The sequence below is a fragment of the Micromys minutus genome (assembly GCF_963924665.1).
Source record: "Micromys minutus genome assembly, chromosome: 32".
NCBI classification, from domain to species: Eukaryota; Metazoa; Chordata; class Mammalia; order Rodentia; family Muridae; genus Micromys; species Micromys minutus.
Window position 1 is genome coordinate 5871563 of NC_137967.1, and position 70246 is coordinate 5941808.

At 49.0% G+C, this 70246-nt stretch overlaps 6 protein-coding genes and 1 pseudogene across 8 annotated transcripts; 1 reads left to right on the forward strand and 6 right to left on the reverse strand.

The window, feature by feature from the left end:
- Window positions 1-4561: 4561 nt before the first annotated feature.
- On the reverse strand, window positions 4562-40325 carry LOC308414112 (kallikrein-10-like; the record flags this gene model as incomplete). The annotated part of the gene is made up of 5 exons (XM_080909288.1): window positions 4562-4717; window positions 37661-37794; window positions 38336-38610; window positions 39131-39314; window positions 40235-40325. 5 exons carry the CDS (start codon window positions 40323-40325, stop codon window positions 4562-4564), a joined length of 840 nt encoding a protein of 279 aa, XP_080765414.1.
- On the reverse strand, window positions 16402-22737 carry LOC308413716 (kallikrein-8; the record flags this gene model as incomplete). 2 transcript variants are annotated; one of them, XM_080908734.1, is made up of 5 exons in its annotated part: window positions 16402-16557; window positions 17971-18104; window positions 21485-21747; window positions 22019-22178; window positions 22668-22737. In XM_080908734.1, the coding sequence occupies 5 exons, from the start codon at window positions 22735-22737 to the stop codon at window positions 16402-16404; spliced, it is 783 nt and encodes a 260-aa protein (XP_080764860.1). The 2 variants fall into 2 exon arrangements, with proteins under 2 accessions (XP_080764860.1, XP_080764861.1); XM_080908735.1 differs by lacking the exons at window positions 21485-21747; window positions 22019-22178.
- On the reverse strand, window positions 24543-28882 carry LOC308413993 (kallikrein-9-like; the record flags this gene model as incomplete). Its single annotated transcript, XM_080909161.1, has 5 exons — window positions 24543-24695; window positions 25028-25164; window positions 26505-26770; window positions 28539-28695; window positions 28840-28882. 5 exons carry the CDS (start codon window positions 28880-28882, stop codon window positions 24543-24545), a joined length of 756 nt encoding a protein of 251 aa, XP_080765287.1.
- A 2324-nt stretch (window positions 40326-42649) lies between the features above and the next one.
- On the reverse strand, window positions 42650-46639 carry KLK11 (kallikrein related peptidase 11; the record flags this gene model as incomplete). Its single annotated transcript, XM_080908738.1, has 6 exons — window positions 46606-46639; window positions 44899-44973; window positions 44404-44560; window positions 43672-43937; window positions 43072-43208; window positions 42650-42802 (listed from the first exon to the last, which is right to left on the reverse strand). The coding sequence occupies exons 2-6, from the start codon at window positions 44936-44938 to the stop codon at window positions 42650-42652; spliced, it is 753 nt and encodes a 250-aa protein (XP_080764864.1). The 5' UTR covers window positions 44939-44973; window positions 46606-46639.
- Window positions 46640-48080: 1441 nt separating this feature from the next.
- KLK12 (kallikrein related peptidase 12) lies at window positions 48081-52266 on the reverse strand (the record flags this gene model as incomplete). Its single annotated transcript, XM_080908736.1, has 5 exons — window positions 48081-48236; window positions 49190-49323; window positions 50224-50480; window positions 51608-51767; window positions 52230-52266. The coding sequence occupies 5 exons, from the start codon at window positions 52264-52266 to the stop codon at window positions 48081-48083; spliced, it is 744 nt and encodes a 247-aa protein (XP_080764862.1).
- A 6289-nt stretch (window positions 52267-58555) lies between these two features.
- Window positions 58556-60594, forward strand: LOC308413714 (heat shock protein HSP 90-beta-like; annotated as a pseudogene). Its single transcript has one exon. The product of its transcript is annotated as a heat shock protein HSP 90-beta-like (transcript).
- Window positions 60595-62769: 2175 nt separating this feature from the next.
- On the reverse strand, window positions 62770-63203 carry LOC308413718 (peptidyl-prolyl cis-trans isomerase NIMA-interacting 4). Its single transcript, XM_080908737.1, has one exon. It carries the CDS (start codon window positions 63174-63176, stop codon window positions 62781-62783), a length of 396 nt encoding a protein of 131 aa, XP_080764863.1. The 5' UTR covers window positions 63177-63203; the 3' UTR covers window positions 62770-62780.
- Between the last annotated feature and the right edge of the window lie 7043 nt (window positions 63204-70246).

Consider the following 70246-nt stretch of genomic DNA (forward strand, 5'->3'; position numbering starts at 1 on the left):
AGATGGGGAGGAAAGATAGGAGAGTAAGGGCAGATGGTGGGCTGGGGGTGTAAGGGTCAGAGTGTCTGAGAGGGAGGAAGGAGAGAGGGAAGGAGGAGGGAAAAGGGGGAGAAAAGGGGAAAGGAGAGAGCCAAAGAGAGGAATAAGGAGGAGGGGAGAGGGAGAGAGACAAAAGGGAGGAAGGGGAACAAAACAGTTAGAGAGGAGGAAGAAGAGAAGAGGGAGGAGGAAAGGGGAAGTGAGAAGGAGGAGAAGAGAGATGCAGAGAGCAGAGAGAGAAGGATGGCACTGGAGAGGAGGAGAGAAGGAACAGGAGAGCGGGAGAAGACGGGGATAAAAGAACGGAGGTAAGGGGGGTGTTGGGGTGGGGTGGGTGTTCCTGGAGAAACAGGTTTCATTTTGGAATTTTTAGTCCTGTTAATCAAAGAAATTTAAAAACTGACTTGGAGGGATAATTTATTTAGAAATTGGGACGGAGGGGTCAGGGCCTTTAGGGAATTATTTTAAAATTAATTAAAAAAAAATATTGCCTTGAGCAGAGAAGGCGAGCTGCCCAGTGGAGGGAGAGAAAGAAGGGCAAGAGAGAAAACTGTCTCACACTCAGCAATGGAGGTTGGCAAGCAGCTGCAAAGCGGAAGGGGAAGGGGCCTTGAGAGTGAAAAATTCCAGAGTGTCAGTGAAATATACCTGAGTCAGTATCTGGGGGGAAAAAAAAGAAAGTAAGTCAGAGAAGCAAGGGAGCAGCAGGACCCCCAGCGTGGAGGAGGGGTTTCTGGGAAGGATACACTCAATGCATGATCTCATTAAGGGGATAATTACTCCTCCCTTCGCCTTAGCATGCCTTCAGGTGAATCAGATTTCCTGAGAGGGGCACTCCTAACCAGGTGATTGGCAGGTCCATCTGGATTGCCTCTGGAGGAGATAGTCGGCTACAGATGTTTGTCACGTTCTGATCTCCGAAGCACACCAATGCCACGCCTCCGCCCAGACCCGAGGTAGATTCCATTCTTCTGAGCAGGAGGGAGGGCTTCTCTCTAATGGTCTTCAAAAGATGCCCGGTGTCTCTACCTTCTCTCTCTCCCTGCCTCCCTCCCTCCCTCCCTTCCTAATTCTTGTTCACGAGCACTGGACATTTAATATTTACATGCTGGCACGATGCACTTCATACCCACTTGTTAAAAAGAGCATCTCGTGGTTCTCTTGGACGGTTTCACACCCGCATACAATGCATCTGGACTCTAGCCACCCCTTACTCCACCTCCCGCTTCCCCAGAAACGCCCACTTTCATGTCCTCTCCTCTCCCCCCACCCCTGTCTTTTATTTTTACAGAGTCCCGAGTCCAGTTAGTTCTGTAGAAGTACTGACGGGGCTTGTCCTGATCCCAGCCCAGCTCTTGTGCTTTCCCCCCTCTTTCAGGCAGGCCGCCATATTTGCTTCGAGTTCATGAGTGCCAGAGCAACCGCCATGTCCAGAACACGGCATTTCATGGCTGTCTACACTGTCCTCTCATGTTCTGTACATCCGCTCTTCCTCCAAGTTCTCTGAGCTTTTGCGTTTTTGGTGTCGCTGTCTCGTCAGGGCTGAGCACTCAATAGTCACTCACCTTACCCACTCTGACCAGGTCTCTGTATTTCCGCTGACTGCATAAGGGGGCGTCGCTGGTCAAGTTTGAGAGCAGCACTCTTCTGTGGGTGCTAATATCTAGAGGGCAGTTTGACAATAGAACAATTTAAACTAAACAACGGTAGGTTCCCCACCTCATCCCGGGCCTATGACCTCCCAAGCCCTGGGCTACTGACCAGGTTTACAGTACCAGATGCGGATTCCCTCCTGTAAAGCAGGCCTCAAACCCAATCAGAATAAAACCTCATGTCACTCATGTACAGCGGTCAGGGCACATCTCGCTGATCCCCACAGAGATTCAAAGATGATATTTCCCTCTGTAATGTTACCAGCAGAACAGGAGATGATGCCAAAAGCCAGCCATGAAGGGGAGGTCCACCCTTGCCGGCCTCTGAGGCAAGAGGAGAGAAGAAGAGAGACACACGTACCTGCAGCAAATGGGTTGTAGGCCCTGCTTTTCATGCAAGTTCCAGGAGCTATTGGCTTTAGTTATAAGTCTACTGTCTGACCAAAGAAAAACAAAACCCTTGCCAAAGAATTCAACTGAGTATGAAATTGTGTTTGTAACTAATCAAACCCTTGCTGAAGCCAGGCTGGGTTGGTACCACTGTGAGTCTGGGTTACTTCTTTAAAAGTTATGTTTTATTTTATTTCTGAGTTTTGTGTGTGCGTGCATGTGAATGTTGACATTGGATGTCTACACCTCATTTTTTTTGAGACAGTGTCTCTGGCTGTCTAGAGATAAATAGATAAATAGGCCTCTCGTAAAGCAGACCTCAAACCCAATCAGAAAGTAAGCTCCACCCCCAGCCTCTGTTTCCATTTCTTCAGCGGTAAGATTACAAACACACACACACACACACACACACACACACACACACACACACACACAACCATGTGTGCATTTAATGTGGGTGTTGGAAATCCAAACTCAGATTTAAAGTACAGCTTGTGCAATCAGTACTTTACCCATTGAGCGACCTTCCAAGCCCTCCCTTGGTCTTTTGAGGCAGGGTCTCACTATGCAACCTTGACTAGCCTGGAGCTGGCTATATAGACCACCATGACCTTGAACTCATGGAGATCTCCCTGCTTTAGCCTCCCAAGTGCTGAAATTAAAGGTATACACCACCACACCAGATTGAATGGTGGTTTGGGTGGTTTGAAGAAGAGGAAAAACTGATGAAACTCCATGTCACGCCTTAAATGAGACACAGGTGCAGAAAAAAATAGATCTGGACTAAAGGCTGATGAAGGAAGGCCAGGGTCTGCACTCTTGGGTCTGAGGAAAGAGGGGTAGGATTTGGACCCTTGGAACCTGAGAAAGAAGGGCTTCGTCTGGATTCCTGGGTCTGTGGGGGGAGGAGTCTAAGATTTTGAGACTGAGGGAGGAGGCTGGGACCTAAATCCCTAAGTCTGAGGGAGGAGGCTGGGGTCTGTGATCTCTGTCACCATGTGCAGAGTTTAGTAGCTGCAGCGTTTCTGGCTGACTGGCTGAGGGAGGTCAGTGGAGACTCCGAAGAACCCAAACAATGTTTGTGGGGAAGGAATTCTGGGAAGGAAGCAGGAAGGACAGGTGGGAGGGTCAGGCCCTTGTGCTGCATCCCTTTGTCAGCGGATTCTGAGGTGTCACTGCCCAGAGAAGGAAGGCAAATTGCCTAGGCGTGACTCTGCTCTGAGTCACAAAGCACCCCTCCCTTCCAGAGCCCCCCTGATCTTTTGGGAGAAGCCTACTAGCCAACTTCTTCCTCAGCCCCGAGTTTCTGAACTTTTGGCTGACCCCCAGAGGACCTATATGTACAATTTCTGTCTCCTCCACCCCTCACTGAAAACTTTCTTTGTCACCTGAGAGAAATGCGGGCCCTCCCCATCCCATCACCTTGCCGACTTAATGCCCATTCTTTCTCCCCTCCTGTCCTCCCTGTCAGTCCTCCCTTCTTACGATCGAGAAAACAGAAGCTCACGAGGAAAACACCCCACCTACCAGAACTAGGCTGAAAACAAGCTACAATGTCCTTAAAGGTTGAAAACATGCAGAATACTTTTTTACATTTTAATCCGGGTTTGTGTCCAGGTATTCGTGCAGGTACACATGTGGCCCAGCACATCTAGAGGTCAGAGGAAAGCATGCGGGAGTCAGTTATTCCCTTCCATCGTGTAGGCCCGAGAGATGAAACTTAAGTCATGTCAGGCTTGGCAGCAAGTGCCTCTACCCACTGAGCCTTCTTGCTGGCCCGGATGCAAATTCCTACCCAACTGTTTCCCATGGGGCTTCTCCCTCCACCATCGATGCGCCCAGCGCCCCACCCCCCCCACGGCAACGATGTTTTCCAGGCTATGAACACACACGTCAGTATCACTTAGATTTTATTGTCTCATCGGTACCCACTTGGCATGTGCAGCTCGTGTCCCCATTAAACATCACACAACAGTTCCTCTTGCACAAGGCTGAGCATTCGTTACAGCTTAGGTATTGATTTTCACAACTCCATAATGAGAGAAGTAGAACTTCCATTTAAATAATCTACTATTTTGAACATGTTGACAGTTTCCCTCCTTTTTTTTTTCCCCTCGAAAATAAGTGACGTGATGAATCCAAACTTGATTCTCTCTCTATTTTTTTTTTTTTTTAATAACTCTCTAGAAATGGATGGCCTGAGTCAAAGGCAGTGGATGAGGGTCTCATGGTTACAGACACTTCCCGGTGAAGAACTGTAGGTAACCACAGCTCTTGCATTTGAAAGCTTTAGTCTTCTAGCATCTTCCACAGCCCTCAGGCTTCTTAGTCTCTGCACTTGATTTGCTTTTAGGTCTCTGGGATTACGAGTGGCTTACAAACTTAACATAGTGTTGAGGTTTTGCTTTGTCCTGGAGGAAAGGTAAAGCCAGACAGGACTTTACACGACCCTGGAGGCTTACAGCTCGGCTCCTGGCAAGTTAGCGAAACATTTTCATGGTCGAATCCAACCACTGCTTGTACTTGCAGACTTGAGTGTAGACGCCTGGGTCATTGGGCTGGCCACAAGGGTACGTTCCCCAGGACACCAGACCTTGAAGGGTGTCATTGCACACCAAGGGCCCTCCTGAGTCACCCTATGGGGAACAGAGGAGGTTAGTTTTGGCTTCAGAGGAAAGCTCTGTGACCCCCTAAGTCACCATCAGATTAGAGGATGTCTAGTTCAAGCGTTGTCCTGACAATCTGAATAGACTTCTACCCTAGTTAAGGAGCATGGGTTTTGGGAACCAGTGGGAAAGTAAACATTCAGACTGTTGAGTTTGTGACTAGGGTTCCATTAGAACTTCCTGGCAGGAAAGGGCGGGGCTTCTGCATATTCACATATAATCTCCTTACTGATTACGTCTATTGATTAAGACTACTGAGACAGTCTTGTCTAGGGCTTGGGTAGGTGTTTCCTTGGGCTGTCAGGAAGCTAACTCTAGCCCAGGGAGAGGGATTCCTTTCTCAGGGGCAGGAATGTGTCGCCCACCGCTCAGTCCTTCAACACACAGCATAGCATCTGTCCTGAGAGGTGAGGGAGGAAGGGGGTGGGGGAGGGAGAGAAGGTGGAGGGGGAAGGGGGAGGAGGAAGAAAAAAGGAGAGAGAGGAGACAAGATGGGGGTGGAGAAAAGGAGAGCAGTCTGGGGAGCTTGGAGATAGCAGAAGGGGAGGGGGAGGGAGAGACAGAGTCAGAAGCCAGCCCCAGACAGAGAGACAGCAAAAAGGCAAAGGAATAAAAAGAAAGAGGTAGAAATATGTTGCCCAGAGACAGAGGCCCCTGACAAGCAGAGAAGAAAGGCCGTGGAGAATTGAGAGAGACCCATTCTTGCTCCAGGACCAAGACCATGGTCGGGCATCTGGATCAGGCAGAAAATGTCAGAGGTCATTTTAAAAAATGACTTAAAAATCAAGAGACTGGATACCAGCACTCCAGAGGCAGAGCCGGAAGGACCAGGGATTGAAACCCTGCCCCAGCTACAGGGCAACCGTAAGACCAGACAGGGCTACATGGCCTTGTCTCCAAAACAAAACAGGGGCCTGGAGAGATGACTCAGTGGTTAAGAGCACCACCTGCTCTTGTAGAGGACCCAGGCCTAGTTCCCACCGCCCACGTGTTAGCTCACAAGCACTTGTAACTTCAGTTCCAGAGGATCTGATGTCCCTTTCTGGCCTCTTTCGGTACCAGGCACACATACAGCATACTTATATACTCTCAGGCAGGACATTCATACACATAAAAACATTTAAAATAAATCTCAGACACAAAATTTAACAAGGAGTGCTCAGTCCAGTGTTCCGTTCAACCCTGTAAGCTCTGCACTTGGGAGGCTGAGGCAGGTGCATTCCTGTGAATTTGAGGCCAGCCTTGGCTACCTTCTTCTAGGTTAACCTTGGTTATTTCAGGCTAACCTGAGCTACAGAGTGAGGTCCATATCAGCCTGGAGCACAAAACAATAATCTCTCCAAAGTGCAAAAAAAAAAAAAAAAAAAAAAAAAAAAAAAAAAAAAAAAAAAAAAAGAAAAGAAAAAGAAAAAAGAAAAGAATAAAGAAAGAAACACTATCAGTCATGGAGTTTTGAGGCTTCTGTAAAGTTTGGAAGTAGGAGGCTCGCTCACAATCCTACGCCTTTTGTCTCTATCTTTCTTGGCTCCACTAAACTACTGCCTCTGGCTAGTGTGGTTCATGCTTGAATCGAGGTCGTTGACCAACAGAAAGCAAGAGAGCTAAGGAAGTAGAATCTGAGCCATGGCCAGGATAGACCGGGACAAGGATGGGGGGAGGGGAGGTTTCACGGGAGTGGGGGAAGTGAGGGCTCACATTGCACGTGTTGGTCTTAGAGTCAGGAATGCCCGCGCACAGCATGGTTTTCCCCAGCAGGTCTTTGTACACCTTCTTGCACTCCTTGGAGGAGATGAGCTTCACGTCCGAGCACATAAGGTCCGAGGGAAAGGTCACTGTGGGGAGGAGGGCTTCAGTACGGGACCGGGTGGGGTGGGGAGCTGAGGGGAGAGGGCTGGGATCTGGATTCTTGGTGTGGGGGAGGGGGCCCGCGCTGGATCCCACACTGAGACAGTCTCACCGTCCGGGCTGGTTGTGGTACCCCATCCAGAGACGGTGCACGGTGTCCCTGGGGGTTCGCAGTGTGCAGAAAGGTTGACTTTCTGCACTTTGGATGACAGCTTGACTGGCTTATCCATCTTCACAAGCATGATGTCATTGGCATGGGTCCTTGTGGAGTAGCCAGGGTGTCGGAATGACCTTGTAGCCTTGATCCTCAGTGCATTTCGATCTCCTATTTTATCACTGCCCAGATGCACGTAGTACTGACTGGGAGAAGGGGGTGACACTCAGAGGAAGGAGGGGGATGGAAGGTGAAGGGAGAGGGAGGAGAGGGAGGAGGGGGAGGGAAGAAATGAGAGGGAGGGGAGGGAGGGGGATGGAGGGAAAGTGAGAGGAAGAGGTGGGTCAGAAACCCAGAGAGAAGAACACAGAGGAAAAAATAGGGAGCTGAAGAGAGGGGGCAGAAATACAGAGAGGAACACAGAACAGAAAGAGAGAGGAGGGTGAGGACAGAGACAGATACCCAGAGCCCACCCTGCCTGCAGAACCTACCCCATTTTGCAGTGGGCTGCTGTGAGCACCCAACTTTCATCCACAAGCACTCCTCCACAGTGAAGCTGGTTGTCCCTGAGCAGAGCCACCTGCCACGGGTGGGATCCTTCTTTACACTTGTAGCCATCTATAATCCTTTCTCCTTCGTCCGGCATCAGCGGGAGGGGGAGACGGCAAACAGAGATTCACAGTCAGCCATGAGTCTCAGGGGAAAGGATCATGCAGAGGGTGTGTTTGTGGGTTAGGGAGAGACTGGGGACCACTCACAGCCACTGAGGTGGGAAGAAAAGGCCTTGCAGAATCACACAGTCACCAGGGTCAGGTCACCTGGCCGGAGCTATCGGGGCAGGGGATTCAGACTCAGGCTGTTGGGGACACTGAGCAAGCCCTCACCTTGTCCAGCAGTTTCCAGGGCTAAAGACAGCAGCGCAGTTAGCAGGGAGAGAAGCCAGACTCCCATCGCGGCGACAGTGGCTCAGGGACTGCCAGATGAGAGAGCTAAATGTTGCCAGTGCAAGGGATGTTGGAAGACGAGGCCACTAAGACACAGCCCTACCCTTCCTGCCTTGGATTCAGGAGTCCAAGCCTCAGGTCTCCTCTCTCTGGAGTTTTAGATTCCAGGCCTCCTCCCTCAGACCTTGGGGTTTTAGATTCCAGACTTCCTCCCTCAGACCCTGGAGTCCAATTCTAACCATCCTCCCTTAGATCCAAAGGTCCAGACCCTGGTCTTCTCCCTCAGATCCTAGGATTCAGATTCCAGCCCTCCTTTTTCAGACCCTGTCCCAGGACAGCACCTAAGCTCCTTTACTTCTACCGTGTGGATGGATAGCAACCCTCTTTTACCCCCACGGCCGTCTAGGACCCTAGAGCCTCAGTCTTCAGGAGGTCATCCACACCCCCTGATGAAAGTTCCCCTCACCTGGGAGTGACTTGGCTAAGCTCTGTCCTTGATCCGGAGCCAGTGTCTTCAGCCTTCTCTGGGACTGGTCCTTTTATATCTCCTCTGCCCCCGCACCGCCTCCAGCTCCCTGGGGCACAGGTGGAGCTGTCTCTGGGTGCCTTCCCTCTGCTCTGAGCTTAGGTTTATCTGAAATCCCCGAGGCAGCGCCAACAGTTGATACCACAGATCTTTCCCTCCACCCTCTTTACGGTAGGGTGACTCCCGTGTGGAACCCAGCCCCCACACATTCTAGCGTCACCGTCACCGTGTCAAGGAGTCCTTCCCTGGAGCAGGATTCAAGCAGGTGCAGAAAGCAGAGGGGCATCCAGTTTGGAGCCTTACAAGGATTATTTTCTAATTTTCTCTCAGGGTAGCCCAGACCCCACACCATGATTGTGAACAGTATGACTCCTACCTGCTGGATCCAGTACTGCCTCCTTTCTTCCCTCCTCCTCCCCCTCCTCTCTCCTCCCATCCCCCTCTTTCCCTTCCCTCCCTCCCCTTCCCCTCCCTCTCCCTTCACCTTCCATCTCCTCCCTCTGTCCTCCCTTCCTCCTCCTTTCCTCTACCCCTCCCTCCCCTCCCCCCAAACAGACATAAAATAAAATAAAACAACAGTGTCCACACCCAACACCAGTAGGGCTCTTATGAACATAGGTCCAGTCTCTGTTCTCATGTTATTTACTGTCTGTGTACATGTGTGCCATGGTTCACATGTAGAGGTCAGAGGACAACTTTGGGACATTGTCTCCTTTCGTCATGTGGGGTCTGGTGACAAGCTCCTTTTTCTCATCTCGCCATCTCAACAGTATTCATATTGATCTTCCATCATATAATACATTATGTTTGTTAATACATTTTTGCATTTGATACACGTAATGCGTTATACATGCTTAACACATACACATTTACATGTACATTTAATACATTTTAACACGCTTATATATAAAACATATATTATGTTTCTTAATAACAAAAATGTAATAAAGCATCAAGCATTATCTAATAGAGTTCCTCCCCTCCCCCACGTCTCCTTATCTCACTTTTTTCCCTCCAAAAGATTTCCCTTTGCCTTCCTGTGGTGGGGAGAGTATTGGGAATTAAACCTAGCACCTCACACGTAGCAGGTGAGAGCTCTACTGCTGAGCCACACCCTTGCCCCCCCCCCACTGGGGGATTCTTATGTTCAAGAAGAGACACAGGCAGGCAGGTAGATGCGGTGTTACACACCTGTGATTCCAGCAACTCCCAAGATGGCGGCAAGAGGGTCAGGAATAGGGTTGTCTAGGGTTGTCTTTAGCTATGTGAGTAGGTTCCCACAGGATACTATCTCATAAAAATTGTTTTAAGTGGCTCATGTTTTTTTTTTCATCCTGCCTGGTGGTGTTCCCCTTTGAGGTGCCAATTCTGAGACTGTAGCGGCCTTCTTAGAACCATAAAGAACATGGCAGTAGGCTAGGCCAATACACTGTAGGCGAACTGAGGTGACTTTCTGGGGTTGCAATGTTGTTTCTGAACCAGTGGACACATCAGCAATGGCATGTCTCCCTCTCCTGATCGTCCCAAGCATCCTTCTGGGTCATAACTATTCACTCTTGGGGTTGAAGACAAGGCCAACTCAAATACAGTTCCCAGTAGAAAGCCAAATCCAGTCCTAAAGTCTTTACCCTGCTCCCTTCCTTCTCTCTCCTCCTCCAGAGAGGGGCTGACACTTTATAGCCCATGCTTCCCATATGACTTCCAAATGTGGGGCTGTCAGATCTGTGCTGGCATTTGTTTCTGGAGCCCTACGTCAAACCACAGAAGTTAAAAATCCATGTCTTTCTCTGGCCCTTGCTTTCTCCACAGTCCTCATGCCGTACCCTGTTTCAGACCCAATCCCTCAAACACTCACGAGAACCGTGTTGAGCATCAACTGTATACCAGTTTGCTGGCCCACATGTCAAAGATACAGAGATGTACACACTTGGATAGAGACTCTTATTTCAGGGTGCTGGTAGACTTTTGTGAAAAACAATAATCACGTAACTCATGATAAGGCTGGGGAGATGGCTCAGTTGGTACTTGCTCTGCAAGCTTAAGGACCTGAGTTCGAATCCCCAGCACCCACATAAAAAGCCAGACATGCTATATATACCTACAACCGCATGTTGTGTATGTCTGTAACCCCATTATTGCCCGTGGTTGGAGACAGGCAGATCACAAGACCTTCTGGTCAGGCAGCCCAGCTGATTGGCAAGTTTCTGGTTCACTGGGAGACACTGCCTCGTGGTGCTGAGATGGGAAGTGATCAAGAAGGGCACCTTACATCCCTCTTTATCATTCTCTACATACGTGTGGGTACATGCACCCACATACCAACATGATGCAGACAAACAGATGTGAAGTAGCAATGTGTGTGTATGTGTGTGTGTGTATCTGTTATGTTTTTGTCCTCATGACCAAACACCACAAATGCACAAAGACAGTGACTGTTTAGAAAGATTTATGCTGGTGGATGGTTCCAGAGGGTTGGCATCCACAATGATGGGTAGCAACCATGGCAACTGGAACTGGAAGCCGAGATCCACGCCCCCAGCCTCAACCATGGCAACTGGAACTGGAGGCCGAAAGCCACGCCCCTCAGCCTCTCACTGAGGGAGTCAAGGAAGGAGTTCTACTACTGAGCCACGCCCCCAACCTCTTTGTCGGGGATTCTGGGTAGGCGCTGTACTAGTGAGCTACATTTTGACACGGTGTTTTCCTCTGCAACTCGAGGTTGAATTTCATTGTACTCTCTAGCTGAATGCCTGGTCCACCTGACATGCCTCTGTTTCCCTAGAGGCCGGGATGACCACCTTTTCCACTGAATGTGACTTCCAGACATTTTTTATCCTTCAAACCAACTCTAAGATAACTTGTGCCAAGCGCGCCATGATAACTACATTCAAACTAAGTGACTCAAGGCTCAAGACCCTTTCTCCTATCAACTCCCAAATTAGACCCCAGAATGCAGACCCCCACCATGGAACTCTGGCCCCAGGAAGTGTCAGCCTTCCTGACTTAGACTCCCAAAGCAAGCATTGGTGGCATCCAGGAAGCACTGCATAAACAGGTGTGGTGGTTTATGACTGCCATCCTAGCAACTGGGGAGGTCGGAAGCAGGATGATCAGAGTCCAAGCTCAAAAAGGTCACCTTTGGCTACTTGGGTACCTTGAGTCTACCCGGACTACGCGAGGCTAACTCGCTTGTGAAGGAGTCAGGGTAGCAAGGGGGGGCAGGAGGAAGCTCTGGTCTTTGAAAGGCCTGTTTATCTTGACATTCCTAGATGGTACTGTGCATGTCTGTCCTTCTGTTACAGTCTTCAGTAGTAAGGCTGGTTTTGTGACTAAACATCGGTCCCTGAGTGCCGTGAACCGTGTGTGCTGTTCTCTGTTTTCTTTAGCAGCCAGCCTGCATCAGCTGGAGGTGCTTAAATAAACAGTATTTTGCAAACCACCTAGAACCCACGGAGCCGCCTCCTAGCGCTCAGTCCTGCTGAGCTATCCTGCCTCAGGGTGTGACAGAAAAGAACGTGGCCTCACAGGTCAATCCAACACAGAGTTGCTCACCCTGTGACTTCAGGTGAGTGACTTCACTCTTCTGTGTCTCGATGGGCCCTCTTCTAAAGTGAGAGAGAACAGAGCACCGGCTACCTTTAACGGGCACAGAGAAGATGCTGAGCTGGAAAATGAAGGGGCTTCCATCCTTGTGGGTCTACAGGACACGTGTCAGATGCTTCTCAGACCTGGTAGCTGTTTTTTCCCTTTACAGATTTTATGTATATGTATTGTGTATATCTGTATGCGCATGTATGTACATAAGGCAGTGCCTGTAAAGACCAAGAGAGAGTCAGATCCCCCGTAGCTGGAGTTACAGCTGGTTGTATACCATCCAGTCCCCTGGAAGAATAGCAAATGCTCTTAACCACTGAGTTGTCTCTCGATCCCGTTTGGTCATTCTCAATTGGGGTGGAGAGAGGATTGTCACCCTTGTTTCACAGATAAGAAAATAAACAGCTACATTCTGAAGGAGGCATTTTGGAGCTGCGTGGCTAGCTCAGTGAGGAAAGTGTTTGCCTTGGGAAGATGAAGACCCGGACCCAGTGTTGGGGAGCCAGAGACACATGGATCCCTTGAGGTTTCTTGCTGGCCAGCCGAGCCTACTTAGCAAACTCCAGGCCAGTGAGGATCCTGAAAGTAGACTGTACCTGAGGAAAGATGAGGTTGACCTCTGACCTACACACATGTACATACGTGTACATACATGTACATACATGTACACACATGTACACACACACTTCAGAATTGCTGGTCCTATTAAGATACACATCCTCAAACATTCCTTAACTCTAGCACACAGGAGGCAGAGGCAGGTGGTTCTCTGAGTTCGAGGCTAGCCTACTCTACACAGAGAGTTCCAGAACAGCCAGGGCTTCACAGAGACACCCCCATCTTGGAAAACAAACAAGCAAACAAGCCCCAAACCAAGCAGAAGCATTTTGTGTTTGGAGTTACTCCCAACACTTGTCACTAGAGCCCCAATCCAGACACAGCCTCATGCCTTCTCTTGTCCTCAGAACTCTGCCCTGAAGCCTTTTGCTGGTGACTCCTACGATAGCTCGCAATCACACTCAAGAACCGAGAGCCAGCCACCCTCCCAGCTGTGCCCGGCCCCGAGTTATCTCACACACACTGACTCCAGCCCCTCCTGACTCACCTGTGGCTTCTGATGGTTTATTGCTTCTAACCTCCTGAGTCTCATTTGCCTTCATTTTAGAACAGCATCCACTTCTTTGAGGGAGAGGCTCCCTCCTCTCCTATATCTGGCGAGTCTTTCAACCTCTCTCACACCAGAGGATCAGGTCCCCAGACCTGGAGTTGCAGATGGCTGTGAGCTGCCATGTGGGGGCTGGGAACCAAACTTGGGTCCTCTGAGAGAGTGTATTGCCCTTACCACTGAGCCATCTCTCCGGCCTCTTGGTATTATATTTTCAGTATGATACTTTAGACTTATTCTCTGAGTATTCATGGGTCCAATACCCTGGATGGATTAGGACTCAAGCCATGGCAGCAACAGCTATGGTTCGGGGGGCGGGGGGCAGGTCCCCTTCACACTGGCCCAGAGTTGGAATCTAATTGTGCAAGTCATTTGACACACCCATACATCCTGTGGAGGAAAATGGTCCTCAGATAACCGAATCGGCTGTGTTTCATACCACAAATAGTCACTGGCTGGTTACAATTGGTCTCTTGAATAAAGTTCAGCAAAACCGTTAGCCATTTAGTAATCTATGATGTGTCCGAAGGAGAAAAATAAGATCGACTAACCATGCTCTCTTTCATTAAAAAGAGCCACGGCTCATGGATTCTTGGTGTTGGAGAGATGGCACAGCCATTAGGAACATCACGAGTTCAATTCCCAGTATCCCGTTGGCAGCTCGCCACAACCATCTTTAATTCCAGTAGCAGAGGATCTGATGTCCTCCTCTGGCATCCTTAGGCACCAGGCATGCAGTGCAGACATACATGCAGGCAAACACTCAGACATATGATGAGAGAGCACACAGAGAGAGGGGGCAGGAGGGCGGGAGAGGCACACAGGGTGGGGAGGATAGTGAGGGGAGAGAGAGGAAGTGAAGGAAGGAGATGGGGAGGGGGGAATTTGATGCTTTGCAGAGGATGCAGGTTCTGTTCCCAGAGACTTACAACCATGTGCTTAACTCCAGGTCTAGGGAGTCTGGTGCCATCCCCCTTCTCTCTCACATACACATAGAGACATATGCATAAATAAAAATAAAATAAATCTTTTTTTTTTTAGTATGGAATAGAGTTTATCTAGGTCATGGGGGGAGTTAAGAGGGTAGTAGAGGCAGAGGCGGGGGGAGAAGAGAGAGGAGAGAGAGAAGAGAAGCAGAGGTTGGTCATGAGCATGTGGAGAGAGAGGGGGGTGGAAGGCAATAGGGAGAGAAAGGAGAAAGGGGGGGAGCAAGGGATGAAGAGGCGAAGAGAGCAAGAGAGCAAGCACATAAAATAAATCTTTAAGCATGCTGAATACTATAATTTTTGTTTTTTAATTTGTGAGGTTTTGGCCAGATTTACAGTTCTAGTCTGAGCACAGTTCCTCCTGTGGAGCAGGCCTTAAGTCCAATCACAAAGCCAAAGCCATTACTTACCCCCACAGCATTCACGCCACTATTGTGCCCATGAATACTCGGAGAATAAATCTAAGGTATCGTACCGAAAATACTATATCGAGAGGCCCGAGAGATGGCTCCGTGGGTAAGACTAGTGCACTGCTTTCTTAGAGGACCCAGGTTCGGTTCCCAGCACCCACATGGCACCTCACAGCCATCTGCCACTCCAGGTCTGGGGAAGTAATGCTTCTTCTGGCCAATATGGCCACTGCCTACATGCACACATACACACATGCACACATGCACACATGCACATATGCACACATGCATACATGCCTACATACACACATGCACACATGCACACATGTACATACACACATGCATACATGCACACATGCACACATGCCTACATGCACACATGCACACATGCACATATACACACATGCACACATGCACACATGCATACATGCACATATACACACATGCACACATGCATACATGCACACATGCACACATGCCTACATACACACATGCACACATGCACACATGCCTACATACACACATGCACACATGCACACATGCCTACATACACACATGCACACATGCCTACATGCACACATGCACACATGCACACATGCAGGCCTAACACTCATACACATAAAATAACAATTATTTAAAAAACATACTAAAATGCCGTAGTGAGCCTGAATTTTATAGCACAGTGGCACGCACCCGCCATTCCATCACATGGGAGGTGGAAGTAGAAAGATCAGGAGTTCAAGACCATCCTTGGCTACATATGAAGCTCAAAACTGAGACCAACCTAGGCTATGTGAGACCCTCTCTACGAACAGATGAATGGAAAAAAAAACAACAAAAAAAACCCCCAAACCAAACCAAAACAAAACAAAAAAAAAAAAACAACAACAAAACAAAAAAACCAAAAAACAAAAAACAAAAAACCACACAGCCAGCCCTCGTAGTGAAGACCTGCTATCTCAGGTATGGAGAGGCAGAAACATTGTAAATTCAAAGCCTGTGGTGGCTTCAGAGTGTGTTTAAGGTTCCCGTCAGTCTGGACAACCTAGTGAGGATGGTCTAGAACTAAAACGTATTTAAAAGTGTCTTGTGGGGTTGACAAGATGGCTCAGGAGGTAGAAGTGCTTGCCACACAAGCCCGGGTTTTCTAAATCCAACTCCTAGAGCCTAAAGGGGGAAGAAGAAAAACATCTCCATGAAGTGGTCTTCTGACTTCCACATGTACCACACACAGACACACACACACACACACACACACACACAAGGGCTGTGTACGTATCTTAGCAGTAGGGTTACCTAAATGCCACCAGTAAGGGGCAGGAGGTATTGGCACAGTGGTAAAGATTTTGCCTAGAATCTTTGTGTAAGGAGCTGGGGACATGATTTTGGGGTAAAGCACTTGCCTGGCCTGGCAAAGCCTGAGATCAATCGCTAGCACCAGCTTTAAAAGCGGGAAACCCATAATGGCAATCTTCGTGCCATGGTATTCGCCCACGGTTCCAGTGCTCAGGAGGCTGAGCACCTGAAGCATGATTTTGAGACCAGCCTATTCTATATAATAAAAGCCTGTCTCACGAGGAAGTGGGGAAAGGAAAACAAAACACCGATTTATCATAGACCAGAGCCCTGGATATTTGAACATTCTTATAAATTTTGATCCTTTGAAATAGCTCCCCATGAACCAAAGTTGTTTTCCTCCTCCTTTCCCCCTCCTCCTCTTCTTTTCCCTCCCCCTCTTCCTCCTTCTCCTCCTCACTATGTTGCTGAGGCTAGCTTTAAGCTCTTGATACTCTGACCCCAGCTTCCTAAGCGAAAGGATGACAGACATGTCCCACCATGCCCAAGTCCTTCAATCCCTTGTATAACCATTCAGAAAATATGATGGGCACAGATGCCATGGGGACCTAGTCCCTTCATGCCTTCCACCAAGTCTGTTGTCAAGATGTAGCCTTTGCCCTCCTCTATCCCTCCTCCCCAAAACACAGTCGAGGAGCCAGCCAACAGTGGTGTTTATTGACACCCCCCCAGGATCAGTTCCTGTCGCCCATGGTCTTCTTGATCCAGTTACTGTAGCGGCAGATTTTGGTGTAGACTCCGGGTTTCTCAGGTTTCCCACAGGGGTCTGAGCCCCACGAGGTGATGCCTTGGAGCACTCCGTTGCACACCAGGGGACCTCCCGAGTCACCCTTGAATAGAGGCAGAAATGTATTTGCCTTAAAATGTCCACATTTCTTTTCCTCCTGCCCCCAGCATTAAAAACCCTGGGTTACATCTTACTAACTAATGTGGTACATGGAGATCAGAATTCAGTGCTCAGGGGGCTGCTTCTCTGTCTACAAGGTGGGTCCCGAGAACCAAGCTCGGCTTGTTGGGTCTGAGTATCAAGTGGCTTTACCTGCTGAGCCATCTTGCATTGAACCTCTCAGCATTTATTTTTTGAGATATGGTCTCCCATAGCCCAGGAGCCTCAAACTCTCTGTGTAGCCGAGATTGACCCTGAACTTCTGATCCTCCTGCCTCTACCTTCCAAGTACTGGGATGACAGACATACATCACCAGTTTTTGCATCCCTGGGGGTAGAAGCCAGGGTTTTGTGTATGGTAGACAAGCACTCTAACAACTGAGCCTTATCTCCTGGTCCTAAAACCAATTCTTCCACATGGTGGGATGGTTGCTTTCTTATGGAAAATGGGAATAAGATGGGCTGGTCCAGCGGTAGAAGGTGGAGTTTCTAGTGCAGAGAAGGGGGACTAAAGATGGTGGTCAAATCCCTTACCAATGAGAACAGAAATTCAAGTGTCCAAAGTATAATTTATAGAAAGGATGGACACCGGGCCTTCAAAGAGGGGACTCAGCTAATGACTCCAGATAGGGATGGAAGAGGAAGGAACAGGATCCTCATAGAGACAGATGGGGAGACACCACATTCGTGCACAGAACCAATCCCTAAGGGGCAGTCGTGAGGGTCTTCGTGAAGCAGACCATGGTCTGTAAGGCAGGCTGGCCAGTCAGTGAGGGAAACAGCATCCTTGGCAAATGAGGAGGGAAGCTCTGCCTTACGGGGTCTTATCATTAGTTTCACGAAAGGGTCAAAGCTGGAGGAAGCCCTATGGACACAGGTGCGTGGCAGTTGACAGGGAAGAGAATATTTTATCTGTGAAAAAAAATCTCGTGAGGCAGGATGGGAGGTCCCTGAGGGGCTTGGAAGTCTGATTCCGCTTCCTGGCGAGCTGAGAAGGCAATACTGGTCCCCAGAGATGCAATGACAGAAGGAAGCCTCCCTGGGGACTCCGGTGGCAGAAACCAGACCAGTTCAGAGAGTCATCACTGGGAGTGACGCACCACCTAATCCTTATCTTCAGATTATCCTCCGTACCCTCTGCCACCTCCCCACAGCTTACCGTGTGCACTAAGACAGGACTAGGGTTTGACCAGCAAAGCTCCTGAGCATGCCCGCCTCCCTCCGTGACGTTCTGGGAGTAGCTAGCTTTCTCTGAACTCTGCCAGTACGGCACAACTTCTCTAGGTATTGCATCTTTGGGGCCACCCCGCCCCGGTCCACTCCGAGCTGAGAGGGGGTAGTTTCGGAGGTTGCTCACCTGGCACGTGTCGGCCCCGTTGCCGCTGCCAGCGCAAACCATACCCTCGGTGATCTTCCCCGGGTAGGCTTTCTCACACTTGCTCTGGGAGTAGATCTTCACATTGGCACAGTTGAGGGTGTTTGGAAAGTTCTCTGAGAAGGAAGAGGCAAGAACATCCACACGGGACTTTGGCTGGACCCTCCACGGGGCCCACAGCTTACCCAACCAGTGTACCTTTCTCTGTCTAGACAGGAGTGAGCCCTCGAGTCTTACCTTCCGTTTCTTGCCTTTAGTAAAATTTAAATCTGGGGGGCAGACGATGGAGGGGGATATGGAAATACTTCTCTGTGACATGCCTCTGCTCTCTTCCAAGATATCTTGTCACTTTGTCACTAGCCCACCAGGTCCTTAATTTCATCTCTTTTCTCCCTTACCCAAATGTAATATCCACCTAGAAGCTCTTCCTGACCACTTCAATTAAAGTACATCTGTCTGTCCTCACCTGGTGGGGAGCAGAGGGAGGGAGGGTGAAAGAGAGAGAGAGAGAGAGAGAGAGAGAGAGAGAGAGAGAGAGAGAGAGAGAGAGAGACAGAGACAGAGACAGAGACAGAGACATAGAGAGACAGAGAGAGTGACAGAGAGGGACAGAGACAGAAACAGAGAGACAGAGAGAGAGAGAGACAGAGAGGGGGAAGAGGAGGAGGAGAAGGGAGATTGAACTCAAGCTCCCATACATACTAGGCAGGCAGTGAATCACTGATCGACATCCCAATCCTCTTTTTCGTTAATTTCTGTTTCTTTCGATGTGGTCTCACGTAGCCAAGGTTAGCGTCCAGCTTTCTCATCAGTTGAGTGAGTCTGAACTCCTAATCCTCCAGCCTCCGCTACCCAAGTGTTGGAGTCACACTCTGTATGTCAGGTTATACTTTTGATTTTGAGACGTGACTTTCATTAAAATGCTTAGACCGACCTTGACCTTGAGATCCTCCTGCGTCAGCCTCCTGGGTACCTGGGATGGTAGTCTGTGCTAGCTCCGGGACTTTGTATCCTTTTACCCTTCACAAACACCCTCTTGTCTCTACCTGTTACTTTATGTTAGGTGTATTTGTTTCGTGTCTATTTCCCCAGCTAAGGAGAGCTCCAGAAGAGCTTCATATTTGCTTTTGACTTTATGTTTGCTCCCGTGTTGACCACAGTATCTTGGGCATACTGGGTATGTAATAGATGTTAATGACTGCTGTGGGGGCGTGGCTCAGAGGTAGAGCCCCTGCCTAGAATCCTCCAATGAGGGGCTGGGGGCGTGGCTCAGAGGTAGAGCCCCTGCCTAGAATCCCCCAGTGAGGGTCTGGGGGCGTGGCTCAGTGATAGAGCACCTGCCTAAAAGAGCAGGGCCCTCAGCTCAATCTCTAATACTGATAAAAATAAAAATGAATGACTGAAATTACGATCAACTTTGCTATTAATCCCCCTTAAGGAGAAGATGGGGGAGAAGTCCAGAATTCTTCTGCTCACAATCTCATGTGATCCCCTCAAACTTCACACTCACTCATCCATGCAGGGGAGCTTACAAAGCCTTTTCAGGGTCCCAGGAAACCTCCAGCACATAGAACACATTGGCAAGAGGACAAATAGGGCTGGACGTGGTGGTGGACACCTTTAACCCTGACACTTGGGAGGCAGAGGCAGGTACGCCCCTGGGAGTTCAAAGCCAGACTTGTCTACATTGTTTCAAGACAGCCAGGGATCCATGATGGAGAGACCCTGTTTCAAAACTAAAACAAAACAGAGAGACTGAGGTCTGGAGAGATGCTCAATGGTTAGGGGCACCCAGCCTCTGCTCCTGGTACCCACACGGTGATTTAAAACCATCTCTCACGCCTCTTTTAGAACTTCCTGGCCTCTTCAGGCACTACATGGATGGAGTATACACACACCCATGCAGGCAAACACTCACACACATGAAACAAAACAAAACAAAACAAACAAACAAACAACAAAACAAACCTAAGGAAGAAAACAGATGAGTCTTGGTGAGATATCTCTCAGTGAGTCAAACCTCAATGCTGATGGCCTGAATTTGATTCTTAGGATATTATGGTGGAAAGAGAGAACATTGTCCCATAGGTTGTCCCCAACCGCCACCTATGCACTGTGAAACACACACACACACACACACACACACACACACACAGAGAGAGAGAGAGAGAGAAATAAAAACTAAAGAAAACAGAACACTCATGAAGCTTATTACCAGTTAGATGCTGACTGCCTGGACTGGGGAAAGCCAGGCTGAGGGATAAGAAGCGGCTCCCCCGGGAAGATGGAAAGATTCATGCATTCCTCAGTATGCATTCCCAAGCCACGCTGTCTCGGAAAAGCCGAGGCATGCAGGGACCTGACTGTTGGCATGGCCAGTGCCTGGAGGGCCCCATTGTTTCTCTGAGCTGAGTCCCACTTGTTCTCACTATGAAGCTATGAACTGAGGAACATGCTAGATATGCCGAAATCCCGAAGGGTCTAATGCTTGACTCATGAATATGAAGGGAGTTTGGATCCCCACGGATCATGGAGGTTGGGTGATGGTGAAGACCCTAGCGTGTGGGAAAGAGCAGGGCCAGATTGGAGTTTATAGAAAGCTGTAGACAATGGAAGTGCATACGAGGTAAAGGAAAGGAATTTTCTTTCTGCTCACCGCCAACAACCTGTTTAATCTCTTCCCCATTATCATCTAGGTGTGTGTGTGTGTGTGTGTGTGTGTGTGTTTTCAGTGATCAGCCAATGGTGTTGATCCCCAAATGGAGTCCACCTTGTTTTTATTTGACCCAGCATTTCTAGTTGGCTTGTAAGTCAGCAATTCAGCCAGGCTGTCTGGCCAGAGAGTCCCAGGAACCCATTTGTTTATCTAACTCCTTTGTGTTCACAAGTGCACACCATGGGCTGCGGAGATGGCTCAGCACGTAAAGGTACTTGCTGCCAAGCATCATAACCTGAGCTCCTCCCCCAGGACCCGAAGGGCAGAAGGAAACAACTGATTCCTACAGACCGTCCTCTGACCTTTGCACGCATGCTGGGGCAAGCATGTATGCATGTGCTCATGCAAGTACAAACACACAAATAAATGGATATCATTAAAAAAACCAAACAGTGCCCACGTACAGGAATTGAGACAGGGTCTGTCATTGAACCTGGATCTTTAGGCTATGGCTGACTGAATGATGAACCCTAGAACCCCCCTTTTCCACCTCCCAGCATTGGGGTTACTAGTGCATGCTGCCACGCCTGCCTTTAACATGGGTCCTGCTGAGGGAGCTGAACTCAAAGTCCTCACGCTTGCTAACCAAACACTTCATTCACTACAGCTCCCCTCCCCCAAAGCATTTCTTCCCCTTCCCCATAAAACTTAATGTGGTCACTTTTCTCTTTCATTATCTTCTCTTAGGGTGTGTGTAGGTCAGGGTATGCTGGGGAAGTGAGGTCTGCAATGGCTTGAGGTCTACTAGGGTGACTGCCTTCTCTTCACCCAACTCTTTACCTTGAGGGCTGGTGACAGTGCCCCAGCCGGATATGAGGCACTTCTGGCCAACTTTGGGACACAGATTGGCCAGCTCGATGGGTTTCACTTTGTCCCCAAGGTTCGCTGGGCTCTGCAGCCGAATGAGCATTAAATCGTGGCTGTGGTCCTCGGGGTTGCTATTGTTGTAGCAAGGATGCTGGATAGACTGAGCCACCTGGATCTCCTGTTCCGGCTCATCTCTCCTCTGGAGATTGTGATCGCCCACACGCACGGAGTACTTCCTGCACAAGGAGGGGTGGAGGGTGAGGATTGAGGGTGGGTGTCGGAACCCAGGCAGGCGTTGTTGGTACACGGGGTTCTTCCCAATCCTTCTCCCTCAGCACCTATTCATCTTTCACCAAGTGGAGTCCAGGCCCTAGCCTGTCTGCCTCAGATCCAGTAGTCCTCCCTAACCCTCCTCCCTCAGACCCAAGTTTCTAACTTCCTCTTCTTCTTCAGACAAAGCCCTCAGCCTCTTCCCGCCAGACCCACCCGTCCGTATCCTTCACTCACTCTTTTTTGCAGTGGGCTGCAGTGAGAATCCATCTGTCCCCGACTAGGACACCCCCGCAGACCAGTCTCTCGCCCTGGAACAAGGCTGCCTGCCAAGGCTGGGAGTGGGGTGGGCACTGCTGACCTTCCAGGATCTTGGAGCCCTGAGCTCTGGTGAGTCCTGCACCAGGGAGGAGAAGGGTGGGTTGCCACCCTCGATGTCAGAGCCCCAGCCAGGAAAGCCACTGTGGGTTCAAATGGACACACAGGCCAGTTCCTCTGCGTACCATCTCTTATGACTTCAACAAATGAGATCCCGGCATCCATTGGAGCATGGCCCCATGGCCACACATGTAAGCTCATAGAGACCTGAGAGTAATCAACGCTAGGCACAGCCCCCACCATGCTTCCACGCATGTCCTAGAGGAGTTCTTATACATCCGCGCGCTCAAATTCAGCTCCTAGTCTGACAGGAAACAATGCACCTATGGGAGACCCAAGCCACTTCTCCCACCACGTGGCTGCTATCTCTACTCACTCCCAAGAAAGCTTCCCAGTCCCCAAGACCACCACACGCACCCACACACCCACGACTCATCAGGAGCTCACTCAGAGTCCAGTAACCCCTACCCCACGGTAGGCCCTGGGTGGTGGTACCTGTTCCCCTCACCTGCCCACGCTCCCATTAGCAGAAGCAGAAGGATCCACGTCTGGATTGCACAGGGTGGGGGGCGTCCCATGGTGGCCTCTGAGAAAGAGGGTGGAACTGAGAGGAAGTCCGAGGGAGGAGCCTCAGATCTTGTCTGGGGAACTGGGGGAAGGAGGTGTTTCCCCGGAGCTGTCTGGAGTCTTGTGGAGGAGGATGGAGCTGGGGTCTGCGGAAGCTCGGGCAGTGTTCTAGATTCCCGAATTCTAGTGTTGGGGAGAGCTTGCTGGTGGGGATCCCGACATTCTAAAAGAAGGAGTTCTGGCCCACTCGGGATTGGAGAGCAAAGATCTGAGACTGTAACTCCGACGTCCTGGGGGAGAGGGAGCTTAGAAGACTCGCTTGAAGATCCTGAGAGAAAGAATGTGAGGCTGGGGGTCCTGGGCTCAGGGAAGGGGGAAGTCCCTGCACCTGAGGTCTGTGTCTGGGGACCTCTGCGCCTCACCTTCCAGAATGCAGGGGGCGGGGTCACTCGGACTCGGTGGAAGAGGCCCCCGGACTTCCCTTCGGTGTGTCGGGTACAAGATTTTGCAGCCTTTTAACTAGGAAGCCCCGCCCACGGCTCCGCCTTCTGCCCGCACCTTGCTGCGGTGCGACTGAACCCGCAAGCGCTCGAGGAGGGGCAGGGGCTGGAGTGACTTTAGGAGGAGGGGCTGGAGGATCGGAAGCTGAGGTGAGGAGTAGAGGGGCAGTGCACCGACCCCCCGGCGTAGACCTGTCAGAGGGAGGCAGCTGGAATCTGGGCTCCTAGGCCTGAGGGAGGAGGGCTGGAATTCAGATACCTTGGTCTGAGGGAGGAGGGACAGAGCCTGGACCCGAGTCTGAGGGAGGAAAGTGGAAGCCCAAATCCCCGAGTAGGAGGGAAGTGAGTTGGGGTTTGGATACCTCATCTGATTCCCTGGATCTAAGGGAGGAGGGCTGAGATCTAGACTCCTAAATCTGGGGGTGGAGGTTGAATCTGAAGGAAGAGGATTGGGGTGTTCTCCAGGGTCTGGGGGAGCAGGGGGTTGTGATTAAGTTCTCTGTCCTTCGTGAAGGGCGGGCTTGGAGCTGGGTTTTGTGGACATTGGTAAAGGCGTGTGTTCTGGTTGGGGACTTTGAGGGTGGATCAGTAACCAGCCCGGGGCATCTGGGTAGGCAGGTTAGGGTGGCGCTGTAACCTGGTTTCCCCTTCCTCCCAGGGCGGCGGGACCAGCCCTGGCTGAAGTCCCACGGTGCTGTAATAAGCTTGTTGTTAAGGTTAGCGCAAAGGTTCGGCCGGTGCAGGTTCCTTCATTTACCCGTTCCTCCCCACCTTTACCCCACAGTACAGGCGACAGGAAGTCATCGTTACTATGGTTTATTCTGATTTATCTAGTGGCTCCGGAGAGATCAATGCCCCTTCATCCTCTCTCAAGAGGCAAAGCCACGCACGACACACCCGGGGCAGAGCTCAGAGCCATCTACATCACTAGGAGTGGGGACAAACGGGACGGAGTCCTGAGAAGAAATCCTATTTGAATTTTGAAGGGATGCAGCAGCTACTTAGTGAGAGATACTTCTTGGCGGTGATTCTGAGGGTTGGGCGATTCCAGAGAATGGTGATTAAAATCATGTATTATGGGCCAGGAGCAAAGGAGGCGTGTCTCAGTTATTTTGAGGGGGCGTGGTCTTATTTTAATTGATTTGCCTGGGAGCAGAACCCAAGATGACTTAAGTGGGTGGAGCCTTTGGGCGGAGTCTAAGGAGTGAAGTCTGAGGGGGCGGAGTTTCATCATCCCGGCCTTTGACGCGCCTTAGAGACACTGGGGCAGGGGATTCCTGAAGTATCTTCCTCTCCAGTCTGTCCTTAGCATGGACTCAGTTTTCTTCTATGGTGTTTTTAATCCAGTCCAGGTAGTGGGAGACGCTGGTGTAGACAGCAGGCCTCTGGGGTCTGGAACAAGGCTCAGATCCCCCAGACACTATACCTGCCAAGGTTCCTTTGCACACCAGGGGTCCCCCAGAGTCACCCTGTGCATGGTAAAGAACAAAGCTGTTAGCTGTGTGTCTATTCACGAGAATCGAAGCTTCTTCCTGAGAAAGCCTCCTGTTTCCTGCTGACAATACTCCGGAGGCCTGGTCTGTGATCTCTCCTCCCTCAAACCCAGGAATTTAAATAAATAAATAAACAAATAGATAGATACATAAATAAATAAATATCACAGATTCATCTCCCTCCCTCCCTCCCCTGGGCTCCCAGAATTCCCCAGGACTCAGCCTGGATCCCTCGGTCCTGTGGTTCCGGTCATCTCCTACCCCGAGGTCTAGAAAAGCGCTTCCATCCTCCCGCAGGGCTGGCTCACCTGGCAAGAGCCTCGGCCACCCTCCCACAGGCCAGCACACAGCATCTTCTCGGAGATGTGTCCCGGGTATGCCCAGCGGCAGAGCTTGTTGTCCAGGATGCTAATGTTGGCACACTGCAGTGTCATTGGATACTGTACTGTTGGGGGAGAAGGGTGGAGATTGTCCCCAGATTCCCTGCAGCCCCCCTCCTTCCTCAGAACTCCCACAGAGTCACTGGGCCAAGTCTCAGAGATGACATCCCAGACAAGTTAACCCAGGGCTGGAGAAAGAACAGATGGTTAACAAGAAGACCAAAGGAGAGGGAGGGAGTGAAACATGAAGGTGTGTGTGTGTGTGTGTGTGTGTGTGTGTGTGTGTGTGTGCCACAAGAGTGGAGTGGATAGAGACCAGGGAGGGAGATAAACATCCCTGAGGCGAAAACCACTGCCAGAGGCAAATGGCAAGGCAGACATGCAGAGAGAAGGATTGAGAGACATTAACAGGAGCTGGATAGCAGAGTTGGGGCACATGGTCTCTTGCAGACAGAAATCCCTGGAGTGTAGCCTATATTATTCCTTCTGCCAAGTTGGTGCTATTTTGAGAGTGTGAGCACTTTTTTTGGCCTACATATGTATGTGTATGTATATATGTATATGTGTATATATGTACACATGTACATATACACATATGTATATATGAGCTATATATGAGGTATATGTGTATATGTGTATATGTGTATATGTGTATGTATGTATATGTGTATATATGTAGATATGTAGATATGTGTATATGAGTATATGTGTATATGTGTATGTATGTATATGTGTATATATGAGTATATGAGTATATGTGTATATGTATACATGTATATATGTATATATGTATACATGTATACATGTATACATATATACATGTATACATGTATACATGTATACATGTATACATGTATATATGTATATATGTATATATGTATATATGTATATACGTATATACGTATATACGTATATATGTACATATATATATGCATAGACCAGGTTGGCTTTAAATTTCTAGAGATCTGTCTGCCTCTGCCTCCCACACATGGGGATTAAAAACACATACCACTACATCCTGTCCTGAATTGTGTGTGTGTATATATGTGGTATATGCACATGTGTGTGGGGTGAGTGTGTACACAGAGACAAAGGAGGCTATTAGGTCTAATGCTGTGTGCAACATTCCCTTGACACAAGGTCTCTCACTGAACCTGGAGCGAGGCTGGGAGCTAACAAGTCTTAGGGAGGAGGCCCCGGGAAGGGAAGAGGGGGAGGATGGGATGAAGGGGAAGAAGAAGAGAAGGAGAAGGGAAGAGGAGGGAAGAGAAAGGAGGAAGAGGATGGAGAGGAAGAAGGAAAGGGGAGGGGATGGAGATTAGGAGGAGATGGAGGGGAAGGGAGGAGGAAGAGAAAGAGACGAGAAATGGTAAGAGATGAGCAAGGGTTAAGGGCAAACTCATACGTTTGGAGCTTGACACACTGCCCCAGCCAGAGATAAGGCACTGGGTGCCCACAGTTGGCAGGCTCTGGCTGAGGTTGAGGGGCTGCACAGCTGGACTCAGCCGGACCTTCCGAGGTAGCCGGATCAGCATAATATCATCGTTGTGGTCATTGGCAGAGAGGTCCGAATTGAACCCAGGATGGGGGAAGAAGTCTGTGACCAGAAGCAGCTTCTCAGGGCCCTCCCACTGCCAGAGATGATGCTCTCCGAGGCGGACCCACAGGTGCCTGAGAACAGACTTCAGAGATCAGACTGGGGACAGGGAGCTCTGTCCACCCAAGGTCCCATAGGCCCCTCCACAGCCACACACCCTCTCCAAGGCTCTGTTCCTTGTCTACTTTTCAAAAGCAGCCACCTTCTTTCCCGTCCCACCTGGGGCTTCAGTGGATGCAGAGGAACCCCACCTATCACACAACCACCGCCCCTTGCTCCTACAGGTCTGGTGGCTTCTGTAGGAGTGGCTTTAAGTGTTTTCAATGTGTGTATGGAGGGGGTTGGGATATGGATAACTTCCAAGTTTTCCAAAAGGCCTAAAATCCATTTCCATCTGGAAGATTGACTGCCCAGGTATTTCTCCCTCAGTTCTGACCTTAGGTTTCCTTGGTGTAGTGCCAGCAAACTTGCTCTGGTCTAAGTTCATGCTATGGGCAGTTGGGGACTTTGTATGGTCTCCATGTCCCCTAGCTTCCAACTTTCAATAGGAAGCATCCTATATAAGGTGTTATTTCTGTGTCTACCCCTCTCTGACACTCTGGGGATGAGGAAGCTAGCCCCTTTGTCCATCTAGCCTCCTGACGTTTCCTCTCTCTCTCTCTCCGCAGCCCTGTTATCTTGGGGGGACTAAATCAAAAGATCACCCTCTCAGCCCAAGATGGCGCCCATCTTGGAAGGATGCATGTTGGGAAATTCCTAGAGAGAATATTGGGATAGCCTAGCTGGCCTTGTCTGGAGAAAATGTGGAGAGGGTTCTTTAACCTCTAGAACAACTGGAGTCAGGATCCCAGAATGCTAAGGGTCTAACACCTCATTGCCTGCTTCTGGGATTCTGGGAAGTTCAACTCGGGGGATTGTATGAACCCACAGCTCTGGCATCCTACATCTTCTTTCGTCAGAATTGGGTTTTGTCCTGTGGCTGTGAGGCGTGGGAGGAGGAAGAGGAGGTTGTTAGAAGATGAGGTGTTCAAGGCCACCTTTGGCTACTTGGCAAGTTCAAGAACAGCCTGGGTTATTCCAAACCCCGTCTCCAACACAAACTCCAGGATCTTAAGATTGTCTGCGTTAAGCAGCCTACAGGTGCTCAAAGTTCTAGAATCCCGGCATTCTAGGGCAGAGTGTTACAGATCTGGTGCCCGTGTAAACATAAAGAATGTTAAGCAGCCACATCTCAGAGCCACCTTAGTCCACAAGACTCTGCAATGGTGGGAGTCTGGGATATTAAATCCATCAGATATTACGGGCATCCCAAACGCTGTTCATCAGTCCATCCCAAACACTGTGGTCAGAAATCTAGTAATTCCTGACTAAAGGCTTCTAGAATTTTCCCTCTTCATTCCTTTCTATCTTTTCTTTCTTCCCTCCTCTCTTCATACTCTCCATGTTCCCTCCATCACTCCTTTTTTTTTTTTTTTCTTTTTCTTGAGACAGAGTTGCAAGTGTCTCCAGCTGGCCTAGAACTCTATGATCTTGAATTTTTACTTGGGCCAGGATATCTCTAACTCCAGCACTCTGGGAAGGCAGGTGTCTGTGGACCTCTGATCTAGGTCTGTCTGGTCCACATTCCAAGTACCAGGAGAGCCAGGATTACTACACAGTGAGACTCCGAAGAGCTTATGTATTGAGTCTCAGAAACAGGTCTCTGAGCACGTAGCTAAGAGCCCCAATTTGATGTCAGCACTCTCCTGCCTCCAATCCTGGAGCCCCCAAACCCCCAAGCCAGGCCTTCCCCTCCTCCTGTTTCCCAGTCCCTGCTGGACCTGGCCAGCTCCGGACACTCACGACTTGCGGCAGTGAGCAGCTGTGAGCAGCCATTGGTCACTGATGAGTGTGGCTCCACAGAGCTGCCGGGTCAGGTAGAAGAGGCCGGCCTGCCAGGGCTGAGAATTGGGCCGGCATTCCTGGGCTCCCACAGCGCGGGTGTCAGCTCCACAGTGGCCTGGGGTGCGGTGGAGGGCACAGGGGTCAGAGCCAGCAGGCTGGGGAGAGCTTGGGGGGGGAGGAGTTTTCTGGGGAGTTCAAAGGGCGAGGACACCATATAGGGGACCACGGGGTTGGAGCGTGCGGGGTCTGGGCTTCTCACCTGCCAGTAGAGAGAACAGCACCAAGGTGAGTCCCAGCTTCATGGCCTTGGGCACAGGTTCTTCGGCCTGCTACTGGGAACCTGGCCTTCTTTATGGTAAGCCATAGAGATCTTCCTTCCTCCTCTGTGGGGCCGCCCCTGTGATTAATCAGGGTTGGGAAATGTCCCTGGGGGAGGGGGAAAGCCTTATGACAGGGTCCTCTGGAAGGGGAGTGGGCACAGGGGACTCTACACGGGGCCTCCTAGCTCAGCAGAAGAGGCTAACTGGGAGAAGGGTGCTGGGCCTTAGAGAGTTTCTGTCGGAGTCTTAAGAGGGTGGGGTTTGCTTCCTATGTCCTCAGACTTGGAGGTCTGGATTCAAACTGTTCTATGGCTTGGAGGAGGAGGGGAACAGGGAGAAGAAGGAAGAGGAAGAGGAAGGGCAGAGGGAGACAGAGACACAGAGAATATGTATGTATTCTCTCCATCAAACCAAACCTGTTCTGGGACCTCGATCAGGGCTCCTTCTCTCAAGCACACGGGCCTCTCCTGTGGTGTTGAGAAATCTGGTCCTATCTGGATTAACCTACTCTTGTCATAACCTGCCCCCTTCCCCACAGTTCCCCAAGAACCCAAGTGCTCACGGTCTCGAAAACCCACACCCCCCTCTGTCCTCTGCTACCCTCCCAGAGCTCACACCTGTTGTAATGGTCTTACCCCCTCACCCCCCCCCACTTCTTTTTGTCCATCTCCCTCCTGGCACGGGGGCGAATCCCCTGGGAGAGCTCAGCCTGAGTCTGACTCATCCCTGTCCCCAATATCACCCTGTTCTGGGTGGGGCTCTCTGGAGTCCTGCGGAGATGTCAGTGATCGTCTTTCTCCATACCGTCCTTTTTTTCTGATGAACTCTTACTCATCTTCAGGACCCAACGCTCCTCTGCTGACATGCCTCCAACGATTTCTTCAGGCCAAGGCCGGCTTGGCCCTCACGTCCCTGTGGTGTTGTGATGTGAGTGGGAGCTTTAAGTTCTCTTGGGGGTAAAGATTAGCTGCTGGGGAAACACACACACACACACACACACACACACACATGCACACACGTGAGTGCACATATGCACACCACCACCACCAAACATCAACAAACAAAACCAACATGGCGGTTCATGTTTTTTGAATCCCAGCACCCAGGAGAGATGACAGGCAGACCTTGGGGGCTTGCTGGCAGGTTAGCCAATCTGTGATGTCCAGGTTTAGTGAAAGGCTCTGTCTCAAAAAAAGTCAGAAGGACCAAGAGAAGTCTCAGTGGGAAAAGGGGCCTGCTGCCAAGCTTGAGCTGAATTTGATCCCTTCCACCCACATGGTGGAAGAAAGAAAAAACTGATTTTTATGAGTTGTCCTTTGACCTCTACGTGTGCACCGTGGCATGACTACCTCACAGTCCCCATCACACGCACACCAGTTGTGAATAGTAAGACGTAATAAAAAGATGTAGAGGGGCTGAGGAGTATCTCGGGGTCGGGGGTAAGAGCATTAGCTGCTCTTCCAGAGGACCCCAGTTCAATTCCTAGCAACCATATGGTGGCTCAGAACTGAGACTCCAGGAGATCCGGTCCGATGCCCTCTTCACTCTCCTTCATCCCTGCATGAACACAGTGTTCAAACACACATATAGGAAACATGCACATACATATTAAGTAACGAAATTATAAAACAAAAACTTAAGGAATATTTGCAAAACGAAGAAAGAGTGGGCAGCAGTAGAGGGACTGAAATGATCTGACCTCTGGCCTCCAAACCACACACACACACATGTGCACACACACACATGTGCACACACCTCTGGCCTCCACATGCACACAAACACACACACATGTGCACACACATGTGCACACACCTCTGGCCTCCACATGCACACACACACACACACACACACACACACACACACACACACACGTACACATCAGGTAGCTCACAGTAACCTGTATTGTGAGTTAGTGAGCCAGCTTCCAGAGATCTGATGCTCTCTTCTGGTATCTGGCCTCCACGTGCACACACACACACATGTGCACATGAACACATACACATACATACTAAACAAAAAGTACCTGCTATGTGAAGAATATTTAAACTGTCTTCTCACCCCACCATGCAAGTACATGCCAGCCAAGGATGCAGTTATTCCGCTTGCATCTTAGCCTCCATGGGAAAGAGCATTTTCTGCTCTTCCAGAAGACCCGGGGGCGGGGCTTCAGTTCTCAATGGCCACGTCAGGTAGCTCCTGTATGGCGCGTTAAGGCGCCAGATCCTGGAGATCTGCTGCCCTCTTCTGGTATTTGAGTGTAAGTACACACATAATTAAATACAAATTAAAAAATTTTTTTTTTAAAGTCTGTGTTGATAGCTATCCTTAAAAAAGAAAAGATTTATTCAGTTCATGTGTTAAAGATGTTTTCTCATGCTGGGCCCCGACTCCAGATCTCACGACGAGAGCTCTTTAACTGCCGGGCTGTCTCTGTCGCCTCTAGCAGCTACCTCTCAAAAACAACATCATTGGTGATAACCTATTGGAAATCAGTCTGGCAATTCCTCAGAAAATTGGACATAGTACTACCTGAAGATCCAGTTATTCCACTTCTGGGCATATACCCCAGAGACACTGCAATATACAACAAAGATACATGCACCACAATGTTCATAGCATCTCTATTTATAATAGCCAGAAGCTGAAAAGAACCCAGATGTCCTTCAGTAGATGAATGGATACAAAAATTGTGGTACATTTACACAATGGAGTACTACTCTCCTATCAGAAACAATGACTTTATGAAATTCTTAAGAAAATGGATGCACCTAGAGAATATCATACTGAGTGAGGTAACCCAGTCACAAAAGAACAGACATATTATGCAGTCACTGATAATTGGATACTAACCCCAGAAAGCTCTGAACACCACAGAAACAACTCACAGACTACATGAAGTTCAAGAAAAACAAAGGCCCCCCAAAAAAAATGAAAAATCATTATACTTAATCTTTACACACCAAGAAAACTTTGACTATTTCCAGGTTACATCTTGTTTTACATGTACTTTATGCTCATTGTAACTAGTAAGATCTTAATGCATACTATCAAACCTTTAAAAAAAAATCAAGTACTGACAAAAATGTATTCATATACTTTTATGCAAAAATGCTTTTAAAATCTGTCCATGTATCTTTGTTTTTTAAAATAAAATTGTTCAATTTTTAAAAACGACATTAATGTATTGTATGTGGGCATGGCAAAGAATGTGTGTGGAGCTCGGAGGGCAGCTTGTGGGAGTCATTTCTGTCCTTTCCTCTGTGTGGTCGTGGGTCTCAAACTTAGGTCACCGGTCTTGGCAACAATCCCTGGTACCCACTGAGCCATTTACCTCTCCAGCCCAATTATTCGAGTGGGATTTTATAAAAGGATTTACATTCTAGGATTCTATGCTCATGGGTTTTCCCCCTGGATGTATGTATCCGTATCCCCTGGTATCTGTGGATGTCAGAGGAAGGCATTGGTCCCCTTGGAACTGGAGTTACAGATGGTTGTGAGCCGCCATGTTGGGGTTGAGCCTGGGTTCTCCGTGTTCATCCTGTGCTCTTAAGCACTGAGCCATCTCCATCCCATCAATAGTCTGGGGTTAAATAAATTGGTTTCTGTGATCTCATTTCATCTAGCAGGTATCTCTGTTTTGGGGTACGGCGTTGAAGTAGGGTACACACACTGTACAACAGCTGTCGCAAGTGTCACAGAGGAAGTGGGTCTGTGGAGGGGTAACCAGGAAGGGGGGTATCATTTGAAACATAAACTAATAAACTGATTAATAAAAAAGAGAGAGAGAGAGACAGAGAGATTAATAACCAGCAAAGACAGTTTGTCTAGGGCAATCCAGGGAGGCCTCCCAGAGGAGGTGACCTCGCTGAGACCTGAATGTCAGGAATGTGAGACTAGCCTGTCTCTCGGACCTGATGAGCAGCTTCCTGAGGGTAGGGTTTGGTTGGAGTCATCTCTGGGACTTGGCAGAGGATGTGGATGAATTACCTCCAGACACGAGGCTGGTCTGCAGGACCCTGGTTACTGTGCCTTGGATCCTCGGATGACACACAGGACTGGCATTTCCCGGGCATGCTGATGGTGTGGGGTAGGGGAAGAGCCGATGGGAAGGAGCTTTAGGTCAGACTCCATGTTCTGACCTTAGAACACCAACACTCTGTAGGCTCTGGGCCTGGTACATAAAGAGACTCAATTAACTGGTGTTCAACAGGGGAAAATGTGCTGACTGAATACGTGAACACTTTTCTCTATGTCCTTTGAACTCCTATTCATCCTTTAAGACCCAAGCTAAATGCCCCTCAATCGAGATTTCTGTGCTCCCTTTATTGAGGTCTAGGGTAAGTCGAGATGCTCAAACACATGTGTGTTTCATCTGAAACCTGGGGAGAACTCCATATGCCTTTTGGAATAAAGACATTTATCCACAGAACATATCAAGATGGATATCAAAATGACCTCTCTCCGACAGAATGCTCAGAGCCCTTAGCGTACAGCGCGGTCGTCTTTCTAAAGCCCGTGGGAAGGCTCCTTGCTGAGTTTAGCACTGAGGGTCACTGCTGTAGCTGGGAGCAGGCACTGGACCCTCGAGTTCCAGGGACCCCGGGGGGGGGGGGGAGGCGGAGAGTGTGTCACGTGACCCACAGTCAGGCTCATTCCTGCCAGGACAGGAAGAACTGGTGTTGGGTGGACCCAGAAATGGGACCTTGTGGGAGGGGAACAGGAAGTGGTTAAAAAGACCCTTCCGTAAGGTTAGGAGGAATGGAGAATCTGATTTTCCCATCAGTCCTGCGGGTGGGCTGGGGGTGAGGCCGGAAATAAAAATGGTGGGAGAGGGTTCCTTTGCTCCAGAGTCTAGCTAGGGCGTCTCACTAGCCGAGAGTCAGGGATTTCAGCACAGTTAGCCACAGACAGTGTTTGTCTCAGTTTCTTGTTGCTCAGAGCAGAGCTGTGTTTATTTGTTGTTTTAAAGTCACGTCTGTTTGTCTGTGGATGGGTACACGGATGTAAGTGCAGGTGCCTGAGGTGTCTGACCCCGCGCGTGCTGGGAACCAAACTCAGATTCCTCTGTGGCAGCCGTACACGCTCTTAACCACTGAGCCATCTCTCCAGGTGCACTGGCTGGTTTCGTGTCATCTTGACACAAACGAGTCATCACAGGGGAAGGAGCCTCAGTTGAGGAAGTGCCTTCATAGGATACAGCTGTGTGGCATTTCCTTAATTAGTCATGGATGGGGAGGGCCCAGCCCATTGTGGGTGGAGCCATCCCTGGCCCCGCCCATTTGGGTGGAGCCATCCCTGGGCTGGTGGTCCTCGGTTCTATAAGAAGGCAGGCTGAGCAAGCCAGGGGAAGCAAGCCGGTGAGCAGCATCCGTCCATGGCCTCTGCACCAGCTCCTGCCTCCAGGTTCCTGCCCTGTTCGAAGCTCCTGTCCTGACTTCCTACAGTGATGAACGTGGAGGTGTGAGCCAAATAAACCCTCTTCTCCCCGACTTGCATTTTGGTTATGGTGTTTCGTTGCAGCAATAGAAACCCTAAGACATCCTCCCGTAGTTTAAATATTTGGAATTTTATTGCTGCCTGCCTGTATATGTCCCACATGCTGCCTGGCAACCAGAACAGGTCGTGAGAGCCCCCGTAGCTGGGTGTGAGCTGCTATGTGGGGGCCCTGGGAGAATAGCCCACACTCTTAACAGCAGAGCCATCTCTCCAGACCTTTCCCCCACCTTCTTCCTTTCTCAACATCTTTTTTACGTTTGTTTATTTTGTGTGTATTCCTGGACACGCAGGCCACAGTGTTCGTGTGGGGGTCAGAGAACAATTTGCGGCATCTGGTCTTTCCCTCCGATGGTGTGCCCCATGGAGCTAGTCGGCTGGTCCTCTATTTCTCTTATATAGAAGTATTTTCAGAAAAGAATCCTAAAGTCAAAGTAACCCAGGCCAAAGGACAAAATGAATCTGACCTAGGTTGGGCCTTGCTCCTCTCCTAAGACTTTTCTGGGTCCCTCGGAGTCCAGATTGTTAACTGTCAACACTGTAGGTAGCTGCCTTCCCAAGCCCTTCTGATTTGGAGTTGCGCCATCTCTGCTGTGGTCCCACCAGAAGCCACCCTGTGACCTCATTTAGATATAGTGGCACAATTATATTGATATAACCAGATATCCTCATGATGCCGACTCTAAACCCCAATGAAAAGCCCATTCTGACTATCGTGAGAACCAATGAGCCGGGCTCTCCTGTGAGGAGCCCACACTCCTGGAATAGGTGAGGAGGTACGGTGGGTAAAATCACGTGCTGGCAAGTCTACAACCTGGGTTCCATCCCTGGGATCCACACAATGGAAGGAGAACACAGACTCTCACAAACTTCTCTGATCTACACATACACACACACACACACACACACACACAAATACACATATGTACACATACACACACATACATACACTCTCACACATACACACATGTACACATACAGAAACGCACACAAGTACACATATACACACACACTCACACACACAGACACACATGTACACATACACACATGTACACATATACACACACTCACACAAACACACACACATGTACACATACAGAAACACACACATGTACACATATACACACACACTCACACACAGACACACATGTACACATATACACACACACTCACACACAGAGACACACATGTACACATACACACATACACACACATGTACACATATACACATACACACATGTACACATACAGAAACACACACACGTACACATATACACACACATACACACACTCACACAAACACACACACATGTACACATACACACATACACATACACACATGTACACATACACACACTCACACAAACACACATACACACATGTAGACATACACACCTGTACACACACATGCACACATATACACATACACAGATAAACACACACATACACACACTCACACATACACACATACTCATACAAATACACACATGTACACACACATACACACATGTACACATACACACATGTACACATACATAGCTGTGCACACCTGAACAAATAGATATATAAATATAATAAAATGGAGGCCACGCCCATCCTCTTAGGTGTACCTTGCTTTCTTCCAAGGTGCCTCTCTTTCTTCTAATCCTACTGCTTAGAACCTGTTAAAATTTCTAGCAATAAAACTCCAACTTGGGCAAGGTGGTGACTCAGCGGGTGGAGCGCTGCCAAGGCTGACATCCTGGATTCAGTCCCCAGCACAGCAGAACTGGCTCCTGAGGTGTCTGTCCTCTGACGTGTGCCCGTGTGCCCACATTCACTCACGCAGACACATGTCTGCTTTTGTAAATTTGAAGGACCTGTAAAGGCTGCTCCGTGGGTAAAGGTGTTCACCACGGAGCCAGATGACTTGAGTTCAGCCTCTGGGACCCACACAGTAGAAAAAAAGGACCAACTGCTTTTGACCTCCACACATGTTCCATGCTGCGTGCGTGCAGGCGCACATACACAATATGAATGTGAAAATAATAATAATATAAATATAAAAAAAAACAGAAAACAAAAGCCTCCAACTCTGCTGCAGTCTGTATCATCACGAGATCCAGTTTTACCGGAACTTAGGTCCTTAAAACACAAGAGGATCTGAGAGTGCTCTGGGCGGCAGTGTGGAGCCAGATTCTTCCTTGCCGCTGACATATATGCACTCGCTGGCTCTGATCCCAGACAGAGGCACACACACTGGAGGTCAGATCAGGTAGTGTTTAATCAGCGATAACCAGATGGCATTCATGTCTCCGTGACAATTACCATAAACACACAGACACACAGATACGCATACACACACACACACACACACACACACACACACACATGTTCCATCACGGTCTCCATACACTATATGTAAGAGGTAGACAATTCATTGTCCCCATTTTTCAGACAAGGAAACCAAGACAGTACCAGGCTTGTTCCGGTCACACAGAGGAAGGAGGTAGAGCCAGGTTGAGTGACAGATAACTTCTCTTAGAGACTTGGAGACTGCCAGCTTTCCTTTCAGGCACTAGAGCGTTTTTTCAGCCACCTTTGTCTGCGCTTGTGAGCAGAGAACAGGAGTGGGGAGGGGACGAGGCAAGAGGGTACATTCTCAGCGGCATGGGCAGGCATGGGGGGAGGGGTGGGGGCAGGCGGAGTGTGGGAGGCTGGTCATTTGGAATGAATGACTTCTTCGATCCAGGAGATGTACTGGCAGATCCGGGTGTAGATAACTGGGTGCTTGGTAGCACCACATGGATAAACGCCCCATGAGGGGATGCCTTGAAGGATGCCCTCACACACCAGGGGGCCACTGGAGTCATTCTGGGGATGAAAGGAAGGAGGATACCATGAAGTGAGAACTTCCACTGTGCTGGGGGGGTATGGTTGGGTTAGGATACGGAAGATGTTGGGATGGGGTGGGATGGGGTTAGGAGTTGGGGGTGAGGGGATGCAGAGAGAGGTGATGCTGGCATTGGGGAGGGTAAGTTGAGAAGTGACAATGGAGATGGGATGGGTTTGCAGCTGGAACCGGCTCATCTAAAGTGAGGAGAAGGATCAAGAGCTGGGGGTTGGCAGGATGAAAAAACGGGTACAGTGGGTCGAGAAAAGAACAGTAGGTTGAGGAGGAAGGGGGGAAGGCAGATACAGCGGTTTCCGGTGTCTTTCTGACTGCCCCACCCCCACCCCGCACCCTCCTAATCCAAGAGGCAGACTTGCTTGCTGATTGGTCCTGACCTGGCAAGAGTCTTGGGTTCCGTCCTGCTCCGCACACATCACGTGGTTCGTGATCACATCTGGGTAGAAGGTCTTGCACTGCTTCTGGCTGAGGAGAATGACTCTGGAACGGCTCAGTCTTCTGTTGTACTTCCCTGGGAACGGGCAAGTCACACAGGGACCAGTTAGCTCTCTCTTCCAGACCCTGGAGTCCAGTCCCGAACCTTCCTCCTGCATACCCTGGGGACCCCACCCTCAGGCACAGAAATTCATACCTTCATCCTCTCTAGGCCTCCCCCCTCAAAGCCAGGGTACCAGCCCCAGCCTTTTCTCTCAGACCCCAGGGGTCTAGATCCTAGCCTTCACCCTCAAAACCAGATGTCAGACCTCAACCCTCTTACCCCAACCCGGGAGTCTAGATACAACCTTCCTCTCTTATACCAACAGGGCCAGGCCCCAGCCCTCTGACCTCACATCAAGGTGTCTAGACTCCAGCCCTCTTCCCAGATCCAGGGCTACAGACCCCATTCCTCTAATCTCAGATCCAAGAATCCAACCCCAACCTCTGCAGTGTCTAGGGTCTAGCTCTCATTTTGCCTTCCCTTTGGACCCAGGAACCTAGGCGACAGGGTCCTCCCCTAAACCCAGGAGTCCAGCCCTCCTCCTGAAAGTACACTCTTCCAGCCCGATTCTTGCCTCTTCGGGTGACTGTGGTCCCCCAGCCTGAGACCTGGCACTCCTGCTTTGGCTGAGCGCACCGGGAAGGCAGTTTCACAGGCTCCACGCTGGACATCAGCATTACGGGACTGCTCAGTTTTAGCATCATGAGGTCGTGTTCAGTTGCGCCTGGTGCCAGCATGGGACCTGAGCAAGGCCGGTACTTGGGGTGGAAAACAGGGGAACTCGTGGACCGCTGTTGCTTCTTCTGGAAAAGCAGCAGGAAGTCGCCTCCAAATCGAGCCATCAGTGGCCTGGGGAAGGAAGAAGAGTCGGCTGGAGGGAGGCAAGGTCTTCATGGAGACCCAGCCTGGTCTCAGTCCTTGGGTCAGAGGGTGGAGAAGTGAAGTAGGCTCCTGGGACCAGAGGGTCTGGGAGAGGAGCTGGGGCTGCTCCCCTGGGTCTGAGGGAGGAGGGCTGAGGACTGAAACCGGGGGTCTGAGGGAGGAGAATATGGGTTTGAGGACTGACGGCTGATGATGTCTCAACTCTTTGATATGATGCCCACCTCTCCTTTCTTCGTGTCACCTGGTCCTGTCTCCTTGAGTTATAAGTATACGAGGAGGCAACAGGTTTATTTGTCTTAAATTCTGACGAAAACAGGCCCTGACTTCTGTAGACGGGAGCGATGGGCTCAAAGCGTCCCGCCCTGGCGTTGCCGCTTGGATCCTGCCTCTTCTGCAAGATGGCTAACATCCCTAGCCTGACCGAAGCTGGGCGAGTGCCTGGGCCCCATCCTCCCCGCTCCTCCATTGCTTCTGAGTCATTCCTTACTTATTTTTCCAGCAATGTGCGGGCGCGAGCACCCAGTTCTGGTCCACCAGGACACCCGTGCACTGGAACTGGAGGCTATGGAAGAGAGAGACCTCCCAGGGATAAGAGTCACGCGCGTACAGGGTGCCGGAGGTCTCGAGGTCCACGTGCGTGTCGTTTCCCGGGAGCAGCAGAGCCTGCGCCGCTGGATAGAGAAGCGGGACGAGGGACTCAGGTCTCACCCGGCCCGGTTGGGATCCGGGTTAGTGCAGCACTTCACAGGACTGGCCTCTAGGGGACGCAGCTGAGTCGCGAGCAGTGGGAAAATTAGAGAACTCCGCAAACCAATTGCTGAGGTGTGAAAGGGCAAGAGGGCTCAGGATAGAAGGGGAATAAGACACCCCAGGGCTGAGGCTGGAGTGGGAGGCGGATGGAGGGGTGGGGGTGAGGCAATGTGCAGAAAAGGCAGGGATTCTAACCTACCAGACCGCGACCAGATGCGAGCCAAGGCAGACCATTGTGCAGAGGGAGGTACGGGCTAACAGGGTGGATAGAGGGGCAGAGACACAGCGGAGCGGTAAGAAGCAAAGATGGAATACAACTGGGCGGTAAAGGGAACAGTCAACCCGGTGGTGGAGGCAGCGAGGAGCAGGGGATAGGAACTCAGTGCGTCAGTGAGGAGAAGACAGGGACTCGGTGGTACAGCAAGAGATGGGGCCAGGACGCTGAGAAGCGCTTGACAAATGGGAAGAGATGTGCAAGACAGAAGTTTAGGTCTAGTCCAAGGATGGGAAGGTGTCCAACACTGCACAGCAGGTTAGGGGCACGGTAGCACCTCGTTTAGGAAGAGGAAGGGATGCAATGGGTCTGTAAGGGGTGAGGAGAAGCCACGCAAGTCAGGAGAGGCGAAGGGGCGGGGAGGTTGATGGAGCGAAGGGGCTGGGTTCTCTAGCAGTTGGGCGCAGCATCTGAGGACAGAGCCCACCCAAGGGTGGATCCTGCTTGAGATGTCTATGTGGGTGCCAGGCCCCCAGGAAGGAGAGCTGACTATGGTTGCAAAGGCAACATTCCCTCCACCTCCAGTCCTGGCCCTTCCCTCCCTGTCGCCCCCGGCCCCAGGCTCACCCCAGAGTTGCACCATCAGTAACGGCGGCAGCAGCTTCACCGGGGACAAGGAGCCAGAGGCAATGGAGAGGTGAAGAGGCAGGACCCTCATAGCTGATACCTGGCTCGCAGAGGTCTAAAAGAGATGCTTGGTTAAGACCCCCTGCCTCAGCACACCTGGGCCGCTTCAGTGGGGCCCGTCCCTCCAGAGGGGAGCTTCGTGCACCCAGCCATTCTTGGCCACCAGCCACGCTGAGCTCCAAGTTCTCACCCCTTCGTGGGTGGGTGGGGGTCCTGCTCGGAGCCCGTGAGAACCATTTCCTAACCCCAGAGCTGAGGGACTTCCCCATGCTGCAGGGAAATCAGGGCTACGAAAGAGTTCCTGCCCGTTGCCCGAGGGTCTCCACCCATCCTCTCGTCCACCCCAATAGGGTGGGGTGCATCCCGCTTCACCTGGGAGTCACCAGTAAGAAGGAAGAGACTCAGAACTGTCTCGTGCCCTGCACCATGGGCTGCAAATAGTTCTCTGACAAGGGACCCCTGGCCAGACCTTCCCTTTTAACCCTCAAGATCCCGGAAGCTCCCCCCCTACCCTCCCCCTTAAGGATTCACTCCCTCTCTTTCCCTCTCCCTAATTATAACGTGGGTGGGGCTGGCATTCAACCAGGGCCCCAGATTCCTGCTCTGGGAGGGGCCCTGGAATACAGGCTCCTGCCAGTGACAAGAATACCTTTTGTAGCTGGCTTTCTTGGGGGTTCCCCCATGCCCTGTTCTGAGAAGTGTTCCCAGGTATGGTGGGAAGATGGGGGGATTAAGTCTTCTGGGGGATTGGGGTGATGGTGAGGGGTGGTGAGGGGAGACAAAGAGGGGGAGAGGTATGCACCGACAGGTGCCAGTATGCGGAAGAAGAGGGAGGTGGGCAGAGTTTGAGTAGGCAGAAGGAAAGAGTGGGAAGGACACAGACAGACTCCCAAGTGTGTAAACCGAGAAACAGTAGGCTCCTTGTGCCTCAGCAAGTGCTTAGAGGGTGGGAGTGGGAAGCTGTAGTTTTGCACTAAGCCTGTGTGTGAGCATCTTGTACCCTCCCTATGTGTCTTTAGGCGACACGGGCTAATGAATCACATCAAGGGACAGGCCACATCACCTTGGCTGACACCCTCATCTTGGGTGAGGAATGGGAGGCTCAGAGAGGGCGGTGACTCATCAGAGGTCACACAGCAAGTGAGTCCACCTAGCGACTAGAGCTGGTTCTCTCTAGTTCCAGTGATCTCTCCCCAGTTGCTGAACAGAACGCGTGTGTTATCTGAGGCTTTCTTGTCTGCCGAGAGCCGTGTTAACTCCGGAGGTTGCTTTGGCTCAGCCCTGTCCAGACTTTCGCAACAGTGACCATATTGTGCCAGCCACCAGCTACTGAGAGCCACAGAGCATTGGAAGTGTTTAAAGGTGACAGGAATGGCCTTCTGCTTTTGTGTCCTTTGTCTTCCTTTGGGCTAGCAGGTGCCAGTCCAGCACCGACCTCAGTGGACTGAATCTGGCAGTAACCTCCTTTGCTACCTCTTGCCCAGGTGTGAGGACACACTCACTGCCATTACACTTTTGCATGCGCAAGTTTTCATGGAGAGAGATGAACTAAGTACGTTTTTTTCCCCTGCCTGTCCAGCAAGATGGCTTGTGGGGTAGGGATGCTTGCCTAACAACCTGGGTTCTATCCTTGGACCCCCACACGGTGGTGGAAGGAGAAAACTGACTCCTGCAATTTGCTCTCTGACTTCCATGTGTCTGTGCCTACCTTCATGTCTGCGAAGTGGGTAGAAAATTAGGACCAATCTCCTAGGGGTGTGTGAGCATTCAGTTGATTAGTAACATTAAAAAGATGTTGGGGGGGGGTGGAGAGATGCTCAGCGGTTCAGAGGCCTTGCTGTGCTTGCTGAGGACCAGGGTTTGGTTCCCAGCACTCAGTACGGTGGCCACGGGGTCTGATACCCTTTTCTGGACTCCTCGGACACCAGACAGGCATATAGCATTCAAACAAATATGCAGACAAGCTCTCACACACATACGGCATTTACAAGCCCTCTGGATCAGGATTAATATGCAGTTGGCACTCCAAAGAACCATTTACCGTTTAACAAACATTTATTGAAACCCTGGAATATGCCAGGGACCGTCTTCAAAGCTGGGAACAAAACAACACAAAGCAACCAACCAAACAAAAACCAGTGATGATCATGTCCAGAGTCACAATTTAGTTCAAGTCAGGATTTGATTTCAAGCCCCAGATGGATCATCAAGTTAGAGCATCCCTACATTATACTCGTGGTGGGTTGGAGAGAGTCCACACGAGGGTCCCAGCCGAGGACGTCTTAGGGAAGAATGAAGAGAAGTCAAAGCATTAAGAAGAGGATGGAGGGGTTGGGTGGTGGCAAACAGGCCCCTCTAATTGTTTCTCATGACCTCGTGGATCCAGTCAATGTATTTGCAGACTTTTGTGTAGACACCAGGCTTTCTGGTGACCGCACATGGGTCCTGACCCCAGGAGATGATTCCTTGAAGAGATCCGTTACAGACCAGAGGGCCTCCAGAGTCACCCTGGCACAAGAGGAGACACGACCTGTTAGAGTCAACGGGATGCTTGGGATGGGGTGAAGGCGGCAGGGCAGGTGAAAGGCTAACAACGGCACAGTGAGCTGAAGGTGGGGTTCTGGGCGAGAAGATGGGGTTAGTCATGGCTGGGAGCTGGAAATGAGGGTAAGCCTGGGGAGGCAGGGTTGGATATGGCTGTGGTCAGGGCTGGGGATATCAGTTAAGGTGTGCAGGAATGGGGTATGTGGCTGGAGACCCAGCCCCTGCCTGCTGACCTGACAGGAGTCCTTGCCCTCTTTCCGAACGCTGGCGCACAGCATGGTGTCTGTGATGTTGCCCGGGTAAGCCCTCTCACACTCCTTGTGTCCGATGATGGAGACGTTGGCACATCGCAAGGAATGAGGCAGGTGCACTGTGGGGACAGCAGTGGAGACAGGTGTGAGCAGCGGTCACCTGATTTCCCAACCCCACCACAGTAGCCAGCACCTGGGACAATCCTCGCCTTTCCCCATCGCTCCGCTTGTAACTATAGCAACAGCGATGCTAAAGAGTGAATTCTTCCCACTCCTTGCTCCCTATGTGTTATCTCTGACCCCAGTGTGGTAGGTGGCTGTGATTAATCTTCCTTTAGAAAAAACGACAACAAACAAACCTCAAAGCAGTAAAGCCACCTGCTTTAGATCCCACAACTAGAAAGTTACAGATTTGGGAATCACACCTGTCTCTCAGAATTTCCCATCTTCCTTTTAGCTCACCCCTCTCCTGCCAGCCCCAGGTAACCAAGTCTCTTGATCTTTCCCTCTGAAGATTCATCGTGTCTCCTCTCCCCACATCCCATCCCCCACCCTGATCACGTTTCCCTCAGGAGCCCCTACACTGGGGGCTGGACGTGGTGCCCCATCCGGAAATGAGGCAGCTGGTGCCTGCAGTGACGCAGAGGGCGGACAGGGTGAGAGGCTGCACAGCTCGGGTGATGAAGGCTGGAGACGACATCTTCACAAGCATGATGTCATTCCGGTGGTCTTTGTTGGGGAGGCTGTTGTTGAAGCCGGGGTGGGGGAAGGACTGTGTGGCCATCCGCCTCTGCTCGCAGCCATCTGTCTTCTCCAGATTGTGCTCCCCAAGGAGGATCACGTAATGGCTGAGGTGGGAGAGATGTGGTCAGAGGTAGAAAGGCAGGGGGACAGGGCAGGGGTGGGGAGGGAGAGATGATGAGTTGTACCTTGCGAACACCCAGACCCATCCAACTTCCAGCACTGCTCACCCCTTCGTCCTCATCCTGACTAAGGACCATCCTAAGACCACCTTCATCCCCTTATCATCAACCCAACTAGATCCTCATCGTATAAGCTAATGCCACTCCATCCCCCGTCACTCCACCTTCACACCAACTAGACCCCCGTCATGCACACGAATACGACTTTACCCTTTCCAGTCTTGAGCACACCCCATCTTCCATGCTGATCCTACGCCATCCCTAACACTTCCACCACTGCTGCCACCCCACCCCACATGTCCTCTCTAGCCCCAGCCCCTCTCTCCATCCATCTCTCCATCTCCAGCCCCCTCCCAGCCCCGCCCAGCCCCTCCCCAGCCCCCGCACCCACGGCTTGCGGCAGTGGGCTGCTGTCAGGAGCCATTTGGGGGCGATGAGGGTTGCCCCACAGAGAAGCCGGGTCTTCTGAAAGAGGGCCACCTGCCAAGGCTGGGAGTGAGGTCTGCACTCATAACCCTTGATGATTCTCGTCTCTCCCGCTACGTGCCCTGGAGGGGGCAAAAGATGAGATACAAGCGTTAGAGGAGGTAGGCTGGTAGAGGGACCCCGGAAATGAAAGTGGGAGGAGCAAAAGGGTAGGCGGTCTCATTCCCAGCCGGTGCGCCCGGGTATAAGACGATACTTCCAGGTCATTAGAGGCTGTCCTAAGATTTTGAGAGGACCCATTCTCCCCTCCCCCATTCCTCCTCTTAGACCCACTAGATAATGCCTGGTATAGTTCAAACTAGTTCATGGGGCGATCTCCAAGCAGCTGCCACCGTAGTTGTAGGGGAGACTTCGAAATAGGAGAGGGAGGCCCCACACTTTTCTCTAAGCCCCACTGTACCTGTAACCAGAGCAAGTGCAATGAACCGAAGAATCATCATGGCCTGGAGCAAGGCAGGACGGGCTCCAGGTTCCCCTGGGGACAAGGACGGAGGCCTAATCACTTTAAGAGGCAATTGGGAGGCTGGCTTTTGGTTTTTCTTCTTTCCTTCACCTGTTGGGTTTCTGTGCGGCTCTGGCCACCTGCCTGACTCCTTTCCCCAGGGAAAAGTCCCGTCCGGGTTCTCACACCAGTCCCCAAACCTGTGAGAAAAGCGACTGGAGTGGCCCTGGGCAGAGGCTTGGATCTAGGCTAGCAGCTTCCTGGATATTGAGAACAACAGCTGGGAGGGGCTTTGTTGGGCAAGGCTCCTAGCTCAGACGGCTTAAGCCAATGGAAAAGGAAGACCCCTGGAGAAATCTTAGAGAACACGCTTCTTCTTCCTTATATGAGGACCTGGCTTGTTCCACAACTGGGAACCCCACAAATGGGAGGACAAGGGGAAGGGGCTACCTACTGGGGAAGGACCTCATTTTTGATGTCCCAACACGCAGAATATTAGGGACCTGTGAGGTCTGTCCACAACCAGTGAAGTCCCACCCTCCACCCTGTTGAACTCCTGGGAAGGACAGCCGGACAGGGCTGGGTGTGGTTGGCTAAGGGACAGTCGGGTGCCTACAGCTGCCCTTGTGGGCGGAGGTGGGAGAGAAGGGCAGGACTTAGCCACCGGAAGGGACAGAGGTCATTGAGTTTGGGGGCAGCAGTTTGGAGGTGAGAGGTACACAGAGAAGCTGGGTGTGGCTTCAAGTCCCTTCCCATTTTCCAAGGACAAATCAGAGGGGGAATGCATCCATCCTGGGACAGAAGAGACTTAGTTCCTAAGATGTCCGTCTCCTGGATTGGGTGGAGGTGGGGTGAGGGAACCTTTCCTTCTCTTCTGGATTCAGTCCTGGGCTCTGGGGATGGGGACTCTAAAGGGTGCGGTTGGCAGCTGTAGCACCCAGTGAAAAAAGGCAGACAGGGAGGCAGAGGCTCCACCAGAGGAGGGGCTGGGATGACCGGGCTTCTAGTCCTGTCTTACTGCTCTGGTAGAGGGTTGTGTTGGGACCCTCCCAAGGCAGCCTTGGGGTCTGGGAGCCAGGATGTCACCTGTCTGAGCCCCTCTCTTCCCTGTGGTCTCCTCCTGTAGGTATACCCTTTTCTTTCCAGCAGGTCTCAGAGTCTTAGTCCCCCCCCCCCCCCCCTGTGTGTGTGTGATTTTGGTTTCTTTGCTGCTAGGCTTCTGTCCCTGCACGTCTTTGGATCTTTGTTTCCTCTTGTCTCAGCTTTTTGTCCTGAGCCATCCCTTTCTAGGCCTCCTACTGTGCTGGTCTCTGTCTCCTTCTCTCTAAGGTCTTCATCTCTGTCTCTCCTCCTGTGGGCCTCTCCCTCCTCACAATCTAGGCCCAGTGGGCCCCTTGGCCTCCTTTGGGCCCTCCCTTCTCCTTTCCAACAAGAGAAGGGGGGAGGCATCTGGGGCATCACAGAGGTGGGGCTGCTCGCCAGGTGAAGGGGCAAGACAGGACAGTGGGGGAGGCAGGTCAGGGCCTGTGACAGCCATGGCTCAAGAAAGGAGAGAAAAACCTCAGCGGGTATGCCAGGGGCCCCAGGGCTCCTGTGTGGGCCTCCTTTCTCTGCTGACCCTTTCCCTGCCCCGGGTCTCCACTGCCCAGGCCTTCGGGCACTTACTGGGTTCTGTAGATAATTTCCAGTCACTGTTCAGCCTCCTGGGCGTCCTCATTAGATAGCTCCAGGTTCGAAGCCTCGGTTCTCCCCAGCTTATGTTTCCATTTGGATCTTTTCTTCCGAAGGCCTTCTTCCCTAACCAGATGTGGGGCAAGGCGGGGTAGGCCTAGGCTCTGCCTGCAGCCTACCGTGGCCTCAAACCCTACGGGCTCTGCCTCTTCCTACCCAGGTGACGTGGAACAGGTGACTCCACCCCAGGGAAGCTCAGTTCCCTACTCTGTGACATGGGGTGGAGTGGGGAGTAAGAAAGCAGAAGGATTGCTGGGAAAGTGGACCATCCTTGAGCTTTTGGGGTGGTACACCAGGTCCCATCCTAGGTGGTTTTTTTTGTTTGTTTGTTTTGGTTTGGTTTTTATTTTTTTCTGCCTTCTGAAGAGAATGTCGAGACAGGACCAGTGGGGTGGGGATAACCAACTACTGTAGCTGCGTTGTTTCCTTTCCAGACTCACCTTGGACCATCTATGACACATAAAACATACTGGCATCCTGTAAGAGGCAGAACAGCTGAATACTCTGGTACAGTCAGGTATCTCTCTCCCCCCCCCCCTCTCTCTCTCACACACACACACACTGGTCATTTATATTCAGTTCCTGAGAAAGCCAAAAGCTGGGGCTGGAGAAACAGTTCAGCAGCCCAGAGCCCTGGCTGCTCTCTCTCTCTTGAGGACCTGGGTTCCGTTTCCATGGCTCACACAGTGGTTTACAACTATTTGTAACTCCAGTCCCAGGGGCTCCAAACCCAATGTCCTCTTCTGGCTTTAGTGGGCACTGCATACATGTGGCTCAGAGACATACATGCAGGCAAAATACCCATATACACAAAATATAACAACAACAACAACATAGATAATAATATCAACAACAACAATAATAATAAATTTAAGGCCCAAAACTTTGATTATAAAACAGATTCTCACTATGTAGCCCTGGCTGGCCTGGAGCTCACTCTGTAGACCAGGTTGGCCTCAAACTCAAGAGATCAGCATGCCAAGTGTTGGGACTAAAGACCCCTGGACTGTTTATTTTTGCGAGAGGGTCTCATAAAGCTCAGGATGGCCTTGAACACCCGATTCCCCCTCACCTCTCTCTTGAGAGTGCTGAGATCACAGGCCTATGCAACCAAGTCCCAGCAAAAAAAAAAAAAAAAAAAAAAAAAAAAAAAAAACACCCACCCTTTCTGGTTCCTTCAGTCTTATATTAGCTGTTAAACAGACAGGTGCAGCCCCTTCCCTTGGTTGTATAACCTTTATTCCAGTCAGTTCCACGGACCCCTTTCCACTGCCATAGACATACTCGAGGTTTCAAGAGGTTCTAAGCTCACAAGGGTGGGAGCTTGGACTGGTGAGGGAGGAGATGCAGGTGCTCCGAGGGGCGGAGTGGTCCCTAAGCAGAGCTGCATGCAGACCCGGGGGAGCGGGTTAATTGTTCCTCATGACAACTCTGACCCAGTCCGTGTATTTGCAGACCTTGGTGTAGACCCCTGGAATGCCTTTTTGACCACAAGGCCCAACCGATCCCCAGGAAACCAGACCTTGAAGAACCCCTCCACACACCAGGGGGCCTCCAGAGTCACCCTAAAAGACAGAAACGAGGCCGATATTAAAGGAAGTGGCTCCAAGTCAGTTCCGAGAGGAAGGGGCACAGCTGGCGCACGGGAAGAGCACGGTAATAGCCAATGGGGAGGAAGATGCCGCCTGACTTGGGATTCCGGCCAATGAGTGAAGAGAATGCTATCTTCCATGGCCAACCCCAGGAGAGGAGGGCTGGTCTACAATAAAAGAGAACGCTCTGGGGAAATTGGTTGGGCTCTGGACCCTATGATACAGTGGCCTCTTTTAGGGTGTCTGAGAGATCAGGGATACCTGATCACAACTTGACACAGTCAGATTTTACGACCTTCTTCACCCAATCTCTCCCTCCCCCTACCCCCTCCCTCCCCTTTCCCTCCCCCTTCCTCTCTCCCCTCTCCCCGGCCCCTCTCCTCCCTTTCTTCCTCTCTCTTCCCCACATGGGTAAGCTCAATTAGTTGTTGGTGGGGAAGCCTTGGAGTACCCTTGAAGGTGTCCCTCTTTTCCTCCCTCTCCTGGTCCTCCATTCGGCCCCCTCTCTCCTAATCCTTGCCTCTTTTCCCCTCAGGCCAAGTTTCCTTTCCTCGCCAGCCCCATCCCTCTCTCTCCATTCCTTCACTCCTCACCTCCCGCGTCTGGGTCTCTTTCTATTTTTCCTCTACCGACACTGTCTCCCAGCCCCTAGCTCACAGAGTTCCAGGTGCCAGGATCACATCAAAGTGAGTCCTGGTGACCATACCTGCTGCCCCCTCTCCCCCTTGTTCAGTGCTTCCTGCCTGGAAACCAGAGAGTCTGGCTGCAGGGTCTTGCTGTGAAAAGCGTCAGAGACACTTTTAACTGCCATACGGACTCAGGTTCCTTCCTCCTCAGTGTCCCGGCATGCTTCCTGTCTCTTGACCCCCAGTCAAGGCTTAGTCCTTCCCGTTCCAGGTGTGGTCACCACCCCTGAGTGGATTCACCTGACAGGCATCCTTTCCGGCCTCTCCACCTGCACACAACATATTCTCCGTCACTCTTCCGGGAAACACCGCATGGCACGTCTCATTAGAGACAATGGCGAGGTTGAGGCATTGGAGCCGGTCTGGAAATGGGTCTGGAGATGGAAGATGGGTGATCTAATGAGGTGACCTAGGGCCCTCTGCGACGTCCCGCAGACGTCCCATCCAAATCCGAATCCTTCCCCTCAACTCCGCTGCCTCTGAAACACTCTTGAGTTTCGTGACTTAGTTTCAAAGTGACCCTTGTCCCCAGTTCATGGGCTTAATCCCATGACCTTTGACCTCATTCCCTCTCAATCTCAACCTCACTTCCTGTCTTCCGTCTCCTGAACCCATGTCCTGAGTTTCGCTTTAACCTCAGCTCTGCATCTTCCAAACTTTCACTCCATCTCAACTAAAAAAAAAAGAAAAAGAAAAAAGAAAAAAAAAGTCTTCTGATCTTGGGTCATTTGACCTCGGATTCCATGACATGAAAACCCTGGCCCAATTCCTATGCCTTCCAAACGCAGACATGAGAAAGATTCTGACAAGACTGTGATTCAGTGACCTCAGAGTCCCACCCCTAGTGGAGACTAAGCCCAGACCCTCAGCTGAGAAGTCTAGGCAGAGGTTCTACCATTGAGCCACATCTATAAACGTTTTCACTTTGTATTTTGAGACTGGCTCTCATTCTCTACCCCAGGCTGGCTTTGAACTTGCAACCCTGAAGCCTCCGGAGTACCTGTGATTAGAGGCCCAGTAATACCAGCCTTATAAAGACCTCTAGTGCCTGAACCCACTACCCATGATGTTCTGATGACCCCTGGTATTACTTTGATCTTTGGTCACAACTCTAACCCCTGGCTCCTGACTCCATATTCTCTTAACCTGTGTGACTCTAAAGACTCCCACCTACCATGACCCCTGACTCTGATGTTTAACCCCACGCCCGTGCTCTCTCTGAAGTGAATGGCTTGATCTCTTACCCTCTCACTGCTAAACTTAAGACCTCTTACCCCATGGCTTGTTTGTAGTACCCCATCCTGATATATGACACTTGGCCCCAGTAGGTGCACAGGAACTGGGCAGGGCCACGGGCCGGACAGCGTGGGTCAGGTGGACGGGTCTGTTCAGCCGCAGGAGTCGAAGATCATGCTCATGGTTCTGATAGGCACCATGGTAGCTGGGGTGTGTTATGGAGAAGGTGGTGAGTCTGAACTGTTCTGTCCTGTCCAGCTTGGTAAGGCTGTGTTCCCCAAGGCGTACCACGTAGCTGAGGGTACAGTAGGTCAGTAAGTGACAGATAGGTCGTCTCTTACCTCTCTCTGTCTCTGGGTCTCTGTCTCCCAGCATCTATGTATGTTACCGTAGTCTTCTACTTCCCTGGCCCCTGTCTCTCTCTGCTGCTCTTGGGCAACCGGTGCCATGGGGCAGGGGTGTCGGCAATATACCAGCTGCCAAATTTGTCCCCATAGCCAGCACCAGTTCCTGGGGCTGCAGACTGAGAAGTGGACAAGGGGGACACCACCTGTCTGTCCTGCACGGATCCTCTTGGTCTCCTGGCACCTAGGCTTCCTTTCACAACCAAGTCCAGACCTAGAAAATGGATCATCTGGGGTCTGGGGAGATAGCTCAGGGGTATCTAGTTGGTGTTTTGTCTACTTGAAGATGCGCACCTCCAGCAGAAAACACGAAGGCGTGTTAAAGAGACACCAGTGGTTATCAACCCATCTATCAGATTATTGGAACAAGGGACCCCAAAGAAAAGGGAATCCCTCTCCTAGAAACCTCATGCTGGGAGAAGAAAAAGATGCCAACCAAGGAGTAACATCTCCCGTGAAGAAAGTTCAGGCAGTTCTAAGAGCTCATAGACTGACTTCCTTACAGGTTGAGATTGAAGCCCAGACTGTGGTGGGTCAGCAGTGGGTAGGACCACATCATGGGCTACATAGACAGACATAACATTACCCTCTATTACTCCTCAGTCTCCCTGAGGGACCCCAACGATGGATCAGAGGGGATCACGGGATCGCCTTGTGCCCTTCCCAATGTGGCGGCATTGAGTAAATCTCCTTTCTGTTATTATATTGTCTGCTTTAATAGACTTCTCAGGGAAGAGTGGCTGAACTTGGCTTCTTGGGGGATATAGGCTGTGACTCAAGTTCAGTGACACTCTGAGTCTAGCTGGGGTCAGGGAATGCCTGCGGCAAGTGTTACACACTGCAGGGAAGGAAAGGGCACAGAAGGAAATGGAAGAGGAACGGGGCGGTGTGCGCGTGCGCATGCGCCATTCAGGTCCTCTACCCTCTGCGCACCTCGTCCTACCTGGTAACGTCCAGCTCTACTCCAGGAAGTTTTTCTGCCCCTCTAACCCAAGGAGAGCCCATCCAGGGCGCTTACTTGCCACTGCAGTGAGCAGCCGTAAGGACCCACTTGCGGTCCACAAGGACGCCACCACAGCGCAGGTATTTGCCATGGAACAGCCCCACCTGCCAAGGCTGCGAGTTCTTCACACACTCAACGCCATTATAGATCTTCTCCCTGTCTGCCTGACTGAGACCTGAGGTGGGATGGAAGACCAGAAAAATGGGGTTAGACGTGAAGATAGTGGGTGGGAGGAGGAGGCAAGGTACAGGAAGGCAGAGGCAAAGCAATGAAGGCTGAGTGTGTGTGTGTGTGTGTGTGTGTGTGTGTGTGTGTGTGTGTGTGTGTGGTGATGGTGGTGGCATGTGCTTGACGTCCCAGAACTTAGGAGGCCGAGGCAGACTCATCACAGGTTTCAGGAAAACAAAACAAAATGCACAAAAAGGTGGGAGATGAGAAATAGCAGAGGAAGCTGTGTGGTCCAGTGAGACAGCTAAGCAACCTATCCTCAGCACCAGGTTCGGGGAAGGGGGTGTATAAAACATCATGGGGGAATGGAAGGACCCAGTCCCAGGGATGCCACCACCCTTCCTCTGCCCCTTTCCACAGCCCCACGCCCGCTCTAAGTCCCCCCAATCCCCCAATTCAGAAAACTCACCCACAACACACAGGAGCAAGAGAATGCTTAGCTTCATGGTGGACTGCCTCCAGGGTCTGCCAGGAAAGTTGGGGTATCTGAGATCACCTTCCCCCGTGCTCTCACCTCTGCCCTCTTTTCTCTGACCCCTTCTCCCCCACCCCGGGCCACTCCTTCATGGTTACCACCTTCTCACCTGTTTACCAGGTCTTCAATGGTCTGTCACCCGTTCAGCCTGTCTCTCCGTCTCTCTCCTGGTTCACCTACCTTCCAGCCCTTGCATCTGCCGGCCACCTTGAGGATCACCTCTCCTACTGTCCACCCGTCACACACGGTGCCCCACCTGATCCCTTTGTGTCAGCTCCTCGGATTTCCGTGTCGTGGTGCGGTGGTGGGGTGGAAGAGGACGAGGAAGTCAGGGTGGGGCATGGCTCTAATCCTGCAGAAACTCTCTGCAGATAATGACACATAATTGAGCTTTGTAGCTCCATGAAGACCCAGCTAGACTTACCCCTACCCCACCCCCAATGGTCCAGGGGATGGGCCCAGGGGACAATGACTCAAGGTGTCTGTGGACCTGGATTCTAATCCCCACTCTAGGAAGGAATGAGCTGCCAGGGTGGGGCCCTAGGACATCCTGAGCAGGGAAGGGCAGAGGAAAGAGGCTAAGTACAGGGTATGAGGGCTCAGTGTGGGAACTGAAAGCGGGGGTGGGGGGGAGGAAGAGGGAGGGGGGAGAGAGAGGGAGAGCGCCCAGGGGTAGAAGAGCAGAGGCCAGGAGAGATTCCCAGCCTCCCATCCCTGTGGTTAGGGATGTGCAATGGGGGCTCTTGACCTGGGCCCTTTGGGAGTTTAATTCTAACCGAATTTCCCTTTTAAAGTCTTATTTGTTGGTTTTATTTTAATTATTTTATTGTGTTTGGGTGTTTTGCCTGCATGTATATCCACGTAACTCCTGTGTACCTGGTGCCAGTCAAAGTTAGGAGAAGAAATCAGATTCCTTGTGATTTGACTGTGAGCTGCCACATGGGTGCTTGGAATTGAACCTGGGTCTTCAGAAAAATAGCCAAGGCTTTTAACTCCAGATCCATATCTCCAGTACCCTGGATTGGTTTTTCTATCTCATTTGTTATTTATTTATTTATTTATTTATTTATTTATTTATTTATTTATTTATTTATTTATTTAGAGACAGGCTAGATGTAGCTAACTCTAACTCTGGTACTTGCCATGGAGCCCAGGCATCCCTCCTGTACCAGCCTTCTGAGGTCTGGGATCACACATATTAATGCCTAGACGCCATGCTATGACCTCGGTAACTGTTACCTGGCTAGCTGTCTGTTATAAGGAAACTGTCTCACAAGTTGTTGCTGTTACTAAGAAACTTTCTAATACCAAGTTGATTACGTAATTTGTTATGTTCTATGCCACTGGAAACCAATCATGATAGAACTCAGTAGAACGGCTTTGAATAGTCATCCACAAGAAGCTTGGACCAGAACCAACCACCCAGAAGCACTTCTCACACCGTGCAAAAGCTTTTATGGTATTTGCTCCTGGAAGCTGCCCCTGGAATGGACCCCAACATAAGAGAGACATCTGCACCAATATAAAAAACTCTTTAGAATAAGACTTCCATTTTGAGTAGTGGTTGAGTAAAGTTTAAGTTCCTAAGACCTCCCAGGGAACTACATCCTACTAGACAGGAAGAAACATGTACGTGGGCAACTGACATCCTGGTACATGTGTTAAAACATGAATATTAGGCAAGGTACGTCCCCACCACAGTTGAATAACCCAACCAATGGGAACAAAATTAAGTATACAACAAAGACCTGATCCTAAGGAAATCCCCTATCCCTAAATCCCCGATTGGTAGAATAATTTGGCACAGATGTTTTGTAGCTCTCTGGCTTAAAAAGCACGTGTGTCTCATCTGGAAGGGAGGGGAAGGGAAGGGAAGGGAAGGGAAGGAAGAAGGGGAAAGGGGAGGGGAGGGAAGGAAGGGAGGGATGGGAGGAAAGGGAAGGGAGTACAGGGGAGGGAAGGGGAGGGAAGGGAAGGAAGGGGGAGGGGAGGGGAGGAAAGGAAGGGGGAAGGGACGGGAGGGAAGGAAGATGGAGAGAAGAAAGATGGAGTCAGAGGTGGGAAGAACAGAGGGGAAGCTGCTGCAGGGGAGGGAGAATGGAATGCAGAACCTTGAGAAAAAGGCAACCTACGGAAATTTCTGGAGAGCCATGCTCTCTTCTGTTCTCCAGGCTGTGTCAATGCAATCTTTTTTATCATAGCAAGATTAATTTTAGAAGGTAGGAAGGAAGAAAGGAAGGGAGGAAGGGAGGAAGAAAGGCAGTGGTGGTGCACACCTTTAATCCAAGCACTGAAGAGGTGGGTCTCTGAGTCTGAGACCAATCTGTTCTACAGAGTGAGTTTCAGGACAATTAGGGCTACATAGGAAGAAAAAGAAAAAAACTAACATACAAGCAAATAAAAGGCAGATTTATTTTTATTGGGTATTTTATTTATTTACATTTCAAATGTTACCCCCTTTCCCGGTTTTCCCTCTGGAAACCCCCAATCCCATCCTCCCTTCCCCCGCTTCTGAGAGTGCTCCTACACACACCCACCCATTCCTGCCTCCCCTCCTGGCCTTCGCCTACACTGAGGGCATTGAACCTTCACAGGACCATGGGCTTCTTCTCCCACTGATGTCTGACAAGTCCATTCTCTGCTACATGTGTGGCTGGAACCATGGGTCCCTCCATGTGATTGATTGGTGGTTTAGTCCCTGGGAGTTCTGGGGGATTTGGTTGGTTGATATTGTTGTTCTTCCTATGGGTTGCAACCCTTTGAGCTTCTTCAGTCCTTTAACTCCTCCACTGGGAACCCATGTTCAACCCAATAATTGGCTGTGAGCATCCTCCTCTGTATTTGGTAGAGCCACTGAGGAGACAACCAGATCAGGCTCCTGTCAGCAAGCACTTCTTGGCATCCACAATATTGTCTGGGTTTGATGTCTTTATTTGGGATGAATCCCCAGGTGGGGCAGTCTCTGGATGGCCTTTCTTTCAGTCTCTGCTCCACATTTTGTCTCCATATTTCCTCCCTTGAGTATTTTGTTCCCCCTTCTAACAAGGACTTGATTTACACTTTGGGCTTCTTTCTTCTTGAGCTTCATGTGATCTGTGAATTGTTTCTTGGGTATTCTGAGCTTTTGGGCTAATATCCACTTATCAGAGAGTGCGTATCATGTGTGTTCTTTTGTGTCTGGGTTACCTCACTCAGGATGATATTTTCTAATTCCACTCATTTGCCTAAGAATTTCATGAGGTAATTATTTTAAATAGCTGAGTAGTACTCGATTGTATAAATGTACCACATTTTCTGAATCCATTCCTCTGTGGAAGGACATCTGGGTTCTTTCCAGCTTCTGGCTATTATATATAAGGCAGCTATGAAAATAGTGAAGCATGTGTCATTGTTATATGTTGCAGCATCTTTTGGGTATATGCCCAGGAGTGGTATAGCTGGGTCCTCAGGTAGTACTATGTCCAATCTTCTGAGGAACCGAAAGACTGATTTCCAGAGTAGTTGTACCAGCTTGCAATCCCACCAACGATGGAGGAGTGTTTCTCTTTCTCCACATTCTCTCCAGTATCTGCTATCACCTGAATTTTTTATCTTAGCCATTCTGACTGGTGTGAGGTGGAATCTCAGGGTTGTTTTGATTTGCATTTCCCTAATGACTAAGGACGTTAAACATTTCCTTAGGTGCTTCCCAGCCATTCCATATTCCTCAGTTGAGAATTCTTTGTTTATCTCTGTCCCCCATTTTTAATAGGGTTATTTGATTCTCTGGAGTTGAATTTCTTGAGTTCTTTGTATATATTGGATATTAGCCCTCTGTCTGATGTAGGATTGGTAAAGATCTTTTCCAAGTCTGTTGGTTGCCATTTTGTCATATTGACAATGCCTTTTCCTTACAGAAGTTTTGCAATTTTATGAGGTCCCATTTTTCCATTGTTGATCTTAGTGCATAAGCCACTGGTATTCTGTTCAGGAAATTTCTCTCTGTGCCCATATGTTTGAGGCTCTTTCCCACTTTCTCTTTTATTAGTTTCAGTCTATCAGGTTTTATGTGGAGTTCCTTGATCCACTTGGACTTGAGCTTTGTACAAGGAGATAAGAATAGATCTATTTACATTTGTCTATATACTGACCTCTAGTTGAACCAGAACCATTTGTTGAAAATGCTGTCTTTTTTTCCACTGGATGGTTTTAGCTCCTTTGTCAAAGACCATAGGGTTCATTTCTGGGTCTTTAATTCTATTCTATTGATCTACCTGCCTGTCTCCATACCAATACCATGAAGTTTTTTTTATCACTAATGCTCTGTAATACAGCTTGAGATCAAGGATGGTGATTCCCTCAGAAGTTCTTTTATTGTTGAGAATAGTTTTCTATATCCTGGGCTTTTTGTTATTTCAAATGAATTTTCAAATTGCTCTTTCTAACTCTATGGAGAATTGAGTTGGAATTTTGATGGGGATTGCATTGAATCTGTAGATTTCTTTTGGCAAGAGACCTACTTTTACTATATTAATCTTGTCAATCCATGAGCATCTTTCCATCTTCTGAGATCTTCGATTTCTTTGGAGATTTGAAGTTCTTGTCATACAGGTCTTTCACTTGCATAGTTATGGTCACACCAAGGTATTTTATATTCTTAGTGACTACTGTGAAGGATGTCGCTTCCCTAATTTCTTTCTCAACCTATTTATCCTTTGAGTAGAGGAAGGCTACTGATTTGGGTTAACTTTATATCCAGATACTTTGCTGAATTTATTTATTAGGTTTAGGAATTCTCTGATGAAATCTTGGAGTCACTTAAGTAAACTATCATATCATCTGCAAGTAGTGATATTTTGACTTCTTCCTTTCCAATTTGTATCCCTTTGACTTCTTTTTGCTGTCTGATTGTTCTGGCTAGGACTCCCAGTACTTTATTGAACAGGTAGGGTGTAGGATGTTCAAGTTTTCCATGTATTATCTTTTGTAGGGCTAGGTTTGTGGAAAGATATTGTGTAAATTCGGTTTTGTCATGGAATATCTTGGTTTCTCCATCTATGTTACTTTAGAGTTTTGCTAGATCTAATAGCCTGGGCTGGCATTTGTGTTCTTTTAGGGTCTGTATGACATCTGCCTGGAATCTTCTGGCTTTTAGAATCTCTGTTGAGAAGTCTGGTGTAATTCTGATAGGTCTGTCTTTATATATTACTTGACCTTTTCCCCTTACTGCTTTTAATATACTTTCTTTGTTTTGTGCATTTGATGTTTTGACTATTATGTGTTGGGAGGCATTTTTTTTTCTGGTCCAGGCTATATAGAGTTCTGCAGGCTTCTTGTATGTTCATGGTCATCTCTTTCTTTAGGTTAGAGAAGTTTTCTTTAATAATTTTATTGAAGATGTTTACTGGCCCTTTAAGTTGGGAGTCTTTGCTCTCTTCTATACATGTTATTCTTAGGTTTGGTTTTCTCATTGTGTCCTGGATTTCCTGGATGTTTTGGGTTAGGAGCTTTTTGCATTTTGCATTTTCATTGACTGTTGTGTCAGTGTTTTCTATGGTATCGTCTGCACCTAAAATTCTTTCTTCTAACTCTTGTGTTAGGTTGGGTGATGCTTGCATCTTTGACTACTGATCACTTTCCTAGGTTTTCTATCTCCAGGGTTGTGATTTTTTTTATTGTTTCTATTTCCATTTTTAGATGGTTTTGTTCAACTCCTTTGCCTGTTTGGTTGTATTTTCTTATAATTCTTTAAGGGATTTTTGTGTTTCTTCTTTAAGGGCTTGTCTTAGTCAGGGTTTCTATTCCTGTACAAACATCATGAACAAAAAGCAAGTTGGGGAGTAAAGGGTTTATTCAGCTTACAATTCCACATGCTGTTTATCACCAAAGGAAGTCAGGACTGGAACTCAAGCAGGTCAGGAAGCAGGAGCTGATGCAGAGGCCATGGAGGGATGTCACTTACTGGCTTGCTTCCCCTGGCTTGTTCAGTTTGCTTTCTTATAGAACCCAGGTCTACCAGCCCAGGGATGGCTCCACCCACAATGGGCTGGGCCCTCCCCCCTTGATCACTAGTTGAGAAAATGCCTTACAGCTGGATCTCATGGAGGCATTTCCTCAACTGAGGCTCCTTTCTCTGTGATAACTCCAGCTTGTGTCAAGTTGACACATAAAACCAGCCAGTACACTCTTGAGTCACCCCCGTGCAGCCTAAGCTTGCCGTTCGAGTCAGATGTGGTCTGGGCCCACCCTACTCTGTACTACTACTTGGATTTCCCATCAAGATGCCTGAGGAAGTGCACCATGGAGAGGAAGAGGTGGGGACCTTTGCCTTTCAGGCAGAAATTGCCCAGCTCATGTCCCTCATCATCAATACTTTCTACTCAAACAAGGAGATTTCCCCCAGGAGTTGATCTCTAATGCTGCTGATGCCCTGGAAAAGATTTGGTATGAGAGCCTGACAGACCCTTCCAAGTTGGACAGTGGAAAAGAGCTGAAAATTGACATCATCCCCAACCCTCAGGAGCACACGCTGACTTTGGTGGACACAGGCATTGTCATGACCAAGGCTGACCTCATAAATAACTTGGGAACCATTGCTAAGTCTGGTACAAAGGCATTCATGGAGGCTCTCCAGGCTGGTGCAGACACATCCATGGTTGGGCAGTTTGGTGTCGGGTTCTACTCGGCTTATCTAGTGGCAGAGAAAGTGGTTGTGATCACGAAGCACAATGATGAGGAGCAGTGTGCCTGGGAGTCTTCTGCTGGTGCGTCCTTCACCGTCCGCGCAGACCATGGTGAGTCCATTGGCTGGATACCAAAGTGATCCTTCACCTCATAGAAGACCAGACAGAATACTTAGAGGAGAGAAGGGTCAAGGAAGTGGGGAAGAAACACTCGCAGTTCATAGGCTATCCCATCACCCTCTACTTGGAGAAGGAACGAGAGAAGGAAATCAGTGATGACGAGGCAGAGGAAGAGAAAGGTGAGGAAGAGGAGGAAGGTGAGGAGAAGCCTAAGATTGAGTATGGGGGGTCTGATGAGGAGGATGACAGTGGCAAAGATAAGGAGAAAAACAAAACAAAACAAATCAAGGAGAAGTACATTGACCAGGAAGAGCTGAATAAGAGGAAGCCTATCTGGACCAGAAATCCGGATGACATCACTCAAGAGGAATGTGGTGAATTCTACAAGAGCCTCACCAACCATTGGGAAGACCACTTGGCAGTCAAGCACTTCTCTGTAGAAAGTCAGTTGGAATTCAGGGCATTGCTCTTCATTCTCCAGCGAGCGACCTTTGACCTTTTTGAGAACAACAACAAGAAGAACAACATCAAATTGTATGTCCATTGTGTGTTCATCATGGACAGCTGTGATGAGGTAATACCTGAGTACCTCAATTTTATCCATGGTGTGGTTGATTCTGAGGACCTGCCCCTGAATATCTTCCAAGAAATGTTCCAGTGGAGCAAGATCCTGAAAGTCATCCGCAAAAACACTGTGAAGAAGTGCCTTGAGCTCTTCTCCGAGTTGGCTGAAGACAAAGAGAACTACAAGACATTTTATGAGGCGTTCTCCAAGAATTTAAAGCTTGGAATCCATGAGGATCCCACGAACCATCTCTGCCTCTCTGAGTTCCTTCGCCATCATACCTCTGCCTTTGTGAGCGTGTGCAGGAACGGGGCTTTGGGGTGGTGTATATGACTGAGCCTATTGATGAGTACTGCGGGCAGCAGCTCAAGGAATCTGATGGAAAGAGCCTAGTCTCGGTGACTAAGGAGGGCCTGGAGTTACTAGAGGAAGAGAAAAAGAAAATGGAGGAGAGCAAGGCAGCTTGAGAATCTCTGCAAGCTCATGAAGATCTTGGACAAGAAGGTTGAAAAAGTGACAATCTCCAACTAGGCTTGTGTCTTCACCCTGCTGCATTGTGACAAGCACCTATGGCTGAACAGCCAACACGGAACGGATCATGAAGGCACAGGCACTGCGAGACAACTCTACAATGGGCTACATGATGGCCAAGAAACACCTAGAGATCAACCCTGATCACCCCATTGTTGAGACCCTGCGGCAGAAGGCTGAGGCAGACAAAAACGACAAAGCTGTTAAGGACTTGGTGGTGCTGCTGTTTGAAACTGCTCTGCTCTCCTCTGGTTTCTCACTTGAGGATCCCCAAACTCACTCCAACCTTATCTACCACATAATTAAACTAGTCCTTGGCATTGAAGATGAGGTCACCACAGAAGAGCCCAGTGCTGCTGTTCCTGATGAGATCCCACTGGAGGGTGAAGAGGATGCCTCTGGCATGGAAGAAGTGGATTAAAGGCTCCCGGGAAGCCTGTGTCCTTTGTATAGTATCCCTGTGGCTCCCTCAACAGCCCTGACCCACCTGGGTCTGCTCATGTCTACAAGAATCTCTTCTATCCTGCCCTTGTGCCTTAAGGCAGGAAGCTCCCCTCCCACAGAATAGCAGGGTTGGGTGTTGTGTATTGTGGTTTTTTTTTTTTTCTGTTTGTTTTATTTTGTTGTGAAATTAAAAGTATGCAAAGTAAAGAAGATGCAGTTAAAAAAAAAAAGCCAGCCAGTACAATTGACCCCTTGTCAACTTGACACACAAACATCACTATTAAGCCTCAACCCTTACTTTCTTGTTCATCCCCAAGATCTAAAAAACCTTAAAAGTCCCACAGTCTTTACAAATTTTTGCATGTTGGAATTGCAATCCCTTTAAAAATATCCAGTCTCTTAAAAAAATGAAAGTCTTTTTACAATTTAAAGTCTCTTAACTGTGGGCTCCACTTCTTCCTTCAGGAGGGAAAAATATCAGGGCACAGTCACAATCAAAAGCAAAGTCAATTTCTAACCATCCAGTGTTTGAGAATCCACTTACAAACTTCTGGGTTCTTCCAAGGGCTTGGGTCACTTCTCCAGCTCTGCCCTTTGTAGCACACACCTTGTCTTCTAGGCTCCAGCTGTCTGTTCTCCACTGCAGCTGCTGTTCCTGGTGGTCATCTCATGGTACTGGCATCTCCAAAACACCACTGTTAGTCCTGGGGCACTAATTGCAAGTGAGGTTGTACCTTCTCCAATGCCCTTCCAAGGCCTCTCATAGTGCCAAGCCTCAGCTTCTCTCCATGACCCTTTCATGCCTTCAAAACCAGTACCACCTAGGTGACTCTTACACATTACCAAGTACAGCCACAGCATGGGGTACAACTTTGGCTATCTCTGGAATACAGCTTCTTCATGGTTTCAGGAAACACTTCCCAGAAGATTTCACCTCAATGATGCTGGTCTCTTCTTAATCATCACTAATTTCTAATTTCTTAGCTCCATCTGACCAACATCAATAGTCCCAGTAATGCAAAGGTTTTGCTTTAGTAGTTCTGGTATCTTGTTAATCACAGCTGATTCCTCAGCCCCAGCTAACCAAAACCACAGAATCTTCACAATCAAAACAGCAACAGCCCTGACAAGAGTCTTTAATCTTCCCTCTGAAATTTCACAAGCCAGGCCTCCATCTTCTGCACTGTTTTCAACATTATCTTCCAAGCTCCTACAGAACATCCCACAGAGGTCTTGATATCCCAATAGCTCTTCTAGCTCAAAGTTCCAAAGCCCTTCCAAAGTCCTGCCCAAAATGTGGTCAGGTTGTCACAGGAATACCCCACTATGCTGGTACCAATTTGTCTTAGTCAGGGTTTCTATTCCCGCACAAACATCATGACCAAGAAGCAAGTTGGGGAGTAAAGGGTTTATTCAGCTCACACTTCCATATCGCTGTTCATCACCAGAGGAAGTCAGGACTGGAACTCAAGCAGGTCAGGAAGCAGGAGCTGATGCAGAGGCCATGGAGGGATGTCACTTACTGGCTTGCTTCCCCTGGCTTGCTCAGCTTGCTTTCTTAGAGAACCCAGGTCCACCAGCCCAGGGATGGCCCCGCCCACAATGGGCTGGGCCCTCCCCCTTGATCACTAGTTGAGAAAATGCCTAACAGCTGGATCTCATGGAGGCATTTCCCCAACTGAGGCTCCTTTCTCTGTGATAACTCCAGCTTGTGTCAAGTTGACACAAAACCAGCCAGTACAGGGCTTCTACCTGTTTACCGTATTTCTTTAAGGGAGTTATTTATGTCCTTCTTAAAGTCCTCTATCATCATCATGAAATGTGATTTTTTAAATCTGAATCTTGCTTTTCCAATGTATTGGGGGGTATCCGGGACTTGCTGTAGTGGGAGAACTGGGTTCTGATGATACCAAGTAGCCTTGGTTTCTGTTACTTATGTTCTTGCGTTTGCCTCTCGCCATCTGGCTATCTTTGGTGTTAGTTGGTCTTGCTGTCTCTGACTGGAGCCTGTTACTCATGTGAGTCCACCTCCTTCTGAGGGGATTTGGGTCTGGAGAGGGTTAACTCCGGGTTAACTCCGGGGTGCGGATGGAGACCAGAAGGCATCAGGAAGATTCTTTTTTTTTTTTTTTTTTTTTTTTTTTTTCGGTCTTTCATGTGATTTTATTTTCTTCCTTCAACCATAATAATATGATATCCAAATTTTGTCTTAACTGGTGGGTCTGTAAACACAGGCTTATCCATCCCACTTACAGGCAAGGCGAATGCTGCTTCTTGAAATGGCCCCACCATGGATCCTCTGGTCATCCAACCCAAGTCACCCCCCTGTCTGGCTTTATCTTCACTGTATTGTGTGGCCACTTCACTGAATCTCATCCCAGATTTTAACTTTTCCATGGCTTCCATGATTTTCCCATGTTTTTCACATAGAATGTGTCTGACCTTTACTGAACTGCCACCACCTTTAGGACCCTGAGACTTCTTGTCAGCACTGTCACTCCCAGAGGCTGCACCTCCTTTCCCTCCTTTTCCAGAACCACCTTTCCCTTTCGGCGGCATCTCTTAAGCTAGCGGCTGAACTCTCCGGCAGGCAACTGTTCCGGTCAGGAAGATTCTTAACAAGACTAGCTTCCTGTAGATGACTTCCATTGCCCCACACCCAGGCTTCCCATCTCGCCCGTGCACACACTCTCGCTCTCAGTACTTGCACAGAAAGTGGATCCTTTCACTTTTTAAGTGTGTCTGTGTGTGCTTCTGTGTGGATGTATATACTTGTGAGCACAGTGCCCACAGAGGGAGGCCAGAACTCGGCATTTAGGTCCCTTGGAGCTGAAGTTGAAGGCAGTGTGAGCCACACCACATTGTTTCTGCGACCCAAACTGGGGTCTTCTGCAAGAACAGCAAGTACTTTTAACAGCTGAACCATCTCTCCAGCCCCAGAAAACCCTTCTAACAATAATGAGTATAGTTGTGAGGCATTCACCAGAGAAGACTGCTCAGACAGGTTTAAGCCAATAGGAAGCCTTCGTTAATCAGGACAGTGACTACACTGTGTGTTTGGGATCCCGCTGTAGCCCCTGGCTACACTCAGGGTGAGTTTTAAGCACAAATACCACATTCCGTGTTCCCATACTTCAGTTAACAAGAGCAGTTAGCCAGAAGCAGAAGTACAGGAAATAAATGAAAATGTTAGTAAATATAGAAACTTTGATGGATTTGGCCTTTGTTTGTCTTTTGGAAGTTGGTGACATCTGCCTCCGAGTTCTACGTCCTGACTGGAACTTCCACCATGGAGTCAGTTGTGCTGAAGTCTCAGGTCCTTCTATGGCCTGGGGCTCTGCTACGTTCCCTTGGGTCTTAGCAAAGCAGGCCAATCTTGGACCCCTCCTGCTCTACAGAGGTCTAGTTGGTCCCCAGGGCCATTAATTTAATTTTACTAAATGGAAATATAATTGGCCATATAGTTTAATATTTAGGGGCTTGCCATTAATCTAGTCAGAATGAGAATTAAAGGCCCAGCTGGTGCTCGTAACAGAGTAGTTAGCCAGGGGGAGCCACAGAATAAAGGCTGGTATTAACTATCTGGCTTGTGGCTTTTTCTTTTCTGTCCTTTCTTTCTATCCTTTATTTCTTGCTTGCTTGGTTTTTTGTTTCCTTCCTTCCTTCTTTCCTTTCTTCCTTCTTTCCTCCCTTCCTTCCATTCTTTCTTGCTTGTTTGGTTTCCTTCCTTCCTTCCTTCTTTTCCTCCCTTTCCTTCCTTCCTTTCTTTCTTGCTTGCTTTTTTGTTTCCTTCTTTCCTTCCTTCCTTCTTTTTTTTCTTGCTTGCTTTTTTGTTTCCTTCCTTCCTTTCTTTCTTGCTTGCTTTTTTGTTTCCTTCCTTCCCTTCCTTTCCTTCTTTCCTTCCTTCCTTCCTTCCTTCCTTCCTTCCTTCCTTTCTTTTCATTCTTGCTTGCTTGCTTTCTGTTTTAACTTTTGAGTTTTCTCTAACTGTGGCAAGGGTTTTTTCATTACTCATTTCTGCAAGGGACACTAACTGTTGTTTTAATGCCTCTGGATCCTGATTGACCCATCTACTTAGTCTGGAAAAAATCCGAAGAGGTGCATTTAATCAAGCCATTAGTACAAGTCGTTTCAAGAGCTTGGTAATATTGCTGTTGTCAAGATGAACTAACCCCTAAGGGAGAAGAGCAGGCATGAAAATAAGAGGAGGTGCCCAGGTTAGAAGTTTGGGATATTAGACAAGTGCTAGCCCCTTATTAGTCCTCTACTGTTAATGTGCTGCCCCCAGTCACAGTGGATTCTATTAGGCAATGGGCTGACAGTCTGATTAGTTCTTATCCCTATGTAGTGTGGGGGCTGGTATCTAAGTGTAACCAGTAATCCTGCCTATTTGGGGCTGGGAATGGTTAACTCTATCCCCAGAGTCTTTTCCTGTGGCACAGAGTCTGATACTTCAGGTTTCTCCCTGTTTCCCAAAAGCCAGAATATGTTTTAAGGAACTTCCAAATTTTTAATTTTATGGCCATTGGATTACATTTTTCTATTGTGCATTTCTTGGGAAAGGCCTTTTTTTCTCTATATTCATCTGCGTGCTCTTAGGAAGCCTCTGTGGTTTTTTGTTTGTTTGTTTGGTTGGTTGGGTTTTTTTGGGTTTTTTGTTTTTGTTTTTGTTTTTTGTTTTTGTTTTTTTGGCAATGGAAATTCCATTGCTCCTGGCCTACTAGGGGGTCTGACTGCAATGCATGCATAGAATCTTGACCTCTGTATTCCTGTCTCAGAAGATATACTCGAACACTCCTTTTCTTTTTTCTTTTTCAAAAAAATACTACCAGGCATTTAAAGTGGGCATCAGTTACATACAATGGAGCTCTTAAGCTCCCCCCCCAACTTTAAAAATTCATTTAAAGATATTGAAAATTATTTTTAAGTGTTTGGTGACATTAGGGTGAGGTGGCTCCTCTTTGACATTCTTATACTGACACTTGCTTATTTTTCTCTAGGTTCCCAAGTCAGTATTGTCACCTCACAAAGATATGGAGTCTGTATTGAATTTGTGAATGCTGACAGGGTTTAGCTAGGTTTAATATTTTCTGGACAAGTCTTGTGTGGTGTTCTGGGAGTCACTGGAATAAGGCAGAAGGAAGATTTTGTAGGTTCTCAGTCCAACCTCTGGAGTTTAACTTTAGTTAGTGACATAGTAATAACCCTTTGACAATAGAGGCCATGCTGTGTGGCTTTTCCTAGGAAGACACCACACACATCTACTTGGCCCAAACAGGAAACCCACAACAGACCAAAGTGAGATTATACCAAAGTCCAACTTGGCAAACCAATGAGTATTGGGTTACTCACAGAAACAGGGTGACTGGAAGACAGCTGCCACCAAAAAGGCCCCCTAGCGACAAATAGGGGAGCAGGGATTGAAGAAAAGACCATCCAGAGACTACCTCACCTGGAGATCCATCCCATATGCAGCCACTAAACCCATGCACTATTGCTGATGCCGAGAAGTACTTACTGGCAGGAGTCTGATGTGGATGCTTCCTTAGAGGCTAGGTCAGAGCCATACTGATACAGAGAAGGATGCTTGCTGCTAACCATCGGACTGAACACGAGGACCCCAATGAAGAAGCTAAAGAAAGGACTGAAGGAGCTGAAAGGGTTTGCAACCCGATGAGAAGAACAACATTATCAACCAACCAAACCCTCCAGAATTCCTAGAGACTAAAACACCAACCAATGAGCACACATGGAGAGACCCATGGCTCTAGTTGCATATGTAGTAGAGGATAGAATTGTCTGGCATCAATGGGAGGAGAGGCCTTTGGTCCAGTGAAGGCTCGTTTTCCCAGAGTAGGGGAATGCCAAGGCACTGAGGCGGGAGAGGGTGGTTGGAAGAGGGAGTACCTTCATGGAAGCAAGGGGAAGGGGAGGGGTATGGGAGTCAGGGGAAAAGGGAAATGTAAGTACAGAGCATATCCCATAAAATAAAAATAAAATAAAAAGTCTCCTAGCATGGGTTATGGCTCTGGAAAGCCATAACCCTGGATCTCTCTATAGGGGATGCATGGGTCAGAGAATCTCCTGGTTGAAGCTGGTCTGTTGTGTGTTTATAATGTCAGAACTGGGGAAGTAAAGGAGAGAAGGGTCCATGAGACTCAATACAGCCAGTCTAGCCTACTTGTCAAGTCTCAAGATAGTGAGAGACTCTAAAAACAAGGTGAGGACTAGGTATGGTAACATTGCCTTTAATCCCAGCACCTAGGAGGCAAAGGCAAGTGGATCTCTGTGAGTTCAATACCAGCCTGGTCTACACAGTGAATTTTAAGCCAGCCGATGCTATTTAGTGAGACCCTAACTAAAAAAACAAACAAAAAGAGAACAACAACCACAAAACAACAACAAAACACTAGATACAGTCATTAAGATGGATCACCTGGTACTTGGTGACAAGATCAAGGACCCAAGTTTAATCCCTGAAACCCATGTGCTCAAAGGAGGGACAAACCTGAGACTTGACATCTGACTTCCATATCTGAGCAATGATATATGTAACCTCCCAGCCTCCAAAATAGTGCAAAAATAAATAAATAAATAAATGAAAAGGTAGGTGGCCCTTAATGAATGATACCTAAGACTGTTCTCTGGCTTCCACCTGCACACACACATATGAACAAAACCAAGTGTGATGGTGCACACTTGTAATCCCAGCACTCAGAAGGCTGAGGCCTAGGTTACAGTGCAAGACTGTAACTCAAAAAAGAAAAGAATCTCAAACTAGCTACTACTCTACTGGATGCCATGCCTGTACCAGAGCCCCAGGTAGGACCCACTCATAGATGTCCAATGCTTGCTCAGACCTGGCCCAGCTTTCCTAATAGCACCCTTGCCCCTTGTTTCCATGTGCTAGCCCACAACTCCAGCAGAAGCCCCAGGCCCTCCTGGAAATAATGCTGGCTGGTGTCCAGAACCCCAGTGGCCACACTGGTATTCAAAATGTTATCAAGAAGAGTCACAGTCTGTCCAAGTTGTCCATAAGCAGAACACAATAGAGGCTTTCCATGAGGGACCCACTGCTGGTAGAACACCAACAGCTCTACCACTAAGGTGGTTGACTCACTAGTGTAGAACAATGACCTATGACAGAAGAAAAGTTACAGACACTAGAAGAGCTCGTTCAAGAGAAGCTAGAGGCCTAACATATAGAAGATCCCAGCAGCTCTTGGGAATCTCTTGCATTTGTCATTAAAAAGAAATTTGGCAAATAAAGGATGTTAACAGATCTGAGAAAAGTCAACAAAATCATTCAACCAGTAGGCTCTTTACAGCCTGGAATCCATTGGCTTCCTTGTTTACCTAAGACATGGTCTATTATAGTGATTAATCCAAAGACTGCCTTTTCACAATGTCTTTGCAAGGGCATGATAGAGAAAGGTTTGCTTTCTTAATATCTGTTTATAATGATAGTTGTTTAATAAAAAGGTAATCATTGAAGAGTGCTTCCACAAGGAATGTAGAATAGTCCTGCCTTACATCACTACTTTGTACAGCAACCATTAGAAATAATTCATAAGCCATTTTCTCAATCCACCTCAATATAATTTACCACTATATGGATGATATCTTGTTGGCTGATTCAGATGGAGATACCTTAGGAAAAACAATTGATGGGGTAAAGGGAATTTTGTCTTGTAGGGGATTACAAATTGATCCTGAAAAAAAAAATTACAAAGAAGAGATCCTATTAATTATCTAGAATATAAGATAGGTCTGCAGAAAATCCAATCACAGAAGGTACAAATTGGGAGAGATCAATTAAGAACTCTTGATGATTTAAAAAAAAATTTGTTGGGAGATATCAATTGGCTAAGGCCCATAAGTAGGTTATTACTCACAAGTCAGATAATCTATTTTCAAACCTTACAAGGTGATACAGACTTAAATAGTTCAAGAAAATTATCAGCTCAGGCTGAAAAAGAATTGGCTCTGGTAGAGAAGAAATTACAGAGCACACATACAGCCCATTTGGATCCAACAGTGACTTGTATTTTAGTTCTTTTGACTTCTACTCATTTTCCCACAAAATTCTTATGCAGGGAAGAGATTACATCTTAGAATGGACATTTTTAGCACTCAAACAATAAGAAAATTAAAAACCTATTTAGAAAAGGTTTCTGAGTTGACTCTAGAAGGAAAAATGAGGCTGTCAATTGCCGGAAATTGTGGTACCTTTTTACTAATGCTGAAATAGCCTCATTAGGAGCAGACAATGAATATTGGCAAAGAGCGTGCAATAGTTTTGGGGGAGAGATTAAAAACGAACGCCCCTGAATCAAATGTGAAGCAGTAATTTAGCTAAGCTCTCTCTAGCTCTCAATGGGTCACACATACACATCTGACCAAGAGCTATCTGGATTCTCAAATGGAAACCACACACACATGCACACACCAGTTAATTTTAATATGCCTTGATTAGCTCAATGGCTGGACATTTCTAATCCTTGACGCTGCTAGCAAACGGTGCTAGCAAACATCTTTTATAATCCATATTTCATCTCTGTTACCCCAAACACAATTGGGGAAGTGGCCTGTGTTGACCTTTAGCTCTGGTCTTTCTTCTTCCTAGTCACATTACTCTCCTTCTCTTTCCTCTCGCCTGGTCCCTAACCTGTGCAAATCCCCAGATCCCACCTCAGCCCATCTGCCCAGCCATTGTCTGTAAAGCAATTCTTTATTGCCAATCAAATCCGGCCGGGGGTGGAGACTCTTAGTGTCTGGGAACACGTCCTTTGTGAGCCGAATTGAATTAAAACAGCATTAGAACCAATCCTTAACACAAGTGACTTCAGTTTATAAAAAGAAATAATTGGATTCTTTCTCACACAGTAAAAGGGACACTGACTTCTGGGGCCCCTACATTCTATACTGATGCAAAGAAGTCATGTTACAAGTCAGAAAAATTAGTAAAAATGGTTCAGGGCCCTAATATCTTAGTTGGAAAATGAGAGTTGTATGCCGTTCTTGTGGCATTATTAGGTTTTCTTGAATATACTGACGTAGTGATTGGCTCTCAATATGCAGAAAGAGTTGTTTTGCATATAGAGGCCACTGAACTCATTCAGGATGATTAGCGTCACCATTTATTCAGACATTAGAAATCATCCCTATGTATAACACATACAAGATCCCATGCAGGTTTACCAGGATCCCTAACACAAGGCAATAAAGGAATTGATCAGCTATTCATAGGAAATATGCTAGAAGCTTCAAATTGTCATTTTAAAAAGCACCATGTTAACAGGAAAATTTTAAAGATTCGCTATCCCTTGGCAACAAGCCAAGGAAATGATGAGGAAATGCCCCACTTGTTCTTTTTGTATAGCCAAACTCCATTACCTACTGGGAGAGATGAAACTGGGCACGTGGGTATGCTCTGTTTATCAGAGTTTGGAAAATCAAGGTATGTGCACCATACCACAGACACATACTCGGGATTTCAACGGGCAGCTGCCTTAAGTTCTGAACAGTCTGTTTTTCTAATTACACACTTATTAGAAGTAATGGCAGTTATGGGAATACTTGTACAAACTGAGACAGACAATGCTCCAGGATACAGCTAATACAATTAA

What these genes read in the sequence shown, in the direction of transcription:
- LOC308413718 (XM_080908737.1), bottom strand. Translation starts at nt 63,176, where the DNA reads ATGCCGCCGAAAGGGAAAGGTGGTTCTGGAAAAGGAGGGAAAGGAGGT.